Source organism: Mustela erminea, chromosome X (genome assembly GCF_009829155.1).
Source record: "Mustela erminea isolate mMusErm1 chromosome X, mMusErm1.Pri, whole genome shotgun sequence".
NCBI lineage: Eukaryota > Metazoa > Chordata > Mammalia > Carnivora > Mustelidae > Mustela > Mustela erminea.
Genome location: NC_045635.1, coordinates 23,409,583 through 23,481,671, shown reverse-complemented (window position 1 = coordinate 23,481,671; position 72,089 = coordinate 23,409,583). Strand labels below are relative to the sequence as shown.

At 36.3% G+C, this 72,089-nt stretch overlaps 1 pseudogene; it reads right to left on the bottom strand.

The window, feature by feature from the left end:
- Window positions 1–34,436: 34,436 nt before the first annotated feature.
- Window positions 34,437–62,088, bottom strand: LOC116582214 (annotated as a pseudogene).
- Window positions 62,089–72,089: the final 10,001 nt, after the last annotated feature.

The following is a 72,089-nucleotide window of genomic DNA, read 5'->3' as shown; positions in this document are numbered from 1 at the left end:
TGCAAGGCCTTTGATAGATGATAATATTACAGCTTAGTAGAATATGATACAGTTTTCTCCAGTTAAGTTTTTTTTATAAAGTAACCCTTTAGTCATTTCACAATGAAAATGGGCAGAACATCAAATGAGACTTAGAGAAAATATAAACAATAGACCTCTCCAAACAGTATCTATTATATTTCATACTAGAACAGTGGCTAGCCTACAGACATAGAATTCAAATGGCTGGATCTTTTGTCAACTGTGTGACTGGATGAGTTTTCTAGTTTCTGTAAGTATGTTTTTTCATCTCTAAAATGGGGCTAATAACAGTACATGTCTCTTAATACTGTTGAGAAGATTAAATAAGGTAATCTATGTAACATGCCTAGCACCTGTAATGGGTTCTTGATAAATGTTAATGGTTAGTACCATGAATATTAGAGCAGTGCCACACACAACTAAGACAAATGATTGCAGTAATTGGGCAATTGAAAACAGATGTACTGCAAGGTTGAGGAAAGTATGATAAAAAAACACTTCACACAGTCTGCTACTCTAAGGTAACTGAAATAATATCATGAGATCAGGATTGTGCTCATATTTCAGAAGAAGGGTTACTCCAGGCTAAATTTCACTTGATATAATTGAAATTATTAATTTATCTATATGATAAAAAATTACTGGCCCATATCTTAAATATCTCTAGCAGTTTGGGGTACAGGAGAGATAGCGGGCAATAGATCTTTCTTCCAATATCCTATGAAATAGGCATGGGGGAGATGAAACATGAGAGACTATGGACTCCGAAAACCAATCTGAGGGTTTTGAAGGGGCGGGGGGGTGGGAGGTTGGGGTACCAGGTGGTGGGTATTATGGAGGGCACGGATTGCATGGAGCACTGGGTGTGGTGAAAAAATAATGAATACTGTTTTTCTGAAAATAAATAAATTAATTTATATAAAAAAAAAACCACCGACTTGAGAGTTAGTCAAGGGAATAAAAAAAGACTATTGCTTGGAACTAATGTATAAGTAATGATTTTAAATACCTTCTGGACCCAGACAGGTAAGAGTCAAGTCAACTTTCTAGGGGATAATAGGGAATTATGAGGATGTGGTAAATGTGAGACACCTTCCAAAATCTTCAAAAAATTACACAGACACACTAACAAACCAAATACAACAGATCCGTGAGGCAAATGCAACTCACAGAACAAAAGTTTGGACCTCTTGGGAGTTTGAAAATGACTTTTTTTTTCCCCCGGTAGACTGTAATTTCTCTAAGAGGTTTAAAATAATAAGAATAGTTCAGTAACAGTAAAAACACTCTGGCTTTTCTTTAGCCATGATAGATTATTGGAACAGACAAAAATAAAACTTCTGAGACTCAGTTTCCTCATATATCAGTTGTATGTGCTACATTTTTTACCAAATTTTTAGGAAGTTTCTTTGATACTGTTCATCACATGGGTGCTGTGCATAGCTGCCATGTGCCCTTTCATACATTTTCTCACATAATCCCCACAACATAGACACACATGTACTATTATTATCATGTTATTAATGATGAATCTGTTACTAAAAGGAGCAATGCAAGTTGTTCAAAGTTCCATAATTAAACAGCAGAGGCAGGATTTGAAACCAGGCTTGTTTCTTACTCAAAATCACATATAACAAAATATTATTATACTGTTTTCCTATGTTTGGTGAAAGAATCTAGTTAGATAATGTATTTAAAAGAGCTTGGGGAAAAGGGCTTGAGAACTACAAACTTTCAAGTGAGATATGGTTAACTTTCCTATCAAGGAAGAAATTTTAGACACGAGAAATTCCGATAAATTTTATTGAAACTCAATCTAATATAAAAATAAACACATAGGATTACTTTGATGATTAAGTTGTAATCTTTTTTTTAAAGATTTTATTTATTTATTTGACAGAGAGAAATCACAAGTAGACGGAGAGGCAGGCAGAGAGAGAGAGAGGGAAGCAGGCTCCCTGCCGAGCAGAGAGCCCGATCCGGGATTCGATCCCAGGACCCTGAGATTATGACCTGAGCCGAGGGCAGCGGCCTAACCCACTGAGCCACCCAGGCGCCCCTTAAGTTATAATCTTAAATGTGTAGTCTTAGACTTTCATAGCATGAAATAATCAGATGTCATTGGTATAAAGAAATTCCTTCTGAGTACTCATCTAAGGTTATTGGTTTTTTTTAAAGATTTATTTATTTAGTTAGTTAGTTATTTTTTTAGAGAGGATGGGAAGGGGCAGAAGGATAGGGAGAGAGAATCTCAAGCAAACTCCACATTGAGAACCTGATGCGGGGCTCATTCTCACGACCCTGAGGTTACAACCCGAGCCAAAACCAAGAGTCAGATGCTTAACTGACTGTGCCACCCAGGTATCCCTGTCTTTTTTTTTTTAATTTATTTAGGTTCAAATTAGTTAACATATAGTTTATTATTAACTTCAAAGTAGTGATTCATCAGTTGCATATAATACCCAGCACTCATTATTGAATTTCCAAAGGGAAAAAAAGAGAAAACTACATATTGGAAGATCAAGGATAATCATAGACCTGAGTATTTCCTTAGAACTTTGTAAATCTTGCATTTAAAAAATTCCAAACTCATTTTTATTTTTACCCAGATAATCCATGGATATCATTAGAGTCAGTTATGTAATTTTTTAATGAAATGGCATTCTCATGTTTCTCCCACCCTTACTCCCTCATGCACCTCGTTCCAGTCCTGCTCTCCAGAAGCAGCACATCTAATTCTATTCCATATTTTCCTCTGGAATTTACCTACATATTTCTAACAAATGTGCTTAAACTGCTCTTTCTTATCACATTTAGACACTTCCAGTGTTAATTTATTAACATGTAAGCTTTCTTCACATTTTCTCCTTTACTCATCTTTTTTCAACAAATATTTTCTGGATGTCTACTATACCTTATGTGTTTTCTAGGATCTGGCAATGCCGAAGACTAGAACAGTGTCTTCTCATGATAAAAGACTATAGATGATAAACAAACAGTAGGCCAACTGTGGTGTGATGACCCTGGGAAGTTTCCTCTTCACAATTTCTCAGTATGATTAATCAAAATATTTTATACTTAATCAAGCAGTGCATTTCAACATACTTCCTTTCTCATGGCACTTTTAATTTTTCCTGACATTTATAGTGACCTTGTAATTTTATTGTTTTTCTGAGTATCTTTCATTCTTTTTCTCCAAGTATTCCAACAGATCCCTTACAAGTGTATTGGTATTTTTTTTCTAAGTGATCAAGCATAATTCTCAATGCCCTTTTAGTTATATTTTACTTTCCCAGATTCCTTCCTCCCTCAGCTGTCTATCCTTTTTCTTCAGGCTCAACTCTTATTGTCAAATGCATGATGTTTCTTGTCATCCTGGGATGTTTCTTCACTATTCTGAATCTTCCATTTCCTGATGACCCGTTTCTCTCTTTCTCACTTTACTCCTTCCCTTTTGCTAAAGCACATCTTCCAGGGGCTTCATGGGAAAGCATACAGAGGAGGTAAACTATTGTAATCCTTGCATATCTACCTTTATCTTGAATCTGCTCTCTCTAAACCTGTTCCCCCTACTTCATTAAATGACTCTTCTGTCGTTTTAATTGTTGAGACATCCTGAAATCCTCTCTCTTAATGCTCCACATGCCTTCCATCCATAAACAAATCCCACTGGCCTTCAAAAAAGATCTAGAATCTGACCACTTCATGGCATGTGCACTGGTTAGCACTGGGGTGCAAGCCACTATTATCTCTCATCCTGAGTATTCTAATCACCTTCCAACTTGCTTCTGCCCTTGCTCAGTTTTAGTCAATTCTAAAACAAAACAAAACAAACAAACAAACAAACAAACAAAAAACCCCAGGTAGTCCTTTTAAAACCTAAGTCAGATATTTCTTTCTGTTCAGTCTTCAGCTGGCTTCCATCTTACTCACAATAAAGGCCAAAATCCCACCCACAGCCTCCAGTGCAATATGTGAGCCACTCTTGGCCTCATCTCCTATGACTGTCCCTCTTTCTTACTCTGCTTCAGGCCATATTTGAATCCTTGAACCTGGTAGGATGTCACTGACATGCTCCTACCTCACAATTTACTGCACTATCACTTCCTTCAAATCCTTGCTTAAATATAACTCCTCAGAACATCTTTCTGAATGGAAAATTTACAACCTGAAAGTAACTCTTCAAAGTACCCAATCTCAATTCCCTGATTGATTTTTCTCCATATTACCTACCATCCAATGCTATTCTCTGTAATATACTTAAGTATTTTGTTTACTGTCTATAGTCTTTCCCTTAAAATGTAAACTTTATGAGAGCAGGGTTTTTAAAAATTTATTTGCTTATCACTTTATCTTAAGTAGCTAAGGACTCATTATTTGTTAAATTGTTTATAAAGTTGATTGAATGTTTGGATTCATACAAAATTCGTAGTTGAAAATAAGGGTTTTTTTTCCCCCCAACACTTTTCTTTACTAGATGGTGGTTTTCAGAAGCTTGTTTCCAGTCTGATTATAATGCTGCTGTTTTTCTAGTCTTAAAATTTCACTTTTACTTTTTCTTGGTACTATGAAAAATTTTCATTTATTATGCTGGGCACTCAGAGAATTATTTGATTTAAAGAGCATATCCTTCAGGGGGAATGTTCTCTGGCTCATTTTTTAAACTTTTCTCTCTGGGCACTTGGGTGGCTCAATTGATTAAGCATCTGACTCTTGGTTTTGGCTCAGGTCATTACTTCATTGTCCTTGGATTGAGCCCTGTGCTGGGCTCTGCATTCAGAGTGGAGTCTGCTTGAGATTATTTCCCTCTTCCTCTCTCTTTCTCTGTTACTTCTCCTCCTCACTCTCTGTCTATCTTCTCTGACTCTCCCCTGACCCTCTCAAATAATAAATAAATAAATAAATAAATAAATAAATAAATAAATAAATTCTTCAAAAAATTTTCTCTCCCATTCCCCCCATTTCTTTCTTTGTGATACACCTCCTCAACAGGTCTTGGACTGCTTATATTGATCCTTTGATGTTCGTACCTCTGTTTCCCTTGCCATTTCCATCTCATAATATTTTTCTTTTGCTTTTTGGGAGATGACCTTTAGCCTGTTTCTGTCATTTAGAAATCCATCTTTCCATTCTCTTGCAAATAACAGGGGTGAACCAGCTTAAACATTATTTGTCTTTGCCTTTTCCCTCTCATGAAGCACAAAGTTTGGGTGCAGGCAGTCCAAAACTGATACAAGTGCAGTGATGTCATCAGGAATAGGGGTCTTCTCATCTTTTCGGGTACAGTTCTTATTTTTTCTTTCTTTCTTTTATATATATATATATATATTTCAATTTATTTATTTTCAGAAAAACAGTATTCATTATTTTTTCACCACACCCAGTGCTCCATGCAATCCGTGCCCTCTATAAAACCCACCACCTGGTACCCCAACCTCCCACCCCCCGCCACTTCAAACCCCTCAGATTGTTTTCAGAGTCTATAGTCTCTCATGATTCACCTCCCCTTCCAATTTCCCCCAACTCCCTTCTCCTCTCTAAGTCCCCATGTCCTCCATGCTATTTGTTATGCTCCACAAATAAGTGAAACCATATGATAATTGACTCTCTCTCTGCTTGACTTATTTCACTCAGCATAATCTATTTACTTTTTTAAAGATTATTTATTTATTTATTTATTTGAGAGAGAGAAAGTATGAGAAGGGGGAGCGTCAGAGGGAGAAGCAGAATCCCTGCCAAACAGGGAGCCTGATGCGGGACTCAATCCCGGGACTCCAGGATCATGACCTGAGCCGAAGGCAGTCGCCCAACCAACTGAGCCACCCAGGCGCCCTCCGGTACAGTTCTTAAATTAAAGATCTTAGTCTATGTTGCAGCCTAAAAAAAGGAAAAAGGTAGGCAGAGAGGGGTGGGAGATGAAAAGCAAAAGGATAATAACAAACGAGTTATGTTCTCTGGAGCCATTGCCTATATCTTGGTCTAAATAGCAAAAGAGAAAATAGAGGAAAAAGAGAGATTTTAAAGTGAGAACAGTTTATAGCACAAGTTCTATTGCTTTATTTTTAATTATCAGATTTGAAACCTCTAGATCTTTCTTGTTTTCTGATAATCCTTTTGCTTAACTTCCTGTTCTCATTTAAGCCATGAAATGCTACCTCTTGTAGCATATAGTTATATTGATAGAATTTTGATTTTCATTTTCTTCTTGTATCTCTGACATATGTTCTTTTTTACAACAACTTTTTCTTTTTTTCTGCATTGGGTAGTTTGTTTTTAATCTATGTCATTTGTGTTAGAAAATTATCTCCAATATATGGTGATCCTTGTTAATATCTTTTTATTTGAGGCACTAAAAAATCAATTGTTATCTCAACATACACAGGAATTGTTTATAGAGGTTTTCTCTAGAGCATCTGGCAGACTTTTTCTGAGAATGGTCAGAAAGTAATATTTCAGGCCTCAAGGGCTACATATTCTCCACTCTGCTGTTGAAATGAGAGAACAGCCATAGACAATTGCGAATGAATGAGTATGGTTGATTTCCAGTGAAAGTTTATATACAAAAACAGTCTGCCAGCCAGACTTGACTTACAGGGAATAGTTCTATGGTAATTAGAAGAGGAACAGTATCTTCCTTATTGGTAAGAATTTTCTCTGTAGGTATTGTTTCTCCAGAAAAAAACAAAAAACAAAACAAAACAAAAAACACCTCTGATTTCCTGTCTGAGGGTATTTGAGTCCTAGGTTGACATATCTCTCCCATCCTTCAAGAATCTAGATTCTCTGATATTCATTTCCTTCATGGGAAAGGCTCTAACATGTGGAAGTTTAGTGACGGGATATTCTAGTTACTAGTGACTAGTGACTAGTGACTGCTTCACCCCAGTCCTTCACAGGAGCTGTTACCATGAAGGTCCTATGCCCTCCAGCATTCTGCAAATGTACTTGTTACTCATCAGTATGTCTCTCTGTAACATGCATGTTTTAGCTACCTCAGCTTCCCTTCCTGAGATATATATAACTTCCATCTGCCTTTCCTCTTTCAAAGATTGGATGACCTATCTTGCCCATTGCCATCCTCTCTTCCATTCTCCATTTCTTTCTAGGTTTATAAAATTTTCAATTCCTTCACTGTCATTTTGGTGGAGTTTCAGTAGGGAACCAGAGATAAATGCACATACTCAATTATATTTACCTAGAAGTATATGGGTTCTATGTATAAAATAGCTGAGCTCACATAGTATTGGAAGTGAAATGGTAAAATAGAGACCACCCAAGTTGAGAGCCAGAGGGAATATTGAATTTCGGTAGACAAGAAGTATCATAACATTCACGTTTTTGCTCATCCCTGCATCTGCTGTTAACCAGGATTCAGCCTGCAGTTTGAACTTATAGCCAAATTTGAGTATAATAAAAACACATCCATCAAAGAATCTTGATTAATGTGCACAAAACAGATGATTATATAAGCAGATAAGAATCCAATAGAAAGCATAGGATCTACACTATGATATTCTAGGGTGAATTCATTCCATGGTCATGGAGTAATAGATGAAGGATCATACAGAGTATATTAGAGAAAAGCAAAGCTCTTGTTAATAATTTCATTGATTACCTTTGTATTTTAAAAGTCAGCATGAAAAATTGCATTTGTAGAAGTTGCAATGCATTTCATATTTTAATATTCATTAAAATAAATATCCCATTGCAAAGCATTTTTTGAAACTAGAGAAGAGAAGCAGTAGAACCTAGATAGATGAAGATATTTATTTATTAAGCATTGTATATAGTCAGAAAGAACATAGTTATATTTGTAAAACCAGTGACTGTAACAAACTACACTCTGGAGTTCATATACAAGGTTAAGTATATACCATCATTTATTACAGGGGCAAGTTACTTAAAAAGCATTCATCTTTATGTTCATAGTTTTTTAAAAAATATATATTTATTTATTTATATATTTTTTTAGTATTTTATTTTATTTTATTTTAATTTTTTTATTTTTTATAAACATATATTTTTATCCCCAGGGGTACAGGTTTACACACTTCACAGCACTCACTAAAGCACATACCCTCCCCAATGTCCATAACCCCACCCCCCTTCTCCCAACCCCCCTCCCCCCAGCAACCCTCAGTTTGTTTTGTGAGATTAAGAGTCACTTATGGTTTGTCTCCCTCCCAGTCCCATCTTGTTTCATTGATTCTTCTCCTACCCACTTAAGCCCCCATGTTGCATCACCACTTCCTCATATCAGGGAGATCATATGATAGTTGTCTTTCTCCGCTTGACTTATTTCGCTAAGCATGATACGCTCTAGTCCCATCCATGTTGTCGCAAATGGCAAGATTTCATTTCTTCAGATGGCTGCATAGTATTCCATTGTTTATATATACCACCAAACTATGGAAAGAACCTAGATGTCCATCAACAGATGAATGGATAAGGAAGATGTGGTATATATAAAAATATATTTATTTTTTAAATTTCTTTTCAGTGTTCCAGAATTCATTCTTTAAGCACACCCAGTGCTCCATGCAATACGTTCCCTCCGTAATACCCACCACCAGGCTCACCCAACCTCCCACCCTCCTCCCCTCTAAAACCCTCAGTTTGTTTCTCAGAGTCCACAGTCTCATGGTTTGTCTCCCGCTCCAATTTCCCCCAACTCACTTCTCCTCTCCATCTCTCCATGTCTTCCATGTTATTCCTTATGCTCCACATAAGCAAAACCATATAATAATTGACTCTCTCTGTATGTTCATACTTTTTCCAAACATTGGGGAAAATAATGCTACTTTTATAGTAAAAATTAATACTGTGAACTATGGTATGAGCCAGCAGTGTCTTGTAAGTCATATAGGTGTTCAATATAGTTGATTTGGGTGGGGAGGTAGGCATAGTCTAGATGTTAGATCTGGACCTCCAGACCCCACTTTGCTAATGCAGTTGCTAATCTGAGGCCTGAAAGAGCAAACTTCAGTAACATCTTTCCAGAATATTACCTTAACACAACTCATTACTGCCTCAACGGTAGAAGTTATTAGTGCTGAGTACAGTGTCTGGTACCTAATAAACACTTAAGAAATATTGGCTGATTAAATTGAATTTGACTTTTGTTCCTTCCTTAGACTAATTTAATAACATCTGAGAAATAACCAGGAGCTCAATTTGACCAAGTCATTTACACTCTTTGTCTATTGATTCCTTTTGAGGCATTTGCAACATGATTTGCAAATATAGGTTTTTATAAAGAAACGTCATGAATATTGAAAACATTCTTTTCAATTATTTAAAAAGCACTAATGAATATAAGTCTCAAGGAGGACGCCTTTTAGTTCTCCCATAATTAGCTTGTCTAGTATAATGTCCATTTGACTGAAGAGACAAGTTATAGGAGTCATTAAAATATATACCAGGCCTAATGACAAAATATAAAAATATCAAGACCTACATTATACTAAGAATAATGCAAGGAAAGAAAAAACCTCCTTGAGGTAATTCGAGGCAGCACTTTTAACATGTTAATAGATACATTCTTCTTCATATGCATTGTAACTGACACTGTGGCCTCAGTCTTGTTTCCAGGCAACTTTGTCAGCATCTTAAGTTTTTCCATATTTTCTAGGTACTCTTCCAGAAGCTCGCCCTCTTTCAGTTACACAATTTCTAATACTCGTCACTTCTTGGTCTTCCAGACAAGATAGACAAGGACTTGATCTTGTGTAGCTCTTTTCTTGTGACCTCTCTGCTTTTCACTAATTAAGTAAAAACATCGCTTCTAAAATCAATTTCTCCAGCACTTTATCCTCCTAACACATCTAATCAAAATACTTAACTGTGCAGAACATTTCTTCCGCCCTTGTCAAATTAGACTTAAATAGGTTCAACCGTTGCTTTTCCACATTCCCAACCTGATGACATCAGATTAATCACTGGGGTGTGGAATTTGTTTTTTGTTAATCCTGTGGCATATAAATATGTCCTTTAAGTTTTTATTGACATAAGCACAACTTTATATGAGTCCTTGTATTACTATTTTTTTGCACTTAGAAGTTAAAATCATATGTAGCTTTTCTTACATGAATTAATTATATTCATTCATACAACAGTTTTTCTTTACGTGTTCCAATTCAGACTTCTGGCCTGAATCATGGCACACAGAAAGATAGAATTATGAAGAAGAACCTTTTATTGTAATCCAGCTCTGCTCTAATTAATTATTCAAAGCTCTTTGATAATGCAGATTTACATACTTCAGCATTTATTCCCTCAGACTTTCTACCTCACTGACAGTGCTCTAAGAACATTTTGAAACTTAATGATTGAAACATTTTTTTCTTAAACAATCCTCCATAAGAACTGGTGCAGGAGTTTCTAATCTCAGGTGCTTGCATTCATGGATGAATGTAAAGCAAAAATGGTGGCCCTTGCCTTACACTTAGTTATTTGAAAAGCCAAATCTGGGTGCCTGGGTGGCTCAGTGGGTTAAGCCTCTGCCTTCGGCTCAGGTCATGATCTCAGGGTCCTGGGATCGAGTCCCGCATCGGGCTCTTTGCTCGGCGGAGGGCCTGCTTCCTCCTCTCTCTCTCCGCCTGCCTCTCTGCCTACTTGTGATCTCTCTCTGTCAAATAAATAAATAAAATCTTTAAAAAAAAAAAAAAAAAAGAAAAGCCAAATCTCAACATTTTCATAAGCCGAGGCTGCAAATACCCAAGTGGAACCTGACAGTCCATTGTTTCTTTCCTGAAAGTTTTGCATATTTCATGGTGACTGGTTATCTCAGATTACTTGAAACTCAGGCTGTTTATTTGGCTGTAAGAAAATTTAGAATGTGAATTATAATCAAGAACTTTACTTGGGAAGAAAAACATTCAGAACATGAAGTCTAGAGATGAAAGTAGGATGAGTTGAAAATATTGATGTTGTTAAAACCTTGGGAAAATCTGAGATAACCTATTTCAGGATGTGCTATACGTATGGTCTCAGGACTGGTTAGTAACACCCAGAGATAACTGATGCTGGATTTACTTACATAGCATATGAAATTCAGGAATCTTTTTGGACCTGGTGGTGATTATTCTGGGGAACTAAGGATAACAGAAAGATTTATTCTTGTAATGCAATGACCTCCGTGAACTTACTGTGTATTTTATAACTGATCCAGATAAGTTTATATCCTTACGTATGCAGACATTAACTACATGCAGATTTAATTAAGTTTATGTAAGCCTAAATATCCTATTTTACAACCAGTTTTATAAACATAATCTCTAAAGGGATCCTCTGTCGTATATTCTCATTCTTAGCATGCATCTCTGCCCAATTGTTATATCAGTAAAGGTGTACTGTTGACTCATGTCAATGCAGTTATCAAAGAATAGTTAGGAATATTTGACCACAGAGCTTATAGTTTATAAAATGATATTAAAGCAAAGAGGCAAACCCAAAACACCATCAGAAGGAATGAACTTGATTAAGAATAAAATCACTTTCAGATGGTAGCTTGTGGTAAGCACAGTATAATGTATAAGCTTGTTGAATCATTATGTTGTACACCTGAAAGTAATGTAACATTGTGTGTTGACAATAAATTTTAAAAACTTACATAGAATAGTCACTTGTAACCTTTAGGACAATTTTTTTTTATTTTTTTCTAATATATATTTATTTGGTAAAATTATAATGATAATACAAGGAATACAAATGATGTCAACTACAATACAAACACAGAAACTTAGCACCTCTTTTTATTTTTTTTGTCATAACTATAGTCAAAATTCATAGTTTAAGTAATTAAATATAATTGCAACCAACAGATGTACTATAAATTATATGTTTGGGATTTTTTTTCCTTTTTTCTCTTTAATTTTTCTTTTGCATGGAGTACATAACATTAAAAGTCCCTTAAACTTATAATTACATGATGATTTTTCAGTTGATATGTATGAGGTCTTTTAATGAGACATAATTGGCATGTAAGATTATATTATTTTCAGGTGTACAACATAATGATTGGGTGTTTATATACACTGAAGGATGGTTTCAGTAGGTCTAAGTTGTTCCATCACCATATAAAGTTACATAATACGCAAATACAATAAGGTTGATTGTAATCACTATGCTGTATATTACCTCCCCTCGACTTATTTATTTTATGACTGGAGTTCATACCTCTTGACCCCTTCTCCCATTTTGCCCATCCCCAATGCCCCCGTCTGCTAGCAACCATCAGTCTTTTCTCTGCATCTGTTTTATTTCGTTTTGTTTGTTCATTGGTTTTGTGTTTTAGATTCCATATGTAAGTGAAACCATATGGTATTTGTCTTTCTCTGTCTGACTTATTTCACTTAACATAATAATCTTCTGAATAATGCTTCCGTGAATATGGGAGTGCATGTATCTTTTTGAACTAGTGTTTTTGTTTTCTTTGGATAAATATTCAGGAGGGGAATTACTGGATCATGTAGTACTGTTTTTAACCTTTTGAGGAACCTCCATACTGTTTTCCATAGTGGCTGCATAACTTGCATTCCAACCAGGAGTGTAAGAGTGTTCACTTTTTTTCGCATCTTTGCCAACACCTGTTGTTTCTTGTGTTGTTGATTTTAGTCATTCTGACAAGTGTGAGGTAGTAACTCACTGCGGTTTTGATTTGCATGTCTCTAATGATGAGTGATGTTGAGCATCTTTTTAAGTGCCTGTTAGCCAGGTGGATGTCTTCCTTGGAAAAATGTCTATTCAGATCTGCTTATTTTTTAATCAGATTGCTTTTGCTTTTGTTTGTTTGCTATTGAGTTGTATGTGTTCTTTATTTAATTTGGATATTAATATCTTAGCAGATAGGCTTTGCAAATATTTTCTCCCATTCAGTATATTGCCTTTTTATTTTGTTGACAGCTTCCTTCACTGTTCAGAAGCCTTTTAGTGTGATTAGTCTCACTTGTTAATTTTTGCTTTTGTTGCCGTTGCTTTTGAGTCAGGTCCAAAATACAACCAAGAGTGGTGATGTGAAGGATCTTATCACCTATGTTTTCTTCTAGGAGTTTTATGGCTTCTAGTCTTATGTTCTTTAATTTTTAATTCATATTGAGTTTATTTCTGTGTATGGTATAAAATACTGGTCCACTTTCTTTCCCTTGCATGTAGCTGTTTGGTTTTCCCAACACCAATGATTGAAGAGGCTCTCTTTCCCCATCGTGTATTCTTACCTCCTCTTTCATAGATTAATTGACAGTTTATGTGTAGGTTTATTCCTGCGATCTCTATTCTGTCCCATTGATCTTTGTGTCTGTTTTTTACCGAAACCATACTGTTTTGATTACTATAGCATTCTAATATAGTTTGTTATCAGGCAGTGTGATATTGCTGGCTTTTTTCTTTTTTCTCAAGATTGTTTTGGCCCTTTGAGATATTGTATGGTTCCATACAAATTTTAGGCTTGCTTGTTCTATTTGTGCCTTTTTCATTTTTCCTTCAGCTATGTTTTGTAGTTTTCCATATATGGGTCCTTCACCTTTTTTTCTTCAGTGTTCAATGATTCATTAGTTAATTATAACACCCAGTGCTCATCCCAGCATGTGCCCTCCTTTCATTAAATTTATTCCTCGTTATTTTATACCTTTTGATGCAAATATAAATGGGATTATTTTCTTAAAATCTTTTTTCTTTTTTAAATTTCAGTTCAATTAGCCAACATATAGTACATCATTAGTTTCAGATGTAGAGTTCAATAATTCATCAGTTGCTTGTAACACCCAGTATTCATCACATCATGTACCCTCCTTAATATCCATCATTTAAATTCTCTTAAAGTTTGTTGTAGTGTATAAAAACATAACATATTTTTGTATATTAGCTTTGTATTCTGCAACGTTACTGAATTCATTTTTGGTGGAGTGCTTAGGGTTTTATATATATAAATTCATGTCATCTGTATAGTGGCAGTTTTCTTTCTTCCTTTCCAACTTGGATGTCTTTTATTTCATTTTGCCTAATTCTTGGGCTATAACTTTCAATACTCTGTCACATAAAAGCGATGAGAATGCACATTCTTGCCATCCGTCTTGTTCCTGATTTTAAAGGAACAAGGATAACTCTCAAAAGCGTTGTGCTAAGTGAAAGAATCCAGACATAAAAGACTACATATTTTCTCATTCATCTTATTTAAAATCTAGAAAAAGAAAAGCCATAGTAGCAGAAAGATCAATGATTGCCAGTGGCTGTGGTGGAAGAAGGAGATCAAATGCAAAGGAATCAGAGAAAACTGTGGAAGAGATGGATATTTAATATATTTATTGTGGTGATAGTTACATGATCATATGCAATTGTCAAAAATGTATGCATGTCAGAACTATATACACTTTTCATGGGTGAATTTTTTTAATGGGTGAATTTATTTTAAAGATTCTGTTTATTTATTTGACAGAGAGAGAGAGAGAGAGAGAGAGATCACAAGTAGCCAGAGAGGCAGGCAGAGAGAGCTGGGGGTTGGGGAAGCAGGCTCCCCGCTAAGCATAAAGCCCAATGCAGGGCTCGATCCCAGGACCCTGAGATCATGACCTGAGCCAAAGGCAGAGGCTTAACCCACTGAGCCACCCAGGCGCCCCTAATGGGTGAATTTTAATATACAAAAATAATAACCTCAATAAAGCTGATTAAGAAACACATGGTCAGTATTATGGTGAAAGTTATAGATGTGTGCTGCATGTAGACACAAAGGTATTTGTGTTCTCCCACTTGGATGTTCAAATAAGCATCCCTGAGGACACAAAGTTTATTTTATAAGCCTTGAAAGATGAGTATAGGTTGTTAATAATGAAATACGGAATGGAATTTCAGCCAGATGATTCCTGCAGATCACTGAAAATAAATCATACATTTATTCTTGGATTTACTGATTTTTCTATAGCAGAAGAATGTTTAGTGTCTCTACATTCTTGAAAGAATAGAGAAGATTCAGACTCATCCTTGTATAAATCTCTGTATAAATGTATGCTTTATCTTGTCATTAAGTAAAACTTTAACATAGTGTATAGTCATAATCATTCGTGTTTTAGCTGCAAGTAGTAGAAACTCAACTTAAACCCAATTACAAAATGAGTTATTTATTTACTTATTTACTTACACATAACAGAGAAATCCAAGGTAGACCTAGTTGCAGGTACACCTGACTCAGGGTGATCAAATGATGTCTAGAATCTGTGATTGATTTTCTTCTCTCAGGTGTCCTTTTTTTCCATTTGAAATTTATTCTTAGGCAGGTTTCCTTGAGAGAGTAAAGTTAGTAATAAAATGCTGTCTTGGTTTGAACAATAAATTGTATACTAAGCATAGTGAGACCCCTAGTATAAGCTAGGGTTGTCCCAGGTAATGTATGGAGATGTATGGAGGCCTTAACAAGATGAATGCAAGTAACTTCAGGCTTACATATTTCCACTTTGAAGCCCTACTGGAAATATTTCTTACTTAATGCTCCAGCAGAACCATGTAGTTGATTTTCATTTTGGGTTACTTGAGCATTCTTGAACCAAAAGCCATGGCAGGAAAAATGAGGTACACTGATAAGCTAGCATAGGACATTTGCTTGTTTCTAGAATTAATGTAAGCTCAAAAATTCCAGAAACAGTTAAGTGGGCATATCTGGTTGTGTAAAGGAAAATGAATATTCCATCATCAAAAGGAGAAGGAATGGATGATAGGTTAAAAAACAAAGATGTCGGGGCACCTGGGTGACTCAGTGAGTTAAAGCCTCTGCCTTCAGCTCAGGTCACGATCCCAGAGTCCTGGGATCGAGCCTCGCATCGGGTTCTCTGTGTGGCAGGGAGCCTGCTTCCCTTCCTTTCTCTTTGCCTGCCTCTCTGCCTTCTTGTGATCTCTGTCTGTCAAATAAATAAATAAAACCTTTAAAAAAAAGAAAAAAAGAAAAAAGAAACAAAGATGTCCATAGTAGACTGTGTATATTTTCATGTTATATCATTTATTATACACTAATTTGATTACATTATTTTATCTTTTTTAGAAATGGTAGTTTCTTTTGTCTTTATGACACATTGAATTATTATGTTCCACTGTGAACAGAATTAAAATAGAATTTAATGTATTTGTCATCAGACAATTAAAAGCATCTGGTTGTGTTTGTGAGTTACAGTGAAGAATGCATTCTATATTGTTATTTCTCAAGAAGTTTTAATTTTAGTTGTAAGTGATAAACTTTTCTGATAATATTACACAACCTCCCTATATTTGTCCCACTTTATCTATATTTCATGATATTTCTATTAAAGCTCTCCTTTTTTTGAAATGAATCTAGTGAAATTATGGTTGTGTGTTTTCTGGAGTGTTTGATTTTTCCTGTCAATCAAGATCATAAGCATGGTTTGTAATATGAGCATGTAATGGTTTATCCAACTTATTTTAGAAATTTTATGTTGTTTAAAATTGAGAACCACAGGAAACTATTCCTTTGTCTTTGACTCATAGCACTTTTCAGATTTTTTCCCTCTTTTCATTTAAAAAAAGTGTGTTCTACAGTTTGGAAAACATTCATCTAAATCTATATTGGAGACACACAGCAATATGAGAAAATAAAAGAAGTAAAACTATGAAATTGATGCTCATGGTTCTATTCCATTTTGTTTCCTTCCAAGGAATGCTGAAGCAAGTTGGTTCTGTCTGAGACTCATCTTTTTACTTCTCACTGTGTGTTATTCTTGGGTAGTTTCAATTCACTTTGTGTTAAAATAATACTAATACACTTTTGTCTTCCAATTATCTTTTTATCTCTAGTCAAGATTTCTTTTCTGAATTCTAATCCATTTGCATTTCGTCATTTCCACCTAGATATCCTAATGACAGATCAAACCTATCAATTTCCACATTTAACCTAGTAACTCTGTGTATCTCTCCTTGGTGAAGAACATTCCTTTTCTCAGTGAAAGACCCTGCCCTTTACTCCAGTATACATGCAAGAATCCTACGAAGCTCCCAATACTTTCTTTTCCCTTATACCCATACCAAACACTGCAAAGTACCTGCTCTAATTATTCATCAAATACTAGTGACAAATTTGTCTAGCTCTGCTACTTTTACTATAGCTCTGTCCATCATCATTTCTCACCCAGGTTGTTGACTTACTCCAGGTTGGTCTCCCTCAGATCCGTTCTCTATATTAATACCAGGAAGATCTTGAAAAATGCAGTATGAGCTTCCACTTTTATTTCTGATGAAGTAATTGTGGCAGGCCAATGTTGCCATTGAGAACAACCAGAAAAACAAAACCAAGAAAAATAACTTAGAAATATCCATTTAAATAGTTATGATCCCTGTGCAAAGTGAAGTAGAGAGAGGCAAGCCAACATTTTACAAGCTCCTTTCCCTCTTCTGGCATCTGTCACTTCTTGACACTGGGCAAAAGGCTGAGAATTCTATATGAAGGGTATAATGAAAAAGGAGAGAAAAATGTATGCAACTTTATTTCTCCATTATGCCTTAGTAAACTTGGGAAAAAAATAAACAAAAATAAAGATCCTGAGGTACAGGATACAACCTCTCCCTCCCACCCCTTGGAAAAAGAAGCAGAAAAACCAACAGAAAGTTTGGCAGTCTCTTGGGGCTTGAGAAACAAAGATTGGATTTTGGAACCAGGACTTATGGGGCTGAGATCCTGGTGAAAATGGAAGCACACTAGTGACCTGCAGCACTTGACAGTATTCTCCAGGTAGTTGTTCATATCTTACCAGCAGCTAAAAGCATTAAAGAGAAAGCCACATGTTTAGATAATTTCTTTCTGAGTAACAAACCACCCCCAAACTAAGTGGCTTAAAACAACAGCAATGTTTAATTGGTTCATGATTCTGCTATTTAGGCAAAGCTTGGAAGGGATAGATTGTCTCTGCCCTACTCATTGTCAGCTGGGCCTGCTTGCTACTGGAGGCCGAAATAATACAAAAGCTCAATTTTTCACCACTTAGGTTTCTGGCAGTTGATACTGGCTATTGTCTGGGATCCCTTTGGGAGCTGTGACCTAAATACTTTCTTATGGCCTTTCTAGGTGACTTTAGGTTTCTGCATAGCATGGTGGCTGGGTTCCAAGGAAGAATATTCCCAAAGGACCATATAGAAGGAAGTCATGTTGCCTTTTATGATTTAGTTACAGAAGTGACAGAGCATCACTTCTGCCATAGAAGCAGACTCACTCATATTCAAAAAAACATGGATTTTACCTCTTATTGTGAACATTAAATTGCAGTAACATCATATGGGATAGGATATATTGGTATGCTCAGCTTTAAAAAATACTTTGTCTCACTGAAGAAAAGCAGATCAGCGTTCATATCCATTTCATAGTGTTGAGAGGACAGACTTAGAATTGGAATTGGAATTCAGAACTGAGTAAAGGGTACTCCTTAGTAAATCCATTAGTCTCTAATTCAGGATCTATGGCAGGTTACACTCCCAAAAGTGAATGTAGAACAGAGAGAAATGGAACTTCATGAAAATTGCAACCTGTTTTTTATTACATTCAGTCTCTGATTGGATTAGTGTAATTCATCATAATTTACTTTTTCTCTCTGAATATATGGTTAACTCTCCTGGGAGAAGAATATCTTCTAAAGCCTTTGAAATTTTTCATATATAAAGTGTGGAATAAAGTAAAAAATTATCAGGCCAAAGTATTGAAAAGAGTATAAATGGAATTAAACTACTGTCAACTTTTTATACTATTAATTCAGAGTAGGCTATGATAAAGTAATTTATTACTGCAGCAAGCATTTACACATACCAATAGAGAAGACATAAGGGATTCTTATGAAAATATTGGGTCAATATAAAAAAAGGAGTTTGAAAGAATACAGAGGTCACATAGAAAATGGAAACATGGTAGATTTAAATTCAACCATATCAATAATTATGTTAAGTATTAAGGAGCTAAAAATTCAAAAGATTAATTTTCAATCTGATTAAAAAAGCAAGACCCCTTGGTATTGAAACCGCACTCCTTGGTAGGTGAACTTGGTCTTGGCTGGATTTCTTGTTGATCTTCTGGGGGAGGGGCCTGGTGTAGTGATTCTCAAGTGTCTTTGCCCCAGGCGGAATTGCACCGCCCTTACCAGGGGCCCGGCTGAGTAATTCGCTCGGCTTTGCTTTCAGGAGCTTTTGTTCCCTGAGCGCTTTCCGTAGAGTTCCGGAGGACGGGAATACAAATGGTGGCCTCCTGGTCTCCGGCCCGGAGGAGCCGAGAGCCCGGGGGCCCCACTCCTCAGTGCGCCCTCAGAGAAGAGCGCCCAGTTACCCGAATGTTTATAGCAGCAATGTCCACAATAGCCAAACTATGGAAAGAACCTAGATGTCCATCAACAGATGAATGGATCAAGAAGATGTGGTATATATACACAATGGAATACTATGCAGCCATCAAAAGAAATGAGATCTTGCCATTTGCGACAACATGGATGGAGCTAGAGCGTATCATGCTTAGCGAAATAAGTCAAGCAGAGAAAGACAACTATCATATGGTCTCCCTGATATGAGGAAGTGGTGATGCAACATGGGGGCTTAAGTGGGTAGGAGAAGAATCAATGAAACAAGATGGGATTGGGAGGGAGACAAACCATAAGTGACTCTTAATCTTACAAAACAAACTGAGGGTTGCTGGGGGGGAGGGGGGTTGGGAGAAGGGGGGGTGGGGTTATGGACATTGGGGAGGGTATGTGCTTTGGTGAGTGCTGTGAAGTGTGTAAACCTGGCGATTCACAGACCTGTACCCGTGGGGATAAAAATACATGTTTATAAAAAAATAAAATATTTAAAACATCAAAAAAAAAAAAAAAGCAAGACCCCAACTTTTGTAGCAACATGGACGGGACTGGAAGAGATTGTGCTGAGTGAAGTAAGTCAAGCAGAGAGAGCCAATTATCATATGGTTTCACTTATTTGTGGAGCATAACAAATAACATGGAGGACATGGGGAGTTGGAGAGGAGAAGGGAGTTGAGGGAAATTGGAAGGGGAGGTGAACCATGAGAGACTATGGACACTGAAAAACAACTTGAGGGTTTTGAAGGGGCGGGGGGGTGGGAGGTTGGGGGAACCAGGTGGTGGGTATTGGGGAGGGCATGTATTGCATGGAGCACTGGGTGTGGTACAAAAACAATGAATACTGTTACGCTGAAAAGAAATAAAAAAAAAAAAGCAAGACCAAACTGCATGGTGTTTTCAAACATTTTAAATTTGAAGACAGAAACTGTTAAAATTAAAGAATTGTAAAAAGTTAATACCATACATCTATTAAGTATAAGACAGACGTGGTGTTTATATTAATGAAGTAGATCCCCAAACCATTATCAGAGATAAAAAAAAGTTTAATTTATAATCATATAAGAGTTGATTCAACAATAAGTATATATCTGACAATAAAGCTTCAAAACATATGAAACAAGCTTTAGTAGCAGAGAAAAATCAGTATGAATGCAGATTTAAAGAATACTGGTGGTCACAAAGATTCACAACCAATAATCTCTTCTAGGAAGAATTTGTTCCCTCACTTATTTTTTCCCTCACATTTTGCCTCAGCTGCAGAGAGCCACAAGAGCATACTTGTTAACCTGGGCAACGCACATCCAAGTATTGATTATGGTAGGGTTCTACATTTCATGCCTGATCAAAGGCTTTTAGTCCACTAAGGGATAATCCTGATGGGTTACGTACATTGCAGGCAGTGGTATGGTATTGTCTGAGGCTTTTCTGGGACTACAATACAATTTAATTTTTCTCTTTGCTTAATCTTAACCTACCCCCACCCTATTCATAGGTGTTGCTATGTAGTAAATATCTTACACTGACAACTTGTCAATGTCTGCTTTTGGATAACCCAACCTGACAAACATTACCAACAAACTTCCTAATTAATATTTTTGTACATTATAGCCAACAACTGTAGAACACACATTTTTAAAAAGTGCACATAGAAAATGCACTTACACATGTTCTGGGCCATATAACAAGTTTCAATAAATTTCAAAGGACTAAAATACAAGTTATATTTTATGATTCCAATGCAATTAAGTTAGAAATCATTATCAATAAGGTAACTAGAAAATCAACAAATATTTAGAGGTTAAGTACTGCACTTCAATCCAGGACTTAAAAACAATACACTAATAATGTAACTATAGAAAGAGAAATTAGGGAATCAATTCCATTTACTATAGCACCTAAAACCATAAGATACCTCGGAAGAAACCTAACCAAAGAGGTAAAGGATCTGTACTTGAGGAACTACAGAACACTCATGAAAGGAATTGAAGAAGATACAAAAAGATGGGAAAAAACCATTCCATGCTCATGAATTAGAAGAATAAACATTGTTAAAATGTCTTTGTTGCTCAGAGCAATCTATACTTTCAACATCACCCTGATCAAAATAACAATGGTATTTTTCAATGAGCTAAAACAAGCAATCCTAAAATTTGTATGGAAGCAGAAGAGACCCCAAATTGCCAAGGAAATGTTTAAAAAGAAAAGCAAAGCTGGAGGTACCATGTGACTGTTTTCAAGTTATATTACAAAGCTGTGATCACCAAGACAGCATGGTACTGGTACAGATACATAGACCAAAAACAGATACAGAATAGAGAGCCCAGATATGGACCCTCAACTCTATGGTCAACTAATCTTTGGCAAAGCAGGAAAATTAGACAGCTATATACGGAAGAATGAAACTCGACCATGCTCTTATACCATACACCAACATAAACTCAAAATGGATGAAAAACCTCAATGTGAGACAGGATTCCATTAAAATCCTAGATGGGAACATAGGCAGTAACCTCTTCAACACTGGCCACAGCAACTTCTTTCAAGACACTTTTCCAAAGGTAAGGGAAGCAAAAACAAAAAATTAACTTTTGGAACTTCATCAAGATAGAAAACTTCTGCACAGCAAAGGAAATAGTCAATGAATCAAAGAGGCAACCCAAGGAATGGAAGAACTTATTTGCAAATGACACTACAGATAAAGGACTGGTATCCAAGATTTATAAAGAGCTTCTCAAACTCAACACCCAAAAGACAAATAAGTCAAAAATGGGCAGAAGACATGAACAGACACTTCTCCAAAGAAGATATACAAATGGCTAACAGACACATGAAAAAATGCTCATCATCATTAGCCATCAGGGAAATTCAAATCAAAACCACATTGAGATATCATCTTACACCAGTTAGAGTAGCAAAATTGATAAGGCAGGAAACAACAAATGTTGGAGAGGATGTGGAGAAAGGGGTACACTGTTGGTGGGAATGCAAGTTGGTACAGCCACTTTGGAAAACAGTGTGGAGGTTCCTCAAAGTGTTAAAAATAGAGCTACTTTATGACCCAGCAATTGCACTACTGGGTATTTACCCCAAAGATACAGAGGTGGTGAAAAGAAGGGGCACATACACCCCAATGTTCATAGCAGCAATGTCCACAATAGCCAAACTATGGAAAGAAACAAGATGCCCTTCAACAGAGGAATGGATAAAGAAATAGTTGTCCATATAGACAATGGAATATTACTCATCTATCAGAAAGAATGAATACCCACCATTTGCTTTGACATGGATGGAACTGGAGGGGATTATGCTAAATGAAATAAGTCAATCAGAGAAAGACAATCATCATATGGTTTCATTTATATGGGGAACATAAGGAATAGCATGAAGGACATTAGGAGAAGGAAGGGAAAAATGAAGGGAGGGGAATCAGTGGGTGAGATGAATCATGAGAGACTGTGGACTCTGAGAAACAAACTGAGGGTTTTAGAGGGGAGAGAGTAGGAGGATGGGTTAGCTTGGTGATGGGTATTAAGGAGGACTCACATTGCTAAGAGCACTGGGTGTTACGCACAAACAATGAATCATGGAACGCTACATCAAAATCTAATGATGTACTGTATGATGACTACCATAACATAATAAAATTAAAAAAAAATACAAAAAAGGAAAAACTCTTTTTAAAAAAAGATTTGATTTATTTTCCAGAAAGAAAGAGAACAAGAGAGCACAAGCAGGGGGAGCAGCAGGCAGAGGTAGAGGGAGAAGCAGACTCTCTGCTGAGCAGGGAGCCCCATGCAGGGGTCGATCCCAGGACCTGCAATCATGACCTAAGCCAAAGGCAGATCCTTAACTGACTGAGCCACCCAGACATACTGAAAAAAGAACTCTTTACTAGTCATTTCATAAAGGAGGATATCAAATTAAATAGCTAATAAAATATGAAAATATGTCCAATCTTATTATACATTTGGGAAACACATACTAAAACTACAATGAGATAGAACTAAATACCTGTCACAAGACTAAAATGCAAAAAGAAAAAAAAAGTGACAGGAAGAATGTTGGCAAGTATGTGGAAGAGAGCTCTCAAAATGTTGGTGGGAATGTGAATTAGGACAACTCTTTTGGCAGTATCCTGTTAAGGTGAACATACGTATTAACAACAATTCTAATTGTTTAGTAGATACACAGTAGTAACGTATACTTGAATGAAAGTTTACATAGCAACATATCTTAATAACTAAAAACTGGAAAAAGCCTTGAATGTCCATCAACAATGGAATGTAAATAGTCTGTAAACTATTTGTACAGTGGAAAGCTACATAGCAGTAAGAATGAACAAATCTATACAAAACATGAGTGAATCCCACAAGTAATGTTGATCCAAAGAGGCCAGAAACAAGGAGCTTCCTACTGTTCCATTCAATTTCTATAAAATTAAAAAACACTGATTTAACCCGTGGCTTTAGGTTAAGACAACAGTTACTTTTGGTGCAGACCATGAGTAGGCAGGTATAGGAAAGATCCTTCAGATATACTGGTAACACTTGATTTCTCTATCTGGGTGTTGTTTACACTGGTATGTTTGTTTTCTAAAACTCTGACTTTATATCTATTATGTGTACACTTCTCTGTTTATATGTTATAGTTCCTTAAAAAGCTGCATTGGAAAAACATAAGTATGTCAGAGTTGTAGTTGTCTTGAATGCTTTCAATGGCCCTCCTCTTTTGTCCATTGGAGGCCGAACTTCCAAGAAAGACAGAAAAATCCCTTCGTATTATGGTCCCTATCCACATTTACATCCTCATCTTTAGTAAGGCCTTATTTCTCATAACCTATGTGGAATGATTTTCAGTTCTTTCATTGGTCCTACTTTTGCAAACCTCTTGGTTTAAGCATGCATGGTTCTTTCTTCCTAAATTTGCTTCTACTTCTCTTTTGCTCAATGACTTCCTGGCCAGAGAAGATTTCTCTGTACAGTGGAAGAGAAGACTTCTCTGGCCAGGAAGTCATCAAGCAGTCTCCTTTGTTACCTTATGTGTGTCCTGTACTGCTATTAGGACTTCTTTTGCTTTTCAACTTAACATTACTGTACTTTGTAACCTTTCTGGTATTGGCTCCATCATTATTCTGGATTTACGTCACCTGAGAGCAGATTTCACCTCTCATTAAGCACGATGCCTGAGAAACCCTTGGTATTCCATTCATGTTTACTGAATATGCGACTCCTTGTATCAAAAATCAGACCATCCGTTGGCTCTTTGAGGACTCTGTGCTCTGGAATTCATTTCCCCCAAGATAGTCTGTGTTCATGTCCAGAGTTAACTCTGAGATGTTTAACCTGAACACTGGGGGTTCTATCAGTCAAGAGCCAGAGTGCCAAAGCCCACCAGTTGTTTTAAAAGAAAAGCACTTAAAATGAAGAATCAATATTTTTAAATTACTGAGAACTGAAAAAGCCAAAAGGGGACCCTGAGGTATCAGAGTGGTAGTAGCTGCAAAAAGTAGCTGCTATCCTTACCACTGGGGAGCAAAAGAAAGCTTATAATATTCAAAAAGAGAGGCTTGAAGGTGGGTTCCCACAGAATAGTTCCTTCTGCCTCTGACCGCATTTCTCCCTCCCATGTTGAGCCCTACAATCTCCTGATGGAACTCTTTCTTGTAAAGCCTAACACAGAGCAGCTGGAATTGCAGAAATGGGGTCTATAGTCTTAGCCAGAGCTCCACAAGGCAGAGTACAGAGAGGTAGGTTTGAGGTTGAGAGGCAACAACTTAAGGGCCAGCACAGTGGGGATGAGGGAACAGGATCTAAAGTAGAATTCAGAAGCGTAACCCTTTCATCTCTTCTAAAGGGATTAAGGGTCAGTGCTTAAACTGCTCTCTTCAGTATTATTTTAGTCTTCAGAGAGACCAAATGGCAAGCTTGAATGGTCCCCTAAGTTCTGAGATGAAATGGAACTTCCTGGACATCCTCAGGAGCAGACCTGGATAAAGGAGCATATTCTGATAGAAGGACACACAGAACAGATGTCACAAACACTGACAAACCTGAGCAGAATAGAGGGCCCTGTGATTTAGGGATTATAATAGTAACCATGGTGACTGTAATGTTTATGAGGCAAACCGCATGACCCAGTATATTTTCTACTGCTGTTGAAATATATCTCCATTTATAGATACTATTTCATTTAATAATAGCTAGAGGATGTAAAGTACTTCTTTTAAATGAATAACTAGGCTTTAATTTAGCCTATCAACTCAAGAAGGACAAGAAAGTTTATCACACGCTGGTATTTTCAGCTGTTTTTACTGGAAAATGCAATTTATACTCATACTTTTGCAACTTGGGCCAATTTAAACAAGATACCAATAAAAATCTATTTCTAAGTTTTATAGAAAAATAAATCTTATCTAAAAAAGCACAGCCTACTTTTGCTATAATATGAGGGAGAGTACTAAAAAACTTCACAGTATTAAAAAATTCCATAATAAAAACAACTGTTTCAAGTGGAAAGCAGTTTATAGTACAAAAAGTTCCAGACTAGCAATAATGAGATTTCTTTACCTGTAGCAATTTCAATAGTGATGGCATCTTTGTGTGTTCGTATATGTTTAGTATGATAAATAAAACCACCCCAGCATATACTCATGTTAATTTTGGTTTTATAATAATGGATTTCATTTTTTTTTATTCTCATTAGCAGACATTGCTTATACAGCTGTATCAATTTCATCACCTATTGTTATGCTAAAAACTATAGTCACTCAGTTTGAATTATGAAAACTCTGTATTTCAGGAACACTTGAGTAATGAATTTGGATGGCATCTTGTGTTGAATAACAATTGTGTATTCATCTGTTGTGTTTCTGCTAACCTTGCCAGTGAAATAACCAACTGCCCTTTGCTTCAGAGAATCTTTTCAAGGATATTTGTAGAGCAAACAGCCTTGGGAGACAGAGATCGTGTCTCCCTCTGGAGTGAAACTCAGGCCTTCTTATTTCTCATTACAAAAGATTCAGGTTCCCTAAACTCAGGATTCTTCTCCTTTAAGAGAATCACTGTGTGTGCGACTGTCACCTGGCTTTCTCTGAATTACCCTGTGAGAACTGGGGCTTGGGAGAACTGGCACAAAAATGCTGATGTCCTGGCTACTGCTCGTATTAATTTTTTATTGTTGCTATTAAAAAATTACCTCAGAGTTAGTGGCTTACAACAACACATATTTATGGGGCGCCCAGGTGGCTCTGTCAATTAAGCCTCTGAATCTTGATCTCAGCTCAGGTCTTGATCTCAGGGTTGTGAGTTCAAGCCCTGCATTGGAAAACAACAGCACATATGTATTATCTTACAGTTCTGGGGGTCAGAAGACCAACACAGCTCTTACTGGGCTAAAATCAAGGTATTGGCATGGCTGTGTTCCTTCTGGACCTTCCTTCTGGATGTTCCAGGGAAGAATTCATTTCTTTGCCTTTTCCAGCTTCTAAAGGCTGACACTTTATTCCTTGGCTCATGGCTCCCTTCTTCCGTCTTGAGAGCCAGCAAGGTAGCATCTCTCTGGCCCTGATTTCATCCTCACATCTCTTCCTCTGACTCCAGCCACGAAAGTTTCTCAGAGATTCATGTGATTAGAAAAGGCCCTCCTGACCATCCAGGAGAGCCCACCCTACCCCCACCCAAGATCTCTGAGCCAGTAGTCACTTACCTACCAGTATCCATGAAACCGACATGATAACTTGTTAGCTTGCAAAGCAGAGTGAAACCTCAGGTTCTTGAAACTATGACTTTTCCTTTGGGAATTGAATTTAGACATTTTAGCAAACATATCTAAATATAACATAAAGAGAGCTAAACAGAAGTCTCATTTTAGATACCCATGGCCTCTTTAATATTTCCATGTTTAGAAAGCAGATGTCCAAACTTCTCAGGCCACATGAACTAAATAAAACTATTAAACAAACTTGAAAACTATTCTGTAAGTTACTTGTTCTCAAGATGTAGCACATGCAGGTCTATCCTGGGAGCTTGTCTAATAATCACATGTCTGTTGCAGCTCCATCTACCTGAGATTCCAGCTTTGACTGCAGAAATCTGAACGTTTAACCAGTGCCCCAAATGGCCATTGTTTTGAGATCCAGTTTTTGTTTTGTTTTGTTTTTTACCACCAATTATTTTTGTTGCTCTAGTAATTGAATTTATTTTTCCTTTATTGAAAAAGTATCTGCTTTAAATGGAATTGTAGAATCATGATAGCAAAGCTACATTCATTATTTATTTACTAAAGAAAATGCTTCATTCAAAATATTGAGGCCTTATAAGTGATTAACCATATTTAGATGGCTCATCAATGACACATTAGAGACCAGTGGAGGACACCATATTCAAAAGCTCCCCATGTCAGCTTGTTCTAACAGGCATTGTGTTTGTGGATAAAATAACTTCAGTTCAATTTATTCTGATTGCAGTGGTTTATATTACATTTTATAGTGACAATTTGGAAAAGATCATGAATGTTCATTTGGGATGATAGAAACATTCATAGACAGCATGATTAGATACAAATTAGTAGACTATTTCTGCCTACTGTTCTTAAAGACACATATATCTGTTAACAATGTACATGAGCAAGAAATCAAAGAAGCAAGAAATCATAAGCAACAAAATTAAGAAAGACACCAAAATTGGAAAATTTCTTGCACAGATGGAAATGATGACACTTTTAGTCACTTCACCTCCACTTATTATTTGTAAGATTACATGTGAACATTCATCACTTTGGCTTGCCTGCTAATTTGTATCTGTTAAAGGAAACTTGAAGCTAATTAGGGAAAAAAGTATTTTACATCACCTTTATAGGCTCTGTGATGTGGAAAAAATGGTGGCTGTATTGTCAAAGCATATATAACTATTAAGATTACTTTGTGGGGATGTTTTAGGGGAGACCAAATTCTATTAAAATAAAATATTTTCCCCAGGCTTGCTGTTCACCCAAGTAAGTGAATCTTCTAGTTTGCTAATTTAACTATATTAAAAGTTCCACTTTTTAAAATCATCCATTTCATAAGAAACTGGAATCTACTTATTCTCACGCTAGAAGACTGTTTTTTTTTTAAATGAGTGTTCTTGTTCTGTCACTTCGTTAAGTAATCAACACAAATTTTCAAAGCCATCTCTTTTTAGTCAAAGATTAAAATAGAAATCCATTTCATTTATTATACAATGCCATTGTCCTTGCCATGTACACTTATGTATGTCACAAGTTGGCTTATTTATTTGACATCTGACAACAAATCATAAGTGGTGCAAATATTTTCATTAATTTAATAAACACTGATGAGGTCCAGGGCACCCATAAATGTTTGTGAGGTTGTGGACTGTGTGACTTTAGGGGTACCATTCACATCATATTTATAAGTGCCGTGCCCCTGGAGTTGTGCAGTGCACAGCCTGCACAACTATATAAGGTGGCCCTGCATAATATGAAATGAGGCACTGTGATAGGTGCCAGCAATGAATATAAGGATAATGGCATCAAAGTAGTTTTTCTTTTAGAACTTACAGTTTAGTAAGGGAGACTGACAATTAAAGGAACCTGTTATAAATCCCATGACAAAGAAAGTGCAGAGCCTTCTTTCTAGATAGCTGTCCAATTAAAATGGAAGAATAAATAAAGGTGAGCAGCTAAAGCTAGAACTTGTTCTGGGAACATTTCAAAGTATGGGATCTTTTTTTTTTTTAAGATTTTTATTTATTTAACAGAGAGAGATCACAAATAGGCAGAGAGGCAGGCAGAGAGAGAGGAAGGGAAGCAGGCTCCCTGCCGAGCAGAGAGCCGGATGCGGGACTCGATCCCAGGACCCTGAGATCATGACCTGAGCTGAAGGCAGCGGCTTAACCCACTGAGCCACCCAGGCGCCCCAAAGTATGGGATCTTAATCCAGATTTTTTTTCTATAGTTCCTCAGTATTAACATAAAATTTAATCATAAATACTGTGCTTGTGTAAATGAGATAAGTGCCCTTATTAACATCCTCCCTGCTCATGGTAAAGTCATAACTATTAAATAAAACATGATTTTCTTGTATGTTCTCTCAGGCTCTTTCCTAGTTCTGCCTCCTGATCTCACCAATCCCATTTTGTGTGTCTCCTTCGTGTGCATAGTCAGTTTTTTATCATGTTCTTACCCGTTGGTCCATCCCTAATACTTCATGCTTCTAAGAGTTTATACATTTCCCAAGTCAAACTCAGTGTTCTTGGTACTTTAACCCACTTCCAAACCCTGTTTTTGTTTGTTTGTTTATGATTCTATTTGTCAGAAAGAGAGCAAGCACACACAATCAGGGGGAGCTGTAGGCAGAGGGAGCAGCAGGTAGAGGAAGAAGCAGGTTCCCCACTGAAAAAGAAGCCAGATGCGGGACCCAATCCCAGGAACCCGATCCCGGGACCCTAGGATCATGACCTGAACTGCTTACTTTCAATTTGAGTGTGACTTTTTTCCCTTAAAACCAAGTTTCTAGGTTTAAAATTTTTTTCTTATAAATGAAAGTTTCTTGAGAGCAGAAATTATGATACATTTTGTTCAGACATACCTCTGGTGCCTAGAATAATGCTTAGCATTTTATGCCCATTATTTGCTAAGTGATTAGGTCTATGTGGGCCAATGACTAAAGACCTTCTGCTGGGACCTGCTGTCCAGCCTTTGATGACTTTTGTTTATGTGAGGTGCAGCTTGCTCAGTGTACTGTGGTACTCTCTGGGCTCCCAACACAGAGCACGGGTTCAGGTGCCAACATCCCTAAAGGTGGAGTCTAGGGAGGGCCCACAGCTCAACAGCGCCTCCCCGTGGTAATGAGTTCAACTGCAACTGACTAACTCCCGCAGTCTCAGAAACTAAAACACCAAATTCCCTTCAATTTCATCATGGCAGGAAGACTGCTCACGGAAATATCAACCAATGACTTAGGATCTCAGTCCTCTTTTTCTTGCTCTGGCAGTTACATAAGAGTACATTATGCTTGAAATTCCCAGGGGGGGCAATATAGATTTTCTTCATGTTTTCGTGCTTGGCTAACAAAACAGATCACAGTGCAACTCTGGTAAGATTTCTGGGAAAATGAATATTTCGGGCAAGTTTTCCTCTCTGTGTGCCATTTTTTACTGCACCTGTAAAATGGGATTCATGGCTGGGACACTTTCTGTTCTGAACGTAAAGCTGGAATCTGACTCAAGTGCAACAGCCACACAGTGCAGTAGGAATTCCTTGGGACCTTGATCCCAAACAGAGTGGCAGGGCTTTGTACATAACATAGCACTAATGTTGTATAACCTCACAAAAGAAAGGCCTTGGTCAGGTCTGTAGAAAACTTCTGAAGACCTCTGTTTATATTAACTGCTATCTGAAGTCGATCCCTTACCTACTTCAATCCTCACCTTCACAACTGTTGGCAACAGCTGAGCCTCTTTGACCTAGGCAACACCAGGGCCTCAGACCTCTGTCCTGTGCCTATTTTATTCCCTTGCTGGTCCCAGGAAATAGCACTTATCTGTTTGGCATGAGAATTTCTATGTATCACAGCTATCTTTAAACCTAGCTAATGTTAACCACAAATGGCTCTGGAATCTGGTGACTCAGGCCAATACAGCTGGAGCAAATTTGGCAGACTTGGAAACTCTCCACATAAAAAACAGTGTCACCTTCTTTTTCACGTCTTGTGTTTGTCGTGGATCACATCCAGAAAGTAATGACCATCACAGAGACATGCTTGAAAAAGTGTATATTTCTGAAGGAGACCTGGTATTGAGATATCATTCGTTAACAAACTATGCTTACAATTGGCTTAAGAGGGCTGTTTTAAGAGAATTCTGGAGAGGCATAATTCCTAAAGGCTTATGGTACCTGGTTGTATTCCTGCATTTCCTGGCCAGGAAAGCCCTCCTAACATATACTTCCAGATTACACTTAAAGATGAATTACCATTACGTATGGCTATTTAAGCTGACTGTTGTGGCCTGAATGTTCTGTCCTCCCCAGTTCATATGCTAAAGCCATAAGCCCCCAGTGTGGCTGTATTAGGAGATGGGGCCCTAAGGAAGTAATCAAAATTAACTGAGGGTATAAGGGTAAGGCCCTGATTTTAGAGGATTAGTGTCTTTATAAAAAGGTATACCAGAAAGCTCAGTCTCTTTCTCTTTTTTCTTGTGTACACATGCCAAGGAGAGGCCATGTGAGGAAATAGTGAGAAGGTAGCTTCTCTAAGGCAGGCAGAGCGCTCTCACAGAAAACTGATCATGACTTGATTTTGGATTTTAGCCTCCAGAACTGTGAAAAAATTAATTCCTGTTGTTGAAGCCACCCAGTCTGTGGTATTTTGTTATGGCGGCCCAAGCAGCCTACACTGACCCAGATTGTAAATAATAGAACCTGGGACATATGTTGCCATGGAAATATATACCTTTATTTGTGTCTTCTGTTCATAACTTAGTAAAGCATGAACAACACTTAAATACAAGCTCTAGAAACGTTAACATTTTACCAAAAAGCATATATTTAAATTGAGTTCTTATCTTTGCAATTATTTTCTCCTGTGTGAAATTCAGATGAAGAAGTTCACAGGAAGAAAGTCATTGTCAAATTGGAATTGTAAGTCAACTTCAAACAGAGATTTTTATTTGAGAGATGATAAAATTTTAAATGAGGGACAAAAGCATAAAAATGGGGATTTAAAATTGCTAATAAAGAAATAGGAGTTATCAGACATTTTAAATTTAGGATTATGCAAATTGATAGTTTTTTTATGTAGAAACTTGGGGTAATTACTAGACACAAGTCCCTTTAGTAATTAGAGATGCGATTTGTATTCTGAAAAATCATAGGCTATGAAAAAAGGTTTTAGATCAAATATATTTGATTGTAACTATCAAATGAGATGGGTTCTTAAGTACTATTCTAATGATTATCTTTTAAAATCTTAGATTTTCATTACTTATGTATTAAGTGCTCAGTTAATATCTATTGGACGAGTGTGCAAGTCAGTAAAGATTAAAGGCACTCCAAGAATGTAATTTTTAAAGCTGTTGGGAACTTCCTAAAGCATTCTTTACTTTGACAGTTGGGGATGCTAACTGGAAAGTAGTTTCTCTGTTAAAATAAGGTAATTTTTGACATTAAAAAAAAGCAATATTGAAGGTTGAAGAAAGGGTGAGCTACTTTGATTTTTTTTCCAAAAGAATTTTTTAAATTGCACATTATCATCTTAATGGAAGTTTGGAGTACATATGTTGTCAAATAAAAGTTCAACTAATTTTGGTAGATGCTATTAAGCTATGTAAAGAAGAGGGAGGGAGGGAGGGGAAGAGGAAATGAGAGATGGATAGGAAAATGGATGGATGAGTTGTTCTCATTTAAGGAAGAATTATATTGGCCATTTCTACAAAGAGTACCTCCTTTTGCTAAAACACTGTCAGGTCAAAGATCTGACCTTTGACTTTGGTCAAAGATCTAGCACATTTCCTGTGACCTTAAGTGTTCTTGACTAAATTTCAGTCCCAGGTCTGTTAGCAACTCTTCTTTGGATATAGAAATCAACTTACCTGTGCCTCAGTAGTGTTGTGAGTAAGACGAAATGCTTACATAAGCTGGTACTTTCCCCCCTTTGAAAATACAGAACTACCTTCCAGATTGTGATGGTCTGAAAAATTCAATGCAGTACTGTTTGGGTTGTATTATTGCAAGTTCAACAACAACAAAATATTTTTGATACTTTCTCCAGTTTTCATTTATTGTAAATGTAGGAAATAGACCAATAGTTACCTGAGACAGTCTCAAATAATAAGGTGGCAGTTACTTTCTAACTGGACTTACTAGGACTATAAGAACTTCAGTCTGAGAACAGCATATATAGAGAGAGACGTACGGAGCAACATGCATTTTATTTGCGTGTGTGTGTGTGTGTGTGTGTGTGTGTGTGTCCCATTTCTTTCAATCTTCATAGTGAAATTTTTCTACAATATGTATATTATAAATCATTCCTTTGCTTGATATAGAATTAGGTAGTAGCTGCAATTAGTTCAAAGATGAGTATCAGAATTTGATGATAATGAAGGAATAATAATATCAACAGACCATATACTATGCCAGAGTATCAGTATGTTTTTACAAATATCTACCTACATAGTTTCATTTTATATTTGGGTGTGAGCTAGAAGAGGAGATTATTCAACTTAATTTCCATATTGGCATAGTAAATGTGTAAAATCCCACTGGCAGAACAGTAATGAAATTTGGCATCACATTTTACCTCAATTTTGAATGTGAATTTAACTTCAAGATGTGGCTTTAGGTGAGCTGAAAAGAAACATAGTGAGAGAAAAAAGTGTTTCAAAACTTAAATAAAAATATAACTTGTAGACAGAATAACCACCCTCTCAGAGACACCTACTTCCTTATTCTCTCCCCTTACCCCCTCTAACCTGTGACTATGTTATGCTGCATTGAAAAATGGAATCAAAGTTGGAGATTCAACTAAGTTTGCTAATCAGATGACCTTAAAAGCTTTGTCTTGGGTTGTCCAGGTGGGCCCAATGTAATCAGAATATATTGGCCTGCAGAAGAGAAGGTCAGAGGAGGTGGGGCTATGGAAGAGGGCAGGGGGATGTACTAAGAGGATTTGAACCCCACTGCTGGCTGAAATAACTACTTACTTTGTAATTTCATCTCATGTATAAAATTAAGTTATTTTTTACTTTATCTCTAATCACACTGTATCATTTGAAGTCTCATTTCTATCATTCAGGATTGTGTTTACAAGATTCTTAATTGTTGAGACATGAGGTGGAAATCTGTCCATTTTTATTGCTTTGTACTATTCACTGAATGTATGTCACAATTCATTTAAGCATTATACATAGATGTATTTATTATTATTATTATTATTATTATTATTTGATGCAAAAAGCTTTATTGTTTCCATTTGGTCCACGGGTGGGGAGAGGGCTCCTGGGTGGTTGAAAAGCTGCCTACTGGCTTCAGGGAGAGGCTCAGGGTACAAGCCTTGACACCAGCGTGATGCCAGAGGGGTCCCTCAAAGACTGCTGAGCTTCAGAGACTCCTAGTGGTGCTTGAGGGTCAGCCTCTCGAAGAGATACTCGCCAAGCCTGGGGGCCGGCCAGCCTGCGGAGGTGAGTCCGCTGGTTGCCATCTTCTTGATGAGTTTCCCCTCCTCATGCAGGATGTGATTCTCTGGGAAGTCATAGGGCTGGGGGTCTGTGCGGGCGGAACCCAGGCCACGCAGACCCAAATGGGCCTGGTTCTGGTTCTTCTCCAGAACCAGGACGGCTTCCCTGGCATCCACGGTTTTACTAAAGTGCCCTCCTGGGACGGCTCCTGCACGTCCTGGAAGAGGACGCCGCTGGGCTGGTTTTGCATGTTCAGGAGATGCTGGGCACCCTGGGGTTTCTCCTGAGCCAACTAGCCTAAGATATGTCCCACACCTTCCAGAGTCACATCGTCCAGGTGGAAATAGAAACCCGGAAAGAGGTAGGTGTAGGAGGCCCACAGATGCACGTTGACCAGGCAGTTGACTGTGGCCTCCCCACTGGGGGCATACTACTGAGGAATGTGGGAGCTGGGGGCAACTGGGTGGCTCAGTTGTTAAGAGTCTGACTTCTGCTCATGTCATGATCTCAGGGTCCTCCGATGGAGCCCTGCATGATGGAGCCCTGTTCAGCGGGAAGCCTGGTCTCCCTGTCCCACTCCCCCTGCTTGTGTTCCCTCTTTCGCTGTGTCTCTCTGCCAAGTAAGTAAAATAAAATATTTAAAAGAAAACACAAATGAATGTGGGAGCTCATGGTTGATCAGTGATAAGGAGTTAAGCTCAAAACTGTGTGTTGGCTGGTCCTGGAGGCAGAGGGTGGCCAAGAAGATGGCTCCAAAGGTTGTATCTCGATAAAGTGTTGTAAGGTGGTTGGAGGCTGGTAGAAGGGTCCATCCAAACACTGCTGGAACAAAAGACAGACCTCCCAACTGCTGGGCACACTGCCTGTGCATTCCACTTTTGATGGGCATTTGTGGTGTTTTCTATTGGAGTCTGTTGCAGCGCTTCTGTGTGTATGTGTTTTCATAAATTTTTATTTAAATTCCAACTAACAGTGTCATATTAGATTCAGGTGTAGGATTTAGTGATTCATTACTTAAATGCAACATGAACTGCTCATCACAGCAAGTGCCCTTATTAATACCCATCATCCATTTAACCCATTCCCCCACCCATGGATATATATTTTCCTGTAGAATAGTAACCTTGCTTAAGTTTTGGATATTTGTTTTCAGGTCCTAAAATTTCCCTTCTCCAATATTTCTCTACTCTCATTCAGGGACAGCTAAATATGAGTTAGACCTTGTCATTGTAGCTCTGTGCCTCCATCCATTTTATCTGTTTTTGGCTGAATTATCAATAATTTTTCTAGTAGTTCTATCTTCAGTTGTATCTAGCTACTATTAAAACTATACACTGAATTTTTATTTCATTTACTTAACAATGTTTCCAATATCTACTTAGCCATTACTTTCTATATTTTAATTTTTTTAAAGATTTTATTTATTTATTTGACAGAGAAAGATCACAAGTAGGCAGAGAGGCAGGCAGAGAGAGAGGAGGAAGCAGGCTCCCCAGTGAGCAGAGAGCCCAATGCGGGGCTCAATCCCAGGACCCTGGGATCATGACCTGAGCCAAAGGCAGAGGCTTTAACCCACTGAGCCACCCAGGCACCCCAGTCCATCACTTTTTAGAATCCTCTTTTTCCATCCATATTTTCTTTTTTTTTTAATTTATTTTTTATTTTCAGCATAACAGTATTCTTTATTTTTGCACCACACACAGTGCTCCATGCAATCTGTGCCCTCCATAATACCCACCACCTGGTACCCCAACCTCCCACCCCCCCACCCCTTCAAACCCCTCAGATTGTTTTTCAGAGTCCATAGTCTCTCATGATTCACCTCCCCTTCCAATTTCCCCCAACTCCCTTCTCCACTCTAACTCCCCATGTCCTCCATGCTATTTGTTATGCTCCACAAATAAGTGAAACCATATGATAATTGACTCTCTCTTCTTGACTTATTTCACTCAGCATAATCTCTTCTAGTCCTGTCCATGTTGCTACAAAAGTTAGGTATTCATCCTTTCTGATGGAGGCATAATACTCCATAGCGTATATGGACCACATTTTCCTTATCCATTTGTCCGTTGAAGGGCATCTTGGTTCTTTCCATAGTTTGGCGACCGTGGCCATTGTTGCTATAAACATTGGGGTACAGATGGCCCTTCTTTTCACGACATCTGTATCTTTGGGGTAAATACCCAGGAGTGCAATGGCAGGGTCATAGGGAAGTTCTATTTTTAATTTCTTGAGGAATCTCCACACTGTTCTCCAAAGAGGCTGCACCAACCTGCATTCCCACCAACAGTGTAAGAGGGTTCCCCTTTCTCCACATCCTCTCCAACACATGTTGTTTCCTGTCTTGTTAATTTTGGCCATTCTAACTGGTGTAAGGTGATATCTCAATGTGGTTTTAATTTGAATCTCCCTGAGGGCTAGTGATGATGAACATTTTTTCATGTGTCTGATAGCCATTTGTATGTCTTCATTGGAGAAGTCTCTGTTCATATCTTCTGCCCATTTTTTTATATGATTGCCTGTTTTGTGTGTGTTGAGTTTGAGGAGTTCATTATATATCCTGGATATCAACCTTTTGTCTGTACTGTCATTTGCAAATATCTTCTCCCATTCCGTGGGTTGCCTCTTTGTTTTCTTCACTGTTTCCTTTGCTGTGCAGAAGCTTTTGATTTTGATGAATTAATTCAGATTATTCTCACTTATGTCATATTTTCCTATCTGTGTGTATGATCTAGACATTGATTTTTAAGAAGTTACTTGTCATACTTGTCCCTAAAGATTAAAATACAAAAAGAGGAGGTAATTTATCAAAATACAGCATATTTTTTTCATATGTCCACAAAAATAAATTCCTGTGAACATTCATTTTTATGTGAATACAGTTTAATCATTTGGGGCGAGGTCAGTTGCTAACTGGCTGTAACCACACTCCTTGCCATGGAATAAACAGCCTTATAAATGTTCTTCTTACACACTCTTTTATTTTTTTTTAAAGATTTTATTTATTTATTTGACAGAGAGAGATCACAAGTAGACAGAGAGGCAGGCAGAGAGAGAGAGAGAGGAGGAAGCAGGCTCCCTGCTGAGCAGAGAGCCTGATATGGGACTCGATCCCAGGACCCTGAGATCATGACCTGAGCTGAAGGCAGCGGCTTAACCCACTGAGCCACCCAGGCGCCCCTTACACACTCTTTTAGATCAAATAAGCTTTTTAATTATAATAAACTTAATTTTTTTAGAATACTTTTAGGTTCACAGAAAAATTGAGCAGAAAGCACAGAGAATTCCCATATACCCTCTATCCCCACAGATGCCCATCCTCCCCCAAGTCATCATCTCATTTGTTAGAATTGATGAACCTACACTGATACAGCATTATCACCCCAAAGTCTATGCTTTACATCAGGGTTCAGTTTTAATATTGTACAGTCTGTGGATTTTAACAAACATGTTATCTACCATCCTAGTATTCTATAGAATACTTTCATTGTCATAAAACCCCTCTGTAAACATCCATGTGTAGGTTTTCATATGGACACAAGTTTTTAGTTCATTTGGGTAAATACCAAGGAGCATACTGATCGCATAGTAAGAGTGTGTGTAATTTTATCAGAAACTGACAAACTGTCTTTCAAAGTGGCTGTATAATTTTGCCTTCCCACCAGCACTGTATGAGAATCCTGTTGTTCCACATCCTTGCCAGCATCTGGTATTGTCAGTGATCTGGATTTTGGCCATTCTTGTAGATGTATAGTGCTATCTCGTTTTTATTTACATTGCCCTTATAACATATGATGTGGAGTATCTATTCATAGGTTTATTTGTTATCTCTGTATCTTCAGTGAGGTGTCTCTTAAGGTCTTTGGCCTACTTTTTGTTTGACTTCTTAGTGTTGAGTTCTAAAAGTTCCTTGTATGTTTTGGGATAAAAGTAATTTATCAGATATGTCTTGCACAAATACTTTTCCTAGTCTGGATTCTCTTCTCATTCTCTTGATATTGTCTTTTGGAGAATAGGAATTTTTACTTTTAATGAAGTCCAGTTTATTAATTCTTTCCTTCATGGATCATGCCTTTGGTAATAGATCTAAGAAGTCCTCACCACACTCAACATTGTCTGGGTTTTTGCCTGTTTTCTTTTAGAAGGTTTTCATTTTACATTTAGGTATGTGGTCCATTTTGAGTTAATTTTTGCAAACTGTCTAAGGTGTGTGTGTTTAGATTTTTCCCCTGAGCATGTGGATATCCAGCATCATTTGTCGATGTGTGGCCTCGTGCCAAGCATTAGGAAATGAGTCCTCTGTTACTATCATCTGGGAAAGATTGTAGAAAATAGGCACAACTTCTTCCTTAAATATAGACTTGAACAGTGAACCCATCTAGGCTTGATGCATTCTGTTATTGATCCAATATATTTAATAAATATGGGTCTATTCAGATTGTCTTTTTCTTCTTGTGTGAATAACATAACTTCAGTTCAATTCTGTCTTGTATGAATTTTGGAATTTTGCTTCTTTCAAAGAAGTAATGTTTTTTATTTAGATTATAAAAATTGAGAATATAGAGATATTTATAGTATTATTTGATTATCCTTTTATGTCCATGGAATCTCTGGTGAGGTCTTATCCTCGTGTTTTATGTTAGTAATTTGTGTCCTCTTTTTTTATTATTTTATTGGTTGTTATGGCTTAGGTGTATCAGTTTTACTGAAAGTTTTGCAGAACCAGCTTTTGGTTTTATTGTTTTTCTTTATCAGTTTCTTTCTTCATTGGTTTCTGCTTTAATTCACATTATTATTATTATTATTTTTTAAGATTTTATTTATTTATTTGACAGAGAGAGATCACAAGTAGGCAGAGAGGCAGGAGAAAGAGAGGAGGAAGCAGGCTCCCCGCTGAGCAGAGAGCCCAATGTGGGACTGGATCCCAGGACCCTGAGATCATGACCTGAGCCGAAGGCAGCGGCTTAACCCACTGAGCCACCCAGGCGCCCCATTTAATTCATATTATTGATTTTTTTTTAGTTTTTATTTAAATTCCAGTTAACACAGAGTGTAATATTAGTTTCAGGTGTACAGTTTAGTGATTCAGTACTTCCTTACAACACCCAAAACTCATCATGACAAGTGCCCTCCTTAATCCCCCTTACCTATTTACCCCATCCCTCACCCTTCTCCCCTCTGGTAATCATCAGTTTGTTCCCCATAGTTCAGAGTATGTTTCTTGATTTTTCTCTTTTTCCCTATGCCCCCCATGATCTTTTTTTAAAAGATTTTATTTATTTATTTGACAGATCACAAGTAGGCAGAGAGGCAGGCAGAAAGAGAGGAGGAAGCAGGCTCCCTACTGAGCAGAGGGCCCAATGCAAGGCTCGATCCCAGGACCCTGAGATCATGACCTGAGCTGAAGGCAGAGGCTTTAACCCACTGAGCCACCCAGGTGCCCCCTCGCCATGATCCTTTATTTTGTTTCTTAAATTCTTCATATGAGTGAAATCATGTGCTGTTTGTCTTTCTCTGACTTACTTCATTTAGCTTAATACTCCATAGCTCTGTCCATGTCATTCTTTTGATGGTTGAGTAATATTCTGTTGCACATAACACATCTTCTTTATCCATTCATCAGTTGATAGATATGTGTGCTCTTCCCATAATTTGGCTACTGTTGACTATGCTGCTGTAAACATCAGAGTGCATGTATCCCTTTGAATTTGTATCTTTGTATTCTTTGGGTAAATACCTAGTTCTGCAATTCCTGAGTGGTAAGGTATTATATTTCTAACTTTTTGAAGAACCTCCAACCTGTTTTCCAGATTGGCTGCACCAATTTGCATTCCCACGCACAGTGTAAGAGGATTCCCTTTTTCTACATCATCACCAACACCTTTTGTTTCCTTTGTTGTGAATTTTAACCATTCTGATTGATGCAGTCTTGTTTGCATTTCCCTGATGATAAGTTATGATGAACATTTTCTCGTGTGTCTGTTGGTCATCTAAATGTGTTTGGAAAAGTGTTTATTCATGTCTTTTGCCCATTTTTAATTGTGTTATTTGTTTTTTGGGTGTTGAGTTTGGTATGTTCTTTATAGATACTGAATACTATTTATCAGATAAGTAATTTGCAGATATCGTCTCCCATTCTGTTGGTTGCCTTTTAGTTGTGTTTATTGTTTTCTTCTCTGTGTGGAAACTTTTTATCTTGATGAATTCCTAGTAGTTTATTTTTGTTTTTGTTTCTGTTGCCTCCAGAGGCATGTCTAGTAAAGAAGTTGGTATGCCCAAAGTCAAAGACATTGTTGCCTGTATTCTCCTTTAGGATTTTGATGGTTTTCTGTCTCACATTTAGGTCTTTAATCCATTTTGACTTTTTGTGTATGGTGTAAGAAAGTGATCCAGTTTCATTCTTCTGCATGTTGCTGTCCAGTTTACCCAACACCATTTGTTGAAAAGACTGTCTTTTTTCTATTGGATAATCTTGCCCACTTTGTTGAAGATAAATTGATCATATACTTGTGGGTTCATTTCTACATTTCCTTTTCTGTTTATTTTACTTATGTGTCCATTTTTGTACCAGTACAATACTGCCTTGATTGCTACAGCTTTGTAATATGACTTAAAGTCCACAATTGTGATGCCTCAAGCTTTGTTTTTCTTTCCAAGGGTTGCTTTGGCTATTTGGGGTCTTTTGTGGTTCCATACAAATTTTAGGATTGTTCTATCTCTGTGAAAAATACAAGTGGTATTTTGATAAGTTTTGCATTAAGTGTGTAGATTCCTTGGGATAGTATCAACATTTTAACAATATTCTTCCAATCCATGAGCATGGAATGTCTTCCCAGTTCTTTGTGTCACCTACAATTTCTTTCACCACGGTTTTACAGTTTTCAGAGTATAGATCTTTTACCTCATTGGTTAGGTGTATTCCTAGGTATCTTACTATTTTTGGTATAATTGTAAATGGGTTTGATTTTTTGATTTCTCCTTCTGCTGCTTCATTATTGTTGATGTATATAAATGAAACCAGTCTCTGTACATTGATTTTTGTATCATGTGACATTAATGAATTAGTGTAACAGTTCTTACAAGCTTTTGGTAGATCTTTTGGGTTTTCTTTATAGAATATCATGTCATCTGTAAATGGTGACAGTTTGACATCTTCTCTGCCAATTTTGATGCCCTTTATTTGCTTTTGTTTTCTGATTTCTGTGTCTAAGACTTTCAGTAATATGTTGCACAATACTGGTGAGAATGGACATCCCTGTCTTATTTCCGACTGTAGAGGAAAAAGCTCTTAGTTTTTTCCCATTGTGGATAATACTAACAGTGGATTTTTCACAGATGAACTTCATTATATTGAATTATGTTCTCTCTATCCCTACTTTGTTGAGGGTTTTTATTATGAATGGATGTTGTACTTTGTCAAATGCTTTTCCTGCATCTGTTGAAAGGATCATATGGTTATTATCCTTTCTTTTATTAATCTGGTATATCATGCTAATTGATTGGCAAAAAATGAACTCTACCAGTCCAGGAGGAAATCTCACTTGGTCATGGTAAATGATTCTTTTAATGTACTGTTGAAATTGGCTGTTAGTATGTTACTGAGAAATTTTACATCTGTGTTCATCAGGGATATTGGCCTGTAGTTCTCTTTTTTACTGGAGCGTTGCTCTGGTTTTTCTATTTGGGTCCTGCTGGTCTCATAGAATGAATTTGGAAGGTTTCCTTTTGTTTCTCTTTTGTTGAAGAGTTTGCGAAGAATAGGTATCAAATTTCCTTTAAATATTTGGTAAAATTCCCCTGGGAAGCCATCTGGTCCTGAATTCTTGTTTGTTGGGTAATTTTTGATGTACTGATTCAATTTCTTTGCTGGTTATTGGTCTGTTCAAGTTTTCTATTTCTTCTTATTTCAGTTTTGGCAGTTTATATGTTTGTAGGAATTCATCCATTTCTTTTAGGTTGTCCAATTTGTTGGCATTTAGTTTTTCATAATATTCTCTTATAATTATTTGTATTTCTGTGCTATTGGTCATTTCTCCTCTATCATTTGTGATTTTATTTATTTTGGTCCTATCTTTTTGATACATCTGGCTATGGCTTTATCAATTTTATTAATTTTTTTCAGAGAACCGGCTCTAGTTTTGTTGATCTGTTCTATTGTTTTTTAATTTGCTTTCATTTATACTCTCAGATTTATTATTTCCCTTTATCTGCTGGCTTTAGGCTTCATTTGTTCTTTTTCTAGCACCTTTAGGGGTAAGTTTAGGTTGTTTATTTGAGATTTTCCTTGCTTCTTGAGGTAGACCTTGTATTGCTCTATACTTCCTTCTTAGGACCACTTTTGCTCCACCCCAAATGTTTTGTACAATTATGATTTCATTTTCATTTTTTCCCATGTATTTTTTAGTTTTTTCTCTATTTCCTGGTTGATCCATTCATTGTTTGCTCCTGTTTTTTAACTTTCATGTATTTTCAGTCTTTCTAAATTTTTTCTTGTGGTTGACTTCAAGTTTCATAGCATTGTAGTAAAGAAAAATGTGCGTGGTATGATCTCACTCTTTTGTACTTGCTGAGGCCTGATGGGAGACCTAGTATGTGATCTGTTCTAGAGAATGCCCCATGTGCACCTGAAAGAAATGTGTATTCTGCTGTTCCAGGATGAAGTGGTCTCACTATATCTGTTAAGTCCCTCTGGTCCAGTGTATCATTCAAAGCCACTGTTTCCCTTGTTGATCTTCAGCTTAGGTGATAAGTCCATTGCTCTAAGTGAGGTGTTAAAGTCCCCTACTATTATTGTATTATTATCAATGAGTTCCTTTATGTTTGTTAAGAATTGTTTTATATGGGGCCCCTGGGTGGCTCAGTGGGTTAAAGCCTCTGCTTTCGGCTTAGGTCATGATCCCAGGGAACTGGGATCGAGCCCCGCATCGGGCTCTCTGCTCGGTGGGGAGCCTGCTTCCTCCTCTCTCTCTGCCTGCCTCTCTGCGTACTTGTGATCTCTGTCTGCCAAATAAATAAATAAAATCTTTAAAAAAAAAAAGAATTGTTTTATATATTTGGGTGCTCCCATGTTGGGTGCATAAATATTCACAATTGTTAGATCTTGTTGGATTGTCCCCTTTATTATGATGCAATATCCTTCTTTTTTTTTAATTTTTAAATTTTTATAAACATATATTTTTATCCCCAGGGGTACAGGTCTGTGAATCACCAGGTTTACACACTTCACAGCACTCACCAAAGCACATACCCTCCCCAAAAGAAATGAAATCTTGCCATTTGTGACAACATGGATGGAACTAGAGCGTATCATGCTTAGCGAAATAAGTCAAGCAGAGAAAGACAACTATCATATGATCTCCCTGATATGAGGAAGTTGTGATGCAACATGGGGGCTTAAGTGGGTAGGAGAAGAATAAATGAAAGAAGATGGGATTGGGAGGGAGACAAACCATAAGTGACTCTTAATCTCACAAAACAAACTGTGGGATTATGCAATATCCTTCTTCATCTTTTGTGACAATCTTTGTTTTAAAGTCTAGTTTGTCTTTTATAAAAAATAAAAAAATTAAAAAAAATAATAAAATAAAGTCTAGTTTGTCCTTTATAAGTATTGCTGCTCCAACTTTCTTTTGATATCTATTTGCATGGTTAATATTTTTCTATCCCTTCACTTTAAATCTGCAGTTGTCTTTAGGTATAAAATGAGTCTCTTGTGGCAGCATATAGATGAATCTTGTGGGTTTTTTTTTAAGATTTTATTTATTTATTTGAGAGAGAGAAAGTGAGGACACAAGTTGGGGGAGGGGTTTCAGGAGCAGGGAAGCAGATGTTGCACTAAGTAGGGAGCCCAATGCTGGGCTCTATCCTAGGACCCTGGGATCATTACCTAAACTGAGGGCACACGCTTAACTGACTGGTTAAGTTAAGTTAAGTGTCATGATGACCCTTGTGTTTTTTTTATTGTTCTTGTTGTAGTTGTTTTAGATTTTATTTACTCAGAGCACAAGGAGGGGGAGAGGGAGAAGCAGACTCCCCTCAGAGAGGGGATCCCAACTCGGGGCTCTATCCTAGGACCTGGAGATCAAGACCTGAGCCGGAGGCAGAGACTTAATCATCTGGGCCACTCAGGAACCCTCAGACTTGTGTTTTTTTATTTTTTTTTTAATATCCATTTTGACACTCTGTGTCTTTTGGACAGTTTAGTGCATTTACATTTAGAGTAATTATTGATATATATTTATTACCATCTTACTACTTAGTTTGTTCTTGTGTCTGGAAATTTTTCCACTCATTGAGTCCCCTTTAATACTTCTTGTAGGGCTGGTTTAGCGGTCACAAACTCCTTCAGTTTTTGTTTTTCTGGTAAACTCTTTGTCTCCCCTCCTATTCTGAATGATATCCTTACTGGATAGATTATTCTCTGCTCCAGATTCTTACTATTCAGCATGTTGAATATATCATGCCGCTCTCTTCTTGCTTGCCAAATTTCTGTGGAGAGATCTGCAGCTAGCCATAGGGGTCTTCCCTTGTAAGTTAGGGACTACTATTTTTTGTGCTGTTTTGATTTTTTTTCTTTATCACTATTTTGCTAATTTAATTACAATATATCTTGGTGTTGGCCTGCTTTTGTTGATTTTTGATGGGAGTTCTCTGTGCCTCCTGGGTCTGGATGTTTGTTTCCTTCCCCAGATCAGGGAAGTTTTCAGTTATTATTGCCTAAAGTAAATTTTCTGCCCACTTTTCCCTTTCCTTCATTTTCTGGGACTCCTATAATACAAATGTTAATATGTTTGATGGAGTCACTAAGTTCCGTAAGTCTATTCTTGTGTTCTCTTTTGTTCAGCTTCATTATTTTCCATTATTTTATCTTCTGTATCACTTATGCATTCTTTTGGTCTTCCAGCCTTGTGTTTATTGTATTAAGACTGTTTCCAACTTCAGTTACTGACTTTTTCATTTCACTCTGATTGTTTTTTAACTCTTTTCTCTCTGTGATAAGGGTTTCCCTAAAATCTTCTACTCTTTTCTCAAGTCCAGTGAGTATCCTTATAAGTGTTGCTTTAAATTCTCCATCAGGATGTTACTTAAATCTGTTTCACTTAGATATCTGGCTGTGACCTTATCTTATTCTTTCATGTGGGATGAATTCCTCCATCTTGGCATTTTGTCTAAGTCTCTGTCTTCTTCTTTGTTTAGAAAATCCCATTACATTTCTTGTTCCTGAGAGTAATTGCTTTATGAAGAGGTCATGTATTGTCCAGGTCCTGGTGCTTCAGGGAGTGTCTTCCATGTGTGCTGTGTGCACTCTGCTGTTGTGTTTTGACTGCTCTATCCCTCAGACCAGTTATCTGCAGAGGCTCTCCTTGCCTGTAGTGGGCAGTGTTTGGTTCCTGGACAGAATGTGGTGTGCTCTGACCTGCTTATGAAATGAGACCCCATACTACTTGCACTAGAACTGAAGGCCCACAGAACTTTCTGGTTGGGAGACATGGTCTGGGCAGGGGCTTCCTGTGGTCCTGTGGGGAAGGGGCCTGCCTGGCTAGAACTGAGGCAGGCTTTACGGAGAAGGACAGTACTGCCAAAACCAGGGGTGTGGGCCCTGGAGTAAGTAGATTAGGCAGCCAGGGTTTGTGCTGTGCTGCTTCCTGCAGGTGACTGTTTATGTTCAGAGGTGTGGGAGGGAAATGGCACCAACTAGCTCCTTTGTCCCCAGAGAGCAGTCTCCAAGCCCACTGCTCTCAGGGAAGTGTTCCAAGAAGTGTGAATAATCCCCACCTCCCCCATGTGCCCCCTGTGTTTTGCAGATGCTGTTTCCACACTGTGTGCCTCCAGGTTATTTGCTTGCCTTCTCTCCAGGAGAAGAGCAGTGCCCTCTAGGCACTATTCCGTCCAAGCCCACTGATTTTTAAAAGTCCAGCCTTAGGTACATGGTGTGGGCAAGGGCCTGTGCTGGTCTTCTGGGGGAGGGCCCTGCCACGCTGGAACTGAGGCAAGTCTTGCCAGTGCACAGAGGTGTGGGACATGGTGTAAGCAGGTTAGGCAGCCTGTGTCAGGGTTGAGCTGTCTCTGCACGTGGCTCTGTGTTAATGATGAGGGGCAGGGCAGGAATTGGTGCCCATCAGCTCCTTTGTTCCTGGAGAGGCATCTCCCAAAACTCTGCCTCTCAGGGATGTGCCCCAAGATGAGCAAATCATCTGCCCCCCCTGTGTGCCCCAGGCTTTCTTCAAATCTTTGTTTCTATGCCCATCTGTCCCTGGGTTATTTGCCTACCTACTCTTCAGGAGTAAGGCAGCACCCTCTGGGTTCTATCCCAGCCAAGCTCACTGTTCTTTAAAACTCTAGTCTTCAAGCCCCTGGTAGCAAGAACTCAGGAAGATCATCTCCTCTCCTTTTCCCAGCCAGTGGCTTTGGGGAAATATCTTCCTGGTATATTCTCCCATGTGCTGCTCTCTCCCTTTGTCCCTCTCACCCCACCCTTCTCTGCACCCAGGACTCCCTCCCCTCCGCCGCACAGATGATCCACTTCTCTCTCAAACCACATCTCTGCACTTTCTACTTCTTTGATGTGGCTTCTTCTCTCCCTTTAGTTATGGAGTTTGTTCTGTCAGTCCTCAAGTTGATTTCTGAAGTATTTAGAATGATTTGATAGTTTTTAAGGAACGAGACAAGCCTAGGGTCCTCCTACTATGCAGCCATCTTAACTTTTCTCTTATTATTGCTTTTTTCCTGCATATTCGGTGTTTAATTTATTCTCCCTTTCTAGTTTCCTAAAGGGAAGCTTAGATGATTGATTTTTAGATCTTTTTTTTTTCTGATCCAACATATAGAGTCAATGTTATACATTTCCCTTTCATCACTACTTTCAGTGCATCCCACAAATTGTGGTTAACTGTTTGTCTTTTTCCTTGAGTTTGTACTATTTTGAAATTTCTTTCATGATTTCTTCTTTGGCCCATATGTTACTAAGAAATGTGTTGTTTAATCCCCAGGTATGTTCTATTTGGCAGCTTCCTTTCTGCTGTGGACTGCTAGTTTAATTCTCTTGTGATGTGTGGATAGATATTGTATGACTTCCATTCTTTTACATTTGTTGCGTTTTATGGCCAAGAATGTTGTTTATCTTGGTGCATGTTCCATGTGAACTTTAGAAGAATTTTTATTCTGTTGTTGGCTTAAGTAATCTGTAGATATCCATCATATCTAGTTGATTGTGTTACTGAGTTTGTCTATATCTTATGGACTTTGGCCTGCTGGATCCACCCATTTCTGATAGGTGGATGTTAAAATGTCCAACTGTAATAGTGGATTTGTCTATTAATTCTTACAGTTCTGTCAGTTTTTGCTTCATGTATTTTGATGCTCTTGTTAATTGCATACATTCTGAGATTGTTACATCTTTTTGGAGAATGGATTTTCATCATGATCCACTGTCCCTCATTATGGATGATAACTTTTCTTGATCTGAATTATGTTATGTCTGAAGTTAATATATCTTACTTCTATTTGTATTTGAGTTGTGTTAGCATGATACATTTTTCTCCAACCATTTACTTTTACAGTATATGTATCTTTATATTTAAAGTGAGTTTCTGGTATACAAGATAAAATCTTGTTTTTTAATCCTCTCTGACAATGTGTCTAGATCACTGACATTCAAAGTCTTTATTGATTACTTAGTTGGATCAGTATCTGTTACTCTTTTCTATTTGTTTCCCTTATTCTTTGTTCCTAGTTTTAACTTTCACTTTTCTTCTGTCTTCTTTGATTTTAGTTGAGCATATTATATAAGTCCCCTTTACTTCCTCTCTTAGCATAGCATATCAGTTATACTTCTTTTCTTTTTAAGGTTGTTACTGGAGAGTTTTCAGTATATATTTACAACTAATCCAATCCAATTTCAAGTGACAGTAAATAGCTTCAAGGGTAGTATGAATGCCTTACCATAACAAGTGATCCTAATTTCCCCCTCCTGTTCCTTTTAATATTGTTGCCATTCATTTTGTTTATATATAAACATGTATGCATATACATATATTCTCAATGAGTGGAATGTCAGAGTCCAACATTAGGAAGGCCCTGAACTTTGTATTTTCCTGTTGTTGTATGATGTTGCCAAAATTGCAGCTTAGTTTTTTAGATATTTATTCCAGATCAGAAAATGTCATCAAAACAAAATAAGCTTTGAGAACTCTTTTAATTCTTTCAGGTTTTCATTTCTATATCTTCTTCACTATCATATTGTCTCTTCATTGTTTTTCAGAAGCTGTTTAAAGAGTTTTTAGAAATTGTTTTCTAAGGGAGAGTTGGAATCTATTATCTACTTGATTTCAAGAAGTGAAAATCTAAACAGTCTTGGTTTTAAAATTTTGAAGATTTTACTTATTTATTTGAGAGAGATAGAGAGAATATGAGAGCGGAGAAGGTTAGGGGGAGAAGCAGACAGAGCCAGGAGCCTGAGGGGGGACTCGATCCCAGGACTCCAGGACCATGTCCTGAGCCAAAGGCAGTTGCTTAACTAAATAAGCCATCCAGGTGGCCTTTAAATTATATTTTCAATGATCACTTCTTTGCAATAGGATAGTTTTATGGTCAGCCCTTAGCACAGATTTGTGAGGCACTGTAATGGTTCAGGCTTCAGAGGCTGGCTTCATTATCTCTTCATGATTTGTAAGGAATAAGAGTATATCTTATTAATCATTTTCTCAAATTAAGGTAAAAATACTGTTCCTGAAGCGAATCTAAGGGAAAGGGAGAGGGGTTTTTACAGGACATTGGAGCCTAAAATTTTCAAACCATTATCTACTTGGAGGTGGATAGCAGAGATTTAAGTGATTTTTCTAGAATCAACTTGATCGTACCAGAGAACATAGACAGTCTTAGATCTCTTCCCTTATGCATGGAATCCTACTTATGTGGTTTGCAACAAATGTGTGTTTTATTTTAACCCTCATCCTTGAAGCCTATGAATATCAAGAATGTTAGAAAATACCATAGGAAATTATTTAAATTGAACTCAGAAGATGTTCAGTGGCCTAAATAATAAGCAATCAGAAATAAACAGGATTTTAATTTCTTCTAAATGTTCAAGCATGTAATTTTTAAATGCCATTTTAAAATCTTAGCTATTTGATAGCAATTGAGTTCTAATTGCTCAAAAGTATGTTCCAACACAGTTATTAAAGAAATCAGTGATTGCCTGAGGTAGGTAGATATAATTTAAATCTATACAAATTAGTTATCATTGAACTGGTTGACACTCAGTACAGTTTTAATTCTTCTTGTTTATTAGCCAAAGGCAGTTTGCATGCATTTATAATCATGACTCATGATGTGCTCCAATTGCTTTTTTAAACAAATGACGTTGATTAATATTGTCTAGGAATCATTTCTGTTTTACATTTGGTATGTTTTACATACTGTTTTACATACTGGTATTTTGAAGGCAAAAACCATATCTTGACAGTTGATCTTTGAAAAGAAGTTGCTTTAAAAACTGAACTTTGTATTTAATATAACATATGATGATTTTTGGAGAAATGTTCCTATCAGTTGACATAATTGAACTTTTTTGGTGTTTAATTTGGATTTCTTTATTCAGGAAGGTACCCTTCTGTTTGTAATTCATTTGTCATACATTCATTAGAAGTGCATCTTGAAAAGTAGTTCAAACAACTTTTTCAATTGATGATAATTGAGGAGGTGATGAAGCATGGTTTCTGGAGGTTGCATACATACAGTTTTCTAACTTTTTTCCTGAACCCATTATAAAACACTGCAATATCGATTCATCTCTGAAACTTAGGATAACTAAGGATGACATCTAGACCCACAGGCTGAGGGCACTAAAGAACTTTTAAGTAAATATAAGTCCCTCCTTCCATCTGTACTAAGGGTTCTTAACACAAGGACTACTGGGTATGGACTAATGAGTACAACATGGCTTTGGAGTTTGAGAAAGTAGATTGATATTCCAGCTTGTTCTTGACAGTTGAATCAATTCGCCTTGCTTTTTTAATATATAGTCTGGGATCTCTGTTGTTTCTGTCTCATAAGGATGTTGTAAAGATGGAGATAAAATGTAATGGCCAAAACTTTTCTTCTGATAGGAAAAGCAGACATATAAACTAGTAACTATAATGAAATCAGTATAGAACTGAAAACACTGCACTACAGGAGCAACAGAATGGTTAGTTTTTATATAGGGATAATTATTACTTTTTATTTTGCTGCAGTAATGACTACATGAGGTCTATAAATTTTTAAGTGTTGAATACAATGTATCTGATTATAGCCACTATCTTGTACAGTAGATCAGCAGTGCTTATTCATCTTGCTGACACTGAAACTTTATACCCATTGATTACAAACTCCCCATTTCCCCCTCTGCCCAGCCACAGGAAACCACCATTCTATTATTTGAATCTGTGAATTTGACTATTTTCAATACCTCGTATAAGTGAAATCATACAGCATTTGTCCTTCTATAACTTAATTCACTTAGGATAATGCCCTCAAGTTTCATTCATGTTGTAATGTGTGTCAGAATTTCTTCCTTGTTAAAGCCAAATAATATTTCATTGTGTGTGTATACCACACCTTTAAAAGAATTTTTCATCTGTTTCCACAACTTGGCAACTATGAATAGTACTGCAATGAACACGGGGGTGCTAATATATCTTGTTGAGATACTGACTTTAATTATTTTGGATAGATACCCTGAAGTGGGATTCCTGGATTATATGTAATTAATTTCCAAGAAGTTGGAAAGTGAATGAAGTGATAAATGATGTTTTACTGGTAGAACTTGGTTATTTCTGATAATCACAAGTTCAGCATAATTGTGCCCTGATTTGAATTTTAGCTAAGATAGTTGGTTTGCTTGTAGGAGTCAGGAATATTCAGGTTTGATGTTAATTTGATGGAATTTTAACTTATTCTAGTATCTTTCCTCTGTACATTCAAGATAATGTGCAATTATTACCTACACAAAACTAACTTTCTGCCTAATGCAAGCCTTAAGGTCCTTCTAAGCCTTAAGTTTTCCAAGGGCTTTTAATCAGTTTTTTTTTCCTTTGTAGAAAGATTAACTAGAAATTAGGTATAAGAAAAATTAAATGCATTTGTTGAACCTAACTTCGATTTCTCCAACCACAAATGTCATAATGGTCTTACACTAAGAATCCACGTAATATGACTTTCATGTCGCTTCCTTTCACCATCAGTTTTTAATAACTTTCTGGCACATAATATTTAAACATTGCTGATAGCTAAAAGAGTTTTAAAAATGCACGTATAGAGACAAGGTTGGGCACGAATGTTTGAAATAAAAGGGGACAGGATGATATATAAAGAAACTTGAAGAAGAGAATGGCGTTTAAGAACAGAATTAGGGTAGAAGTAACACAAATTAGTTATAATAGATGAAATCTACCCTCAAAACATCTTAATTTTAATCCTACTTGTTTATTAGCTGAAGGTAGTTTCCATACAATTATAATCACGACTCATGATGTATATATAATTGCTTTTAAAAATGGCATTGATTAATATTGATTTTAAAATGTTTCCTTTTTTACAATGTATTCATTAGCATTTTAAAGATACAACAGTATTTTGACTATTATTTTTATCAATAAAGTACTTAAAAACCTGAACTTTTACATTTTGCCATAGTGCTTAATATGTGTGTTAGTACAAATAGTACAGAGGCCAGGGTCTGTCAATAAGGTAGTTAAAGTTATAACAGAATTTAAAGGACACATGTATATAATAATGAGTTCACTTTGCCACTTGTTTCAAGATCAATCTCAACCATTCTGGTGTCTTCCTTTTTTTTTTTTTTAATAGTATTTGTGTAACAGGTTTAATATTGTGGAGTTGTGATGTGGAGGAAAGGAGGTAATGTGTGCAAAAGCGAGGGGAGACAAATAAAGCACAGGTAACGTCACCATGACTACACTAAGGCCCCAAGAAGAAAATAGTGTAGGCTTTGCAGAGACAAGTATTTCGACCTCCACAATCTCCTAGCTGCAATACTTCAATTGCCTCTCCTCTACTTTGTCAAAATGCTTTCATTCTTTACAGAAGGTAAATCAGATACCATCTCTTCTGCTGAATTTTCATTGTGCTTACACTTAATCCAAGCTCTGTTCTCACTTCCAAAGACTTAAATTGCCTGCTTCTACCTATCCCTTTGACCTCACCCCCACTTTTCCCTCTTGTTCACTGTACTTGAGAAAAACTGGCCTCTTCTTTTGTTCTTACAAAGTACCAGGTCATTACCCCCTTTTGGCTTTTTGTGTTAAGGTATACGTCTGATGGGATGCTTTTCCGGTTGTATGTGTGTTGTTTCTTCTCATTTAGAGCTGTCGTGTTCTTAGAGGGGCTTTTCATGACCATCTCTTCTGAAATAGCTACTCTATAACTATGAAATCTCCCTATTTACTTATATGGACAGCAAATAGGACTAATGGGTATTTCCTCAATTCTTTATTTATTGATAGATTATTTGATTTTTCTTTGCTCATTAAAATGTAAGCTCCATGAGAAGAGGGATTTTTTTCTATCTTGTCTACCACTGTAAACCAGAACCTGGAATAGTATTTGTCACATAGGAGATATTCAATTTATATTTATTAAATGAATAAATTAATATTGGATGGATTAAAATAGCTGTTTAAAGATTCATCACCCGGATCAACCAAATTTAGAAAGCAAGCCTATTAAGCCCAAGGGGTTACTGCAATAATCCTAGTATAAGGTGATTATAATCTGGAACATTGATTCTTAATCCTTTAATAAACTAATGAAAATTAATAGTGTTGCTTTATGAATTCACATAGGTATATACAAAATTATGTATACTTTCTATGGATTCACAGATTCTCTATCACTTCCCCATAACTCCATGGACCCTTGAATGAAAAACCCCAGTCTACATACTCTACTTCTATGTACTGGGTATATAAAGTAGAAGACAAATTAGAAGGATATTTTAAGAAAAATTAGCATTCATATTTTCAGATTACTAACTTGAGGGACAATGGAAAGAATGATGTCATTAAAATACCAAATTGACAAATGTAGGTGATATTAAGATGACAGTTTTGGATTTTGTGACCCATTGGCAATTAGAATTAGCTGTAATTTTGGTAGAAGTCAGAACTTATTTATTTATTTGACAGAGAGATCACAAGTAGGCAGAGAGGCAGGCAGAAAGAAAGGCAGCAGCAGGCTCCCTGCTGAGCAGAGAGCCCAATGTGAGGCTCGATCCCAGGACCCTGAAATGATGACCTGAGCCGAAGGCAGAGACTTAACTCACTGAGCTACCCAGGCACCCCAGAAGTCAGAACTTTTAATGCAGGTTTAGATAGTAGAATAATAATGAATGGAATCCTGAACTTGTGCTTTTCAAAGGAGTTGGTATCCAGATAATCATACATTTGGGGGATAAGAAAAGAAAGAAGCACAATTGAAGGAGTAAGTAAGAACTCTAAAAAGTAAGATGGAATTAGGATAATACATTACCAAAAAAATGACAGACAGGGGAATTGAAACACTGTGAGTATCTATGTCATCTCAGAACCTGGACACATACAGAATGAACGGAATTAACTGGTTTCATGGACCAGTAGGTCTGAAGGCATTGTCTCAGATAGGCTAGAAAGCAAAAGTATTTGGAATTCTGGAGGGGCAAGATGGTTCCAAGAAGTTTGAGGATAATTGAGGGAAAGAGAAAACTGAAGATGTGTGTTGATTCAAAGCAAAGTGGGATGAGCTTATTAATAAGTAAAATCCAACAAGAGTCAGGCATAGAGGAGGAAAGACAACAGACCCAAGGAACAGAAATATGGATATAAGCTTGATTCTAGTCACCTTTCTATTTTGAGCCTCTTTTCTCCTTTTAGTTGTATTTAGAAGATTCCAAATACTGAATATAAGAATCATGAGTTTGGAAGCTCCATGATACTGAGTACAGAAAGAATGGTGTTTCAACTGGGAAAATGGGATGGCCTTCAATAAGGTAAGTTTAGTGTGGTATAAGATGGAAAAAGTATGTGTGTTCCTACAGGTTCTTTAAATTGCTATTGCTGTATAACAAATGAGTTACAAGTCTTCTAGAAATGGTGTAGTAGGTAATTAAACTTAATCTGATAACTGAAAATAACGTACAGGGCAAAAATACTGAACATACCTTCTTGAAGGCCAACAATATCTGATTGAAGTGAAGGACAGAGACCAAAAGGCATAAATTTTTTGTGTCTTTTATTCCCCTTTGGATAGCAACAATTAGAAAATAAACTTTAAAAAATATTTTTGAAAGATGATATCCAAATGGCTGATAAAAATATAATCTGGGATTAAAAACTCCTTCAGTCATCAGTAAAATGTAAGTTTAAATATGGTATACTGCTGCAGAATAGCTAATATTAAAATTATAGTACAAAAATCTTAGCAAAATGATATAAAAAACCAGAATTCTGTATTTTGGTCTTTGTCACTTGAGAAAATATTTTAGCTTTATTACCTAGCAATTCAACTCAAGAAACACACCTTTAAAAATGTACACATGTGCTTACCAGTACACATGAGAGTGGATGTTCATAGACATTATCCATTATATTAGTAACTGGAGACAACAGAAACATTCATCAATAGTAGAATGGATAAAAACCTAAATTTTTTTATGTTTGCTCAGTGGAATACTACAAAGTAATGAAAAGGAAAATTGCAAACACATGTAGCAACATAGATGAAAAATAGATACAATGTTGAATGAAAGAAAGAAGATAGCAAGATATGTGGTATATAATAATACAGATATATATTTCAAAGTACAGGAAAATCTAGGGATGTACTTTTATAAAGTGTAAAGAAAAATAAGAATGTAATTCTTAGGAAAATCAGGAAGGTGATTACCTGTGAGCAAGACAGAATGAAATGTGGCCCAGGAGGGGGTATCTGTATAGTGGTAATGTTCTAAATTTGGATTGGAGAGTGGTTCCATGAGCACTTGCTTTATGGCATATAATGGAGCTGTAGGTTTTTGTGCAATTTTTTACATGTGTGTTATATTTATGATAAAATTTTTAAGGGAAGCTAGATGAAAATGTGTCATCATGTATAAAAAAATGAAAAATTATCTTGAGGGACCAGCATCCTTTTCTCTTATATTTAGTGAAAACTTAATCTATTTCCAGAACTAGCAAGGGAGCTTGAGAACAAGCAGAAATCTGGGGGTTATAAATGTCTCTATTTTACAGATGAGAAAATGAGGTTTAATAGCTTTGAATATAAGCTCAATGTGACATAACTAGATAGAACAGAGAATCAGATCTGCTCACTAGGAATATGGATTTTTCTTTTTTTATAATTCCTTATCCTTGAAAGAGTATTTATTCCTCAAATCTATTCCTGTTATAAATAGGTATTTTTAAAAGAATTTTAAAGACACGCTTTGGGGGTAATTTTTCTTTAGAACTTTTTTCCATTAGAAGTTAATGCCCTTTAGAATGTGACTGGCCTAGTCAGTTAAGCATCTTACTCTTGATTTCTACTGAGGTCATGTTCTCAAGGTCGTGAGATTGAGCCCCAGGTTGGGCTCGCACTGGATGTGGAAACTGCTTAGGATACTCTTCCTTTCCTTTTGCTCCTCCACCAACCCTTTTCTCTCTCAAAAAAAGTTATTGCACATCATGAAATGTCTTCACCTGGCAAATCGCTTCAGAATTAAAGGATGTGCAAACTGTCAAATGATGCATATGGGTTAAATATGGACTTTTATTTATTTATTTTTAAAGATTTATTTATTTAAGAGAGCATGAGCAGAGGGAGATGAAAACAAGAAGACCCCTGCTAAACAGGGAACCCAAGACAGGGTTCAATCCCAGGACCCTGAGATCATGACTCAAGTCAAAATCAAGAGTCGGATGCTTAACCAATTGAGCCACCCAGGCACCCATAAGTATGGGCTTTTAATTAAATAAGTGGATGAGTCAGTATTTCTATTCACATGAAAGGACAAGATTTCACATCTAACATTTATTAAATGTATTACTTCGTATACTAATTAGCAGTGATTTATTATTAAATATAATGGGAGGATGTGTGCAAGGCATGCATGTGTGCATGGCATCATTTTATAATTGAAAGATTTCCTACAGTCACATGGAAAAGGCATATGAGTTAGAGATGGTTTTATCATTGTTCACATGTGAAACCAACAGAAGAATGAAAGTATTAATATGTCTAATTCATTAAAAATATTTATCTAGTGCTCAGTAATGCAAGTTTAAAAGAATTATATTAGCAGTGTTTACAAATTAATGATGAGATGTTTGCATTCTGGAAATAAAGGTTCTGTTATATTGCCAGTTTGTGATTTATTTATTTATTTATTTTGCCAGTTTGTGATTTAATCCTGGTTCTCTGCATGAATCTTTGTTTCTTATTATTCTAAAGTCATCTTTATTATGTGTGTATTCATCTGTTAAATAATAATAAATTAGTGGCAAAAGCTAGAGCCATGGGTGGGGGAAGATATACACATCCAGCGGTGGTATTAATACTCTTGGTTTAAAGGACTGTTTTCAACTGCCAAGTTTTGATTGTCCTGACTACTTAGATGTATTGCTGCCTTTCATCATGCCAGAAAATGTGGAATTCTTCATTTCTTTGTTTTCCTTGGCTTTCACAACAACCCTTGAGATTCATTGTCAATCTGACTGGCATCTTCCATATATTATGGCACCTAGAATTAAGCATAATGCTTTCAGAATAATATGTTTATTCAGTTTAGAATTTTACCTCATTCTAAATGGAGATCTCATTGTTGAACAGTTTGTCACAGTGCTTGGAGGAATACCTTAGCAAATTAAAGGGAAGACTAAAATGTATTTCATTATTTAATGATACACTTTCTACTAATTCTTCCTTATTATAAAATCAGAAAAAGTTTTTCTTGTGAGATTTGTGATCAGAATAAGATCAACAGAAATTGGACAATGGCTCATGCAAGCAACTGGAGGCAATATAGAAAAGTACAAGATATGTTGTTTGCCTTTAATAGATTTATAATTCAGTTAGAAATGGAGAAATATTATAATAGGACACAATATTTAATAATTCATGTTTATTGTAACAAAGTTGTAAAAGCCTCATATTTCAGTATTGGTGTTAAATCTTATACCTGAATTTCATATGCATTCTAAATTTTAAATACAAATACAAATAAATAGGAAGTAAGCCAAGTTTCATCTTTTCTTGGTACATCTATCAAACTGTCAGTTACTAAAATTCTTAGTTGATTGGTAGAATGAGATATAGAAACTGCCATTTTATAATTTTTGTCTCTTCTGAGGGCTTTTTTGACTTATTCAAAGATTAAAGATTGTTTTCATTAAAAAAGGAAAAAGCATTTCTTATATTTTCATATTTATGAGTACATGCAATATGTTTCAAAAGGGAGACTATTGAATTGGAAAGAACTCCTAATTAACATGTAATTTTAAATTAAAATTTGGTAATGAAGTGTCATCTATTTTTCAGGGGTAGAAATTGTTGATTTTTTTTATTGATGATATGTTCAATTTGTGATGATATCCTGAACTTCATGCTTGTATAAATGGGAGTTACTCAAAATATGCCATTAATTTTAAAATACAAATATTTCTACTGGAATATCTCTAAATCTACACTAAACTTATTTCCATAAGTATGTTTATTAACAAAAATGACTACTCATCTTCCAAACTCTAGAAAGCAAGAAACTTTAAGAAAGCAAGTATTGAAAACAATTTCTAGAGCTCACATTCATGAATACTTTGAAATTAGACATTCTAAAACAAAAATTCACAAATTCAGGCCTTAATTGTTTGCAGTTGACATTTCTTTCTAGGTGAAAGATTTGATTCTATAATTTCCATGATACCAAAATAAAAGAGTTTTAATAAATTTGCATTGAAGTGTGAAAGTAGGTCTCAAGAAAACAGAGTAGTCACTTCTCTAATTTGACTGGAAATGAATTTGAATTTTTCAGTTTTTCTCCTATCAGTGTGTCAGAAATATATTTTTTCCCAAATCAGCAAATATCTTCAGTAAATTTCTTCAATTTTAAACAGGAACATCAGAATAAAGGGGAAAAAACAACATGAAGAATGTACTTTTCTCTTGAACATGCAGCTGCAAATGGAAAATATCTGTCCTACATAATAAAAAAGTGGCAGCATCAGTATACCCTCTCCTAGGCAATTGAACAGGAATGCTGGGCCCAGCAACCACCCTGCAATCATTCAACAAATAATATTGATGGCCTGCCATGTATGCAGCACCTGCTTTTGAGGCAGTAGAGGACACTCAGAAATATAATACCCAGTCCTTTTCAATAAGAAGTGTCAATCTAGACTGGGCATAAGTCAGGACAGTGGATGATAAATCACTGTACAAGAATGAATAATAAAACTAGACAGCAATATAAAGAATGACTGTGAACACTATGTGATAAGTGATAGAGGATGTATGTACTCTAGAAACTCCAAGAAGGAAAATAACATTCTTGGCTAGTTAGACGTTATGATCTTAATGCCAGTCGCCAGCCAATTCTGGAACATTGGCTTGATATTTGTTATATATAGTTATTTGAAAGCATATGTGTCATTTATTTCTTTGTAGACATGGAGTTTGATTAAAAACAAAAATATATGATGTGATATAATAATTAACAGGACTTAACCTCTGTGTTTTGTCAAATTACTGGGTAAAAGTATTTTACAAGGTAAAATACAAGGAAAATGTGTTTCTTATCTTTACTACCTTGTTTGGATTATTCAATTATCTGGAATTATGGAAATGCCATTTTATTTTACTGATCTCAGTATCTCTTTTATTTTGGTAATAACTTTTCAAATATACTTAAAAGAGAGTTGAGATGAACACATTAAGGTAAAAAAATCCACATGGTGCTAGATTCTTAATTAAGGAATGTGATTCTTATTTTTGGAGATGTCTCTAATAAAGGTGTAGGATGTAAATTGTTATATTCGTCCTCTCTTTCTCTCACATCCATACTCTATGCCTTTTCTTTGAAAAGCCTAATTTTATATATCTATAGAGATAAGGTTTTTTTTATTGATTACAAGTGTTATAAGTACTCACCATCCATAAACTAGAGTAGAAATGTCTATATTTCATTATACATTTATTCTTACCCTCCTACAGAAGTTTAATATCATAAGCAAAGCTAATAATAATCCCTGCTTATTTATTGCAAGAAAAATTATGTTAAGAATTCCAAACTATTTTAAACTATTTGCTTAAAAAGATAAGTGCTAAAGAAATCTGCGTCATCAACATTTCCAGACATGGAGCTTTATAATTTTTTATCTCTTTTAAAACTCATGCCACTTTTCCTTTAATTTGGATGTTAGAGGATGGTGGTCTTGGCTCATAATCAGACGTAAATTAATAGAGCCTTTGTCAAAATTGGGAAGTTAGAGAAATAGAACTGCTTGTAATAGAGAAGTGGCTTCTGCATTTCAGAGAAAATTAAAGTCAAATTAAACACCCTTCAGATATTTAGACTAAAGGAATTTATGTCTTTCCTGCAGAGTGTGTCAATCCTGGGCTGGAGGAAGGGTAGACATAAGGCTTTTTGTTCAGATATAATAGAGACATAGTCATCATTCTTAGTCTAAATTCTACCTACAAATACTTACAAATTACATGATCCATTACTTTTTAGTTAATATGCCCAGCCTTTGTTTTTGCATTTATAAAATGAAGAAAAGTTGCCCAAATCTCAGGGCTTATTGAAAGAGTTAATTACATAAAAGAAAAATAACTCCATTTGTTCATTTATTAAGCAGATGTTTGCAGTGCTTCTTGGAGGCACAGTGATAGAAAAAAGACATGGTATCTGTTATCAAGGATAGGACTATTAGATGAGAAAGTAAATGTCACTTCACACGAATGGATAAAGAAAATGGAGTATACACATACAGCGGGATATTATTTGGCCTTAAAAAAGGAAAATTATGGGGGCACCTGGATGGCTCAGGTCATGATCTCGGGGTCCTGGGATCAAGTCCCGTGTCGGGCTCTCTGCTCAGTGGGGAGCCTGCTTCCTTCTCTCTCTCTCTTTCTCTGCCTCCCTCTCTGCCTACTTGTGATCTCTCTCTGTCAAATAAATAAATAAATACATATTTTTTTAAAAAAGGGAAAATATGGGCGCCTGGGTGGATCAGTGGGTTAAGCCACTGCCTTCGGCTCAGGTCATGATCTCAGGGTCCTTGGATTGAGTCCCGCATCGGGCTCTCTGCTCAGCGGGGAGCCTGCTTCCTCCTCTCTCTCTCTCTGCCTGCCTCTCTGCCTACTTGTGATCTCTCTCTGTCAAATAAAAAAATAAAATCTTTAAAAAAAAAAGGGAAATTATGCCATACATAACATCATGAGTAAACCTGAAGGACAGGTAAGGCATGCTTCTATTTATATGAACTATCTAAAATTAGTCAAACTTACAGAATCAGAGAGTAAAATACTCTTTGCAAGGGGCTTGGGGGAGTAGAATACGGGGAGTTCAGTGGGTAAGAAGTTATAGTTATGCAAAATGAGTAAGTCTTAGAGATCTGCTCTACAGCATAAAGCCTATATTTAACAGCACCTTGATGCATATTTATAAAATTAAGGAGGGTAGATCCCCTTTTAAATATTCATAACACACACACACACACACACACACACACACGAAGGGCGGGAAGAGACTTTGGTGGTGATAGATATGTTATCTTGATTGTGGTGATAGTTTCACAAGTGCATGTCGATGTTCAAACTCATACTGTATATGTTAAACATGTGCAGTTTTTATATAATAATTATACATTGAAATTTAAAAAGTGAAACAAAAAAGATAGATGAGTATTCTGCTAGATGGAATGATGTAACAGTAAAAGGTAATTGTTTAAGAGCACCCAGGTATTTAATTATAGTTGTTCACAGAGACTAAGGGAGACTAGGTTACTTGCATATTCTTTAATAGCTTCATTGGAAGATAAAATACATACCATAAAATACAATAAAAATTGTACTAAAATTAGATTGTACTATAACATGGTGCATTTCCATCACTTGGAAAACAAACTTTATGCCCATTTATGTTCACTCCCATTCCCACAACCCCCAATCCCAGGCAGTCACTATCTATTTTCTGTCCCTAGAGATTTTTCTCTTATGCATATTTCTTTTTTTATGTATATTTTCTTTTATGCATATTTGTTCTAGATACAGTATGAGACCCGACTGTGGAAGACCAGGGCTGGCAGAGGCCCTGGTTCAAGGGAGTATGACTCACACATTCTCCTGTGAAGGCCCAGACAGAGACAGACAGGACTGAGGACATTTACCAAGTCATTGAGCTCCGAGCTACTCATGAGCTGAACCAGCCTGGGTAGGACCCCCGGGTTGACCACTTGGCTGATGCGCTCGCTGGAGCCATCAGTGAGGTAAGACAGGGCCCAGCAGGTGTCCGAGAGAATTTCGCTGTCTTGGTGCTGCAGGGGGTGGGACAGGACAGGCAACATCTGCTTCACGGCTTACAATACACTATAATACATAGTCTTTGTGTCTACCTTCTTTCACTTAGCATAATGTTTTTGAGTTTCATCCATGTATCAGCTCTTTATTCCTTTTTATTGTCAAATCATATTTCATTGTCTGGGCCTTCATTTTTTAATGTATCTCACAAATTTTAAAAAAATGAAGTGTCAGGGCGCCTGGGTGGCTCAGTCATTAAGCGTCTGCCTTTAGTTCAGGTCATGATCCCTGGGTCCTGGGATCGAGGCTCATCTCGGACTCCTTCCTTGAAGGGGAGTCTGCTTCTGCCTCTGCCTGTTGCTCCCCCTGTTTGTGTTTCATTTCTCACTGTCTCTCTCTGTCAAATAAATAAATAAAATCTTTAAAAAAGTACACATATTCTTGGGGCGCCCGGGTGGCTCAGTTGGTTAAGCGGCTGCCTTCAGCTCGGGTCATGATTCCAGGGTCCTGGGATCGAGCCCCGCATCAGGCTCTCAGCAGAGAGCCTGCTTCTCTCTCTCCCCATCTCCCTGCCACTCTGCTTACTTGTGCTCTCTCTCTAGCTGTCAAATAAACAAATAAATTATTAAAAAAAAATAAAAAATAAAAAATAAAAAAGTACACATATTCTAAAAAAAGAAAAAAAGAGAGGTGCTGAAGAGTGATAACAAATCTCACAAAACAAACTGAGGGTTGCTGGGGGGAGGGGGTTTGGGAGAAGGGGGTGGGATTATGGACATTGGGGAGGGTATGTGCTTTGGTGAGTGCTGTGAAGTGTGTAAACCTGGTGATTCACAGACCTGTACCCCTGGGGATAAAAATATATGTTTATAAAAATTAAAAAATTAAAAAAAAACCCATAGTATAATTTAAATTCTTAGTTACAACAAATTAATATATTTGCATAGAAAGATTAAAATTTATAACTCTCTGAATAAATATACTTTGTCTTCTATCAAAAGTCTAAAGGTGAAGTCTAAACCCTCCACCCCCTGAATACACATACTATGATACTTGATTAGTTAGTTAACATTTAACCAGTGATTAGTGAAAGTCTATAACCAGTATAAATGCTTTACAGAATTGATAGCTTTTAATCTTCACAAAGAAGGTGACTCTGAAATCAGCTTGCCTCAGTATCAGTGCTGGTCACTGATCAAGTGTGTGATTTGGGCAAGGCACTTTAGTATCAATTCTTTAGTATACACTCTTTAAGAATGAGAATAAAAATAGAATCTAGGAATGGGTTTATTGTGAAGGTCAAATTATGTATACTTAAGAATTCTTGGGACTTAGTACAATTTTAGTGTTAGCTGCTGTTAGTAGAAAAGGAAATTGAAGCTCAGGAGTGTTGAGTAACTTTACTTCGGTAACACTACAAGTAAGTACTATGGCTGGGATTCAAACATAGGCATTAGCACTCCAGACACCAACCACCTCCCATGTGATGGAGAAAAACCTAGAGTCCAGATCATAGATATGGAATTTTTTTAAATTTAATTTAATTTTTCTTCAGTGTTCCAAAATTCATCGTTTATGCACCACACCCAGTGCTCCATGTAACACGTGCCCTCCTTAATACCCACCACCAGGCTCACCCCAAACCACAACCTCCTCCCCACCAAAACCCTCAGTTTGTCTCTCAGAGTCCACAGTCTCTCATGGTTTGTCTCCCCCTCTGATTTTCCCCAGCTCACTTCTTCCTATCTCCCAATGTCCTCCGTGTTATTTCTTAGGCTCCACAAGTAAGTGAAACCATATGATAACTGACTCTCTCTGCTTGACTTATAGATATGGAATTTAAATCCATGACTTCTTTTCCTTTAGGCCAAAAAATAAATCCTTTTAAAAATACTGAATATGGGGGCGCCTGGGTGGCTCAGTGGGTTAAAGCCTCAGCCTTCCGCTCAGGTCATGATCCCAGGGTCCTGGGATTGAGCCCCACATCGGGCAGGCTCTCTGCTCAGCAGGGAGCCTGCTTCCTCCCCTCTCTCTGCCTACTTGTGATCTCTGTCTGCCAAATAAATAAATAAAATCTTTTAAAAAAATACTGAATATGCACAGTATAATGAACATTGAGTCTAAGAGGTTACTGACAAAATAAGTATAACCACATATTCTTAAATTTGATGTTGCCTGGATTAACAATATTGGATTTTGATTATTCTCTTGAGGTTATATAAAGCTACTGTATACTAAGAGAACTTGAATCTGTAGAAATAATTTAATAGATTTTTACTGAAGAAATGATAAATGTTGAAATACCTAATGGTACTGAAAGCATCTGTGCTAGATTTATACCTACAGCTTTAACTGATTTCAAGTATCTTTTATGACCATTTCAGTTGGCTCAGAATCCTCCAGAATAATGTAGTCTAATTACCAAGAAGTATTTTTATGAATGAGCATATACTCAATCTGTGCACACCTGACAAAGGAAGACTTATGTCTAAACTAGTAATTCCTTTTCCAAGGAAGAGTTCTCTAATATACACAGATCAGTGAAGGAGTTACTAAATTGCTTTGTCCTATTGTGTTTCTTTGCATAGTGGATAATGCAATTATTTCAAAGATATTTTTAGTTCCAGTTTTAGTGGAAATATTTGGATGAGGCCAGTCACTAATTTTTTTTTAAAACCTTTATTCTTTAAACTCATTTTAAATTCACAGGAAAATTGATGAGAAAATAAAGTTCCCATCCATGCCCTGTCTCCACTGATACATACTTTATTAGCCAACTGTGTCTCTGAAACTGCTAAAAATGGGTGTATTCTAAATTATTGTTTTGAAAAAGTATAATGATATCAGTTGATTTGTCATTTTGGTATATCCCCACACATTCCTGAGTTTTAAAGCTTAATTATTTCTTGAACAGGATGATTATTTCAGGATCCCGAATTGGTAATGTTTATGCCCTTAGTTGACTCCCTACTTCAATTAACCTACTTCAGTTCAAAACCTGTATTAAAATGGGTTGTGCCACATCTTTAAACTAAAGTTAGTATAGTAGTTCATATTCTGTTGAAAGGTCTAACATCATACTAAAATAAGAGGCTCTTGGGATTTTTTAATTTTGCAAAAAGATCCTGAATTCATCTCTTGAAAAGCAAGACCTGAAATTTATAACTTTTGGAGGAGAGAGTTTAACTTTTTATTTATTATTTCAAAATGAATCCTTCCTTTGTCCCAGCAAGAAATTCTAGAAACAAAAAAGGATTTTATTTTGTCTTCTATACTATATTATATATTTTGTTTGCAAGGGCAGTCTCTTTTAGGACATTTTGACCAAATTGCCATGGTAATTATGAGTGAAATACACAAATTGGTTTTAAATGCTTTTTTATAGTTAAATTCAGGTGAAAATGAAAAATTTCTATTAATCATGGGTAAATCAACATCTGGTAATTGTTGTATCTAAGAAAAATTCGAGAAGAAGTAAAAGAAAATTTTAGACATTATTGTTACGCTGGGTTATGTTCTCTTAACAAAGAGAAATAAATGTATGCTAATGTACTTTGTTTTTTATAAGGACAATATAGGTATTGATATGGTTTGAAATACCAATAGGCTAAATAAATACACAGATGGATCATAATTTAAGGGCAAACAATGTAAGAGCAAAATAAAATGTTTCAATTTTATTTTTTATTTCTTTAGCTCATTGCATTTTACATATCAGCATTGGCGGTATAGTGGTGAGCATAGCTGCCTTCCATTATATTTGACATATAACATCTGAATTTTATATGTGCAGTGTGTTACTTGATACATTTATATATTATAATATAGTTGCTGTTATAGCCATAGTACATTACAAAATTATGGCAAATATTTTGTCTATATTCATCACATAGTACATTAGATTACTGGATCACTAAGGCTTATTTACTACTTATTTGAAGTTTGTACCCTTAAATAAATCAGTCTTACTTCTCCATCTCCTATTCCCTAGTGACTACCATTTTGCTTTTATTTTTTTTTAATTGGCTTGCCTTTTTTTTAAGATTCCACCTGTAAGTAATATCATACTTGTCTTGCTCTATCTGACTTATCTCACTTAGCATAATGTACTCAAGGTCCATCCATATTGTTGCAAACAGCAGGATATCCTCCTTTCTTATGGCTACATAATATTCCATTGTGTGTAGATACCACATCTTTATTATCCGTTAATGGGCATTTAGATTCTTTCCATATCTTGGCTATTATGAATAATGCAATAAACATTGGTGCAGATATATCTTCAAAATAAAATGTTTAGATTTTAAACCTAGAAAAGAAATACTGATGTAGCCAATAGAAAACAGGGAAGAATGAAAAGGTAAATGACAAAGTCAAAGAAAAAAATATGGAATAGTGTAAATAAATATTTTCTAAAATAGATAATATAAATATAAATCCTTTAAAGTTCAAAAGCAGAATCAATATGATAAATAATATAAAAAGTCATGGAAAATGCATTTTTAAATTGAGAAAAGGTTTTGGGCTGTTCCATATCTTGGCTATTGTAAACAATATTGGGTGAAATAGATAAAGGAGATTAAGAGTAAACTCAGCATGATGAGCACTGTGCATTGTATAGAATTGCTGCATCATTATATTGTAAAGCCCTATAACACTGCATGTTAATTATACTTCAGTAAAAAATAAAAAGAAAAATATAAGGGTAGAAATCAAATAGTGACCAGCATTAATATAAAATTACCATAATAGAAGATTATACTTTGAAAAGATTAATAAAGTAGTCAGACCTTCTGTAATGTAGTCAAGATGAAAAAAGAGAAGATATAAATAATAGGAAAAATGAAATAAAAGAATTTGTATCCAATAATTTAGATAGTAACTGCATGTGAAAACATATATTAATACAGGTGAAAATGTGATTGAAGTCTATAATCTAGAAAAATGTAAAATGTTTAAATTGGTGCAAGGAGAATTTAGTAGGCCAATAAGAATCAAAGCAATTGAAATGGTGTTAGGCCCACTTCTCTGAGAAAAGTCCAAGAATAGTTGGTTTTACATAGGAGTCCTACCCAACGGCCAAGGATCTGTTTTTTCATTTCCTCTTGTCTCATGCACCAGAATATAAAAACAGGAACACTTATGCCTAGGTCATTTTGTGAAGATAATATAATCTTGATTACAAAATCAGATAAGAATTTTCCTTTTTCTTACATAATTGCCAATATCCCAAATAAAATATTAAATTAAATCTAATAGCTTGTTAAAGTAATACAACATAATCAAGGTTATCCTACAAATGCAAAACTATCCCCATATTCAGGAAATCTATCAATACTGTTTTCCACATAAGTCAATTAAGGGAGGATTCATACAATGATCTTAAATAGTTCAGAATAAGTAATTGATATAGTTCTTCATCAATTTAAAATAGAAAATTCTACCAAGGCAAGAATAAAGGAACTTCCTTATCTTGGTAAATTTGTATTCTAACACACTATTAGTGTGTTAGAATATTATATGCAATATTATATGCAAATATTATACTTACTGGAGTAACTGAAATATGTTCTTTTCGCGATTTAGAACAAGGCAAGTATATTTATTATCACCGCTGCATTTTAATCTAGGATTGAACAACCTAACTGGCATTAGAGAAAGAAACTAGAAATGGAAGGATTGGAATATAGGACAATAAAATTGACACTCTTTTTAAAAAAGATTTTATTTATTTGACAGAGATCACAAGTAGTCAGAGAGGCAGGCAGAGAGAGTGAGGGAAGCAGGCTCCCCGCCAATCAGAGAGCCCAATGCGGGACTCGATCCCAGGACCCTGGGATCATGACCTGAGCTGAAGGCAGAGGCTTTAACCCACTGAGCCACCCAGGTGCCCCGACACTCTTTTTGTGATGAAATGATTAACCTAGAAAAACCGACAGATTCCAAACAAACTATCAGAATTAATGATTCTTAAAGTGTTCACCTGCTATGTTGCTGATAACAAGATCATTCTAGAAAAATGATCAGAAATAGCCACTGGAACATTTAATAAAAGAACACATTGTCATTAGTAATTGAGGAGTTTGCTTTAATAAGAAAAATAGATCTTTATAATTGAAGTTTAGAACAAATAGAGGACACAAAATATTCCAAGCTCTTGATTCAGATGACAAAATACTGTAAAGATACTGATTCTTTTAAATTCATTGATAAATTTAATTATACTCCAACCAAAATTACAATATTTGAGGAGCTTACTAAACTCACTTTTTACTATAAAAAGTATATGGATAAATGAAAATTTAGAAATAACTAGGCCAGTCTTTAAAAATAAGAGTAAAGATAGAGGACTGACCATGTCAGATATTAAGACATAAAACAAAGCCTCAGAGAAATTGAGTGTGCTGTCAAAGCAAGAAAAATTCAGCAAATGAAACATCAAAGTATGTTCACAGACATAGGTAGGAACTTCACACAGGTGTGATACACACATTAATGGGGAAAATGGATTGTTTAATAAATGGTAGGCAAAAAGGATCAATATAGAGAAAAATAAAACTTGATTATTACCTATCACCACAAGGAAAAGTAACATAACTAGCTTAAAAGTCAAAATTTGAATGGTAAAACAGCAATGTTAATAGAAGAAATGGTAGAAGAGTACTATCCAGAGGTAAGTATTCCTTCAAACTTCAAAAATACCAACCAAAAGGCAAAAATTTAATGAGTCTGTATAAAAGTTAAAGAATTCCATTCTTTTTCAGTGAAGAACATTAGACAAGTTTAATTCATAGTTAACAAAATGGAAAAATCTGTTTGTGATGTCTAAAATCAAGAAGAGTTTTATGTTTTACATAAAATGATCTGCAAATAAAGAATATTACTGCAGTTACAAATAATAATAGATCAAAGATTTAAAGAAGCACCTTACTAAAGAGAAAACCCAAGAAAGTAACAAGAATGTGATGAGATTCCCTAAATTATTGTTAGAGAAATAGAAATGGAAAGAAAAAAATCACTCTACAGCTATTAGACTGGTAATAATTAGATTGCTGGGTTGTGCCAAGTGCAATCAGAGATTTGGGGACCTCAAAAGCCTCATCATTGCTTCTGAAACTATAGACCAGTGCAGCCATTCAGGGAAGCAATATGTACTACATAGTAAAATTAAATATATATAATATTTATATTAATGTTAATGTGTATTAATAAAATATATATTAATATAAATACTAATATATAATATTTTATTTAATTAGGTATATAATATACCTGTTTTAGTGATTATGTGTATTTATATGCCAGTGAAATTTTCATAGAAGCACATGAGAGTATGTGTACCGGAAGTTTATTGAAGTGTTGATTGTATGCCTGGGAGATAGAGGCAGTCTGTTTGTGTATCTCTGGGAGAGTGTTCAGGTCAAATGTGGTAGGTGCACAGCTTAAAATATTATGAGCAGTTAGAAACAAGAGCTTAGATGTAGAAGTAGTAATTTGTATAGATCTTAAAGACATTGATGGAGTTGAGTGATAAAAATTAAGCAGAATGAAAGCTAAAACTACTTGCACATGCATTAAAAATGTGTTCACATAAAACAATATACACTTTGCAAGAAATGCATATAAAGATTCAATTTAAATGGGGACTGAAAACAGAAGGAGAAAAGAGTGGAGTATAGAGAAAAGGGAGGTATTCAGGTATTAAATCAGTACATAAAACTGGGTCCTTGTGTGGGACAATGTACCAAAGACTGAGTAAAATGACCGAACTCAACTCACTATCTTAAACCTTGAGGTAGCACTCTCTGTGTCTCTGTGTTTTAATATAGTTGACTCTTTCAAGTGGTGACAGAAATAATCAGAGTAGTTTTATGATTTTAGGACTAGTAATACAATCTGAGTCTCCATTAAAGTGAAAGCAGACTGCCACCTAAGTTATTAAATTAATTACTATCTAAATTACTGCTGCCAGGATTACGCCAGGCATCCTCCAGTGCTTTTTTTTTTTTTCCCTTAAGCATTGTAGAGAGGTTTTATTTAATGATGAAAAGAGAATTTCCATGCCAAATCCTTACTCAGCAGGGATGGGAGACAAGATTCTTACACATACTTAGCCTCTGTGTCAGATGTCTGCATGTTTGCTCTCAGATCTCTTAGCCCTTTACTGCAAACTACATTTCCCTGGTCAGCCTTGCTTCTGGTTAGGTTTAACCAATGGGTAGCACTGTCAGGACACTGGAGGATAGGAGTAGTCCCCCAGACTCTCTTCCCTTTTTCTCTTCCTAAGGTGGCAGGTCTAGCAGAGCCTGCATCATCTCTTGAAGTTTCTGCAGGACACTTTCTTCTCCTTGGTCCCAGTTGAACCAGGGCTCTCCTCTGGACAGTAGCCCTACATCCAGGTTCCCAGTTCTTGCTTGAGCAGCTTCTCAGACATCACCTGTTCTGTTGGCAACCACATCTTCTGAGATAAACTAAAATAATCTACCATTTTATTCCTCTGGCTTTAGAACTGGTGGGAGTTTGCTAGTTTTTCTTCTCTCAGTTCCCTTCCCTGGCCCTTTTGTGTCCCTTTCTATTACCTCTGCACCTAGTTCTCTGTTTTAAATTACCTGTTTTGAAATATGTGTTTTCCTAACTGATACAATCTGTCTGCAATAGACTGTGTTGTGGGGATTAAATGAGATACAATAATGATATTAGAAATAAAAACAGTAAGACTGCTATTATTTTTTTAAAGATTTTATTTATTTAATTTGACAGAGGTCACAAGTAGGCAGACAGGCAGGCAGAGAGAGAGAGAGAGGAGGAAGCAGGCTCCTCGCTGAGCAGAGAGCCTGATGCGGGACTCGATCCCAGGACCCTGAGATCATGACCTGAGCTGAAGGCAGTGGCTTAACCCACTGAGCCACCCAGGAGCCCTAAGACTGCTATTATTAAAGAGATCTAATGAACTTATTGTGTCCCAAGTACTATTCTGAGCACTTTACATGCATTTTACTATTTCCTATTACAATCCTTTAAGAGCTCTATTATATCACCATTTTACTAATGACAAAATTGAAGTCTCTAGGATGACTTGCCCAATATCCTGTAGATATCCATTGATTCCTCTCAATGTGCCACGTAAAGTATATGGAACATAGTGGCTATTATCATGATTCTTAAAAATATCTGTGACAGTGAAAATTAAATCCCTGAATTTGGGTTCTTAGGGCAAACACTGAATGGTGGCACACCATAATTGGTACTTTTTAAGGGGTATTGCATTCACTGTTAAATCTTTTCTACCCATTGGTATGAACACTTTTAAAATAAGACATATAAGGGACGTCTGGTTGGCTCAGTGGGTTAAAGCCTCTGCCTTCGGCTTGGGTCATGATCCCAGGCTGCTGGGATCAAGCCCCACATCAGGCTCTCTGCTTGGCGGGGAGCCTGCTTCCTCCTCTCTCTCTGCCTGCCTCTCTGCCTACTTGTGATTTCTGTCTGTCGAATAAATAAAATCTTAAAAAAATAAGGCATATAAAATATAATACAACAGGATATTAAAAAGATCATATGAAAGAATTAGCTCAAAATAGATCATAGACCTAAATGTAAGAGTTAAAACTATAAAACTCTTAGAAGAAAATATAGGAGTAAATCTTCATGTACTTGCATTAGGTGATAACTTCTCAGGTAGGATATCAAAAGTACAAATGATAAAAGAAAAAGTAGATGAATTGGACTACGTCAAAATTAAAAAACTTTTCTTCAAAGGACATCATCAAAGAAGTGAAAAGGAAATTCACAGAATGGGGAAAATATTTCTAAATCATATATCTGATATGCGACTTGTATCTGGAATATATAAATTCTCAACTTGATTAGAAAGACAAATAACCCAATTAAAAAATAAGGAAAGAATTTGAGTAGATAATTATCTAAAGAAGGTATACACAAACCAGGTAGAGCATGAGAAGGTGCTCAACATCCTTAGTCATTAGGAAAATGTAAATCAAAACCAGTTAACTCCTATATTATCAGTGTAATAAAAAAGACAGGAACAAGA